Raw genomic sequence first — 72,089 nt, forward strand, 5'->3', positions numbered from 1 at the left:
TTTTCTTGTAAAGAGTATAGACGCATAACCTTTTTGTAATTTTCCTAACTTTAGGGGTTTTTGTGTAATTACTGTAAAGTAATTATTTTTCGTCTTAGGGATCATTTTGTAATTTAATTTGGGAGATATTTTCAAAAAGAACCTTTTTGCAATTTTCAAAAAGTGTGACAAGTGTCACACTCTCATTAGTTTACTTGTTGACATTTGTGTGGGGACACCTTGATGCCTTGGATGATGACATGTGGAGGGTGAAGATTCACCCACTTGTTGGCCTAGGATTGGTGCACTTGTTGGCTTGAATGGTTGACAAGTGTAGGCTTAGGATTAAGCCCACAATGGATGCTTGGATGAGTGATAAGTATAGGCTTACAATTTGATCTTGCATTAGTGTGTGTGAGAGAGGTAGTGTAAGAGCACATAGTGAGTGGAGGATCTCTATCCCCTCCACTCACATTTCATCTTCATCATTTTCCATTTCCTCCCTCTCTTATAAAGAAAACCCTAGCCTCCATGGATGGAGCCTAAAGCCTTAAGCTTTGACCTTGATTTTGAGGGCCTTCCACTCACCTTAGACCTTGAAGCTTGAAACACTTTTTGTTCCCCTCATCCTCCTCTGCATAACCCTAGAAAGATTTTTTATTTTGTGTTAATTTGCCTTGGATTCTAGAGAGACTCTTCTCTAGTGAGGTAGGGAATGTTATAGGGTTATATATTTGTTATCTTGCATGTTTTTTATGCTTATACAACTTGTATGCATGTATTGTATTAATTTAAGAAATTATGATTAATGGTAGTTTGCTTATAACTCATTTTAGACTTGGTAAATGGCATGGCCATGAGTTGATCTTTGATATATATTAATTTGGGATGATTTAGATGAGTTTTCAAAGCTAGAGATTAAAAGAATTTAATTTTAATTTAAATTCTAGTAAATTGTGCTTTGCTTGTATCCCATTTTGGACTTGAGATATGGTATGACCATGAGTTGGTGCTTGATATATGTTAATTAGGGATCATTTGAATAACTTTTGAAATCTAGAGATTTGATTAATTTAAATTAATTAAATTCTATATGATGCTATCTTGCTCATTTGACACTTTTGATTTGATATATGTAACAAGTATGCTATATTGTTTAACATATATTAATTTGAGGTTATCTGAATTTGATATGAAATCTAGAGAATTTAATTATCTTGTTTAATTAAATTCTATCTAATGGCTCCATGGATCTATTGGTATTTTAGAAGTTGTTTCTATATTCAAATCATGGACTTAAACTTGTTATGTATTCACTTTGTTGTGTTTTGAGCATTGGACAACTTTGTTGTTATACTTATATTCATGAGAACATGTTTTCTTTATGGAATATATTGATGCCATGTGTAGTGAATTGCACACTTTGTAATTGACATTATGTATGTCATTTTAGAATTGAAACTCTAAGGCATGGATTGTGTGGTTTCAACCTACTTGTGCATGGAAGGTGGTTTTCGTGCATTATATAAATTACGTATAAATTGTGAACTGATTATTTTGGATTCTCTTGGGACATGGTTACTAGTAACATGGCTAGAGTCTGGCTCTAATGCGGGAGGTATGAGTTCTCCCCAATTGAGATAGTGCACACTTAGGGTGGTCTTCCCTGCGGGTTAGTGCCCGGAATAACCATTGAGGTCTCGGTAGAATTTCGAGCTTAGATGTCCAAGTCTTCCACTATTTGGTTTTGCATTCAATTCCAAGTTAACAATCATGTTTATATTGTAACTTGTGGTTTTGGTTATTGGGGATTTTGATATTGTTAAGTACATCTATGTTTATGATTTTAATGAATCATTTTGATGTTGTTAAGTACATCCATGTTTATGATTTTAATGAATCATTTTGATGTTGTTAAGTACATCCATACTAAATTGATATATTTAGTTGATTTCACACTTTTAGATTTCTAATTGATAACTTAGAGAACTCATGTCTTGATGTGTGGTATTAGATATTCTAATTATGCTAAATTATTATATTTAGTTGATGTTGCATTTTAGACTTCAAGTTGATTACCTTGAGAATTTATATGTTGTTGCTTTGTGTAAGCATGATCCTATGTTGCTGTTTTATGTAAGCATGACCCTATGTTGCTAAAATTGCACGAATGAGGTGATTGATGCTAGAAATGATCTTAGGTAGCTAGGATGCTCCTTGAGTCTCACCTTTGACATAGACGTTAGTGGAATGAACCACAATAATTAAATCATGCAAACTTGTAAAATGTAGGTCGATGCATGTTCATTTCCTACGAGTAGCTTTATGTTACTCACCCCTATGATACTAGGGCATATTTCAGGTACAGGAATTAAAGTTGAGACTCCCATTATGCTTGGATGACTTGTGGACTTGAAGACTTCCATTTTTGTGAAGGTTGGCTCGAAATGCCAATTGTAGTCTTACTTGTCAAATGTGTATATTTGATTCCATATATGTAATATGTACATGAGTGCACTCCTTACAATGTATTTGACATGTATGAGATGAGGCCGGAGGCCAATGACACGTATTTGTATTCTATGTAGTTTTGACTTCATGAAATATTATGAAATTATTGAAAAATGTTAAGTTATTGTCTCACTGTGTTTACACCGGGCGTGGGAATTCCATTTTGATTCTTCCGTAGGATCTCATTAATCATGCATGAAGTGTGGCCAAGGACCAAACGGTAATTTCCAATCATTTCTTAATTTTGGTTTTTAAAATTTCCATTTCAAATTCATTTTCGCCTTTTTGGCCGTCGGGGGGTCGGATTTTTCATCGGTCATTTTCGGGAGTCGCGGACCATTCCCACGCGCTCAAAATCACTTATTACGTTTGTGTGTATATTCGTTTCAGCCTAGAAGTGCATTTGGGGTCAAATGTATGTTTGGTGCAAACTTACATTTTTGCCGGTTTGAGCCTAAACTGAGCATAAGGGCATTTTGGGGTTTTCACATAAAAAATAAATGTTGGTCTTGACATGGTTGACCAGAAAACATGATTTTGAGGGGGGTTTCTTCTTTGTGTTTTTTTCAAAAAGGCCCAGAAAGTCCTCAAAATTGCATTTCAAGGTTGCATTTCAGGTGCAGCCTACAGCAGTTCGAGCGCTCTAACTTTGGGCAAAACTCTCGGGGCAATTTACGAACGCTCGAAGCCCTTACTCGAGCGCTCTAGGTACTGTTCACAGGAGGTGTGTTTGTGTGTTTAGTTCAGCAATGCACTTCTAACTTCAGATTGTTATAACTTCTTCGTTTTAACTCCGAATTGGTCCGTTCTTGAGTCTAAATTGACCACATTGAAGTAAGCTTTCCAATGGTACTAATTTCAGATTCAGATTATTCTTGTAACTCAAGATATTCAAGTTTTAGTGAAGTAGTGTTAGAATTTGGTTCGAACCGGGATGGGGTTTCCATTCCTTCAACTTCAGGACTTGATATCTTTGCTGTCCGGACTCCGAATCAAGTGATTCTTGAGTCTATATTTATTATTTTTTCATTGTCTTTCCAATGATGTGCATGGTGGCACCCATTTCAGTATCGAATGACCATTTTGCCCCTAGGTTCACTCTTATCCATTTTTGAAACGTTGCTTCCGCATTTTCTTCCTTTGGGTTTCGTGACCTTGTTGAGGGTCACATTGGTGTCTTAGAGGAGTGTTGTATCTCTAGAGACCATTGTTCTATCTTTTGCTTCCGCATTTTGGATCCGTTTTGGGTCATCACAGGACACACTGGGTTGAAAAATCTAGGGTCGTCACAATTTCTTTATTATTATTATTATTTTTTTTTTTTTGGCAAAAACTCCCCCTCAACTAGCCGAGGGGGGTTGCTTTTTGATTTTTTGCTGAAAATACCCCCACCAACCAAGTCAAGGGGAGTTTTATGCAATTTTTCCAATTATGTGAATTTCGCTAAAATATTCTCTCTTTTTTTTTTTTCCTTTCTTGAATAATATTATTTGAATTTAATTATATTTTTCATTATACTCATCACCATACTTTTAATTAAAGAGAGTTATTAAAAAAATAAAATTAAAAAGTAGAATTCATTCTTATGAGTACAACTATATGATATTTCTTTAGTGTATGTCTAACATAGTTAAATCTTGTAATATTATTTTTTTTCCCATTGTTTTTATACTAAAAAAAAAATAGAGAAAAGTTCACTATTTTATGCCATTCAATTACTTTTTGTAATTAAAATTCATTTTTGTTGATCTAATTTTTTGATCAAATGTCCATTTTGGTGTGGTTTTTATGCAATTTGCCCAATTATTAGAATTTAGCTAAAATATTCTATTTTTTGCTTTCTTAAATAATAATATTTAAAATTATATTTTCCGTTATATGCATCACCATATTTTTATTTAAAAAAAAATATTTGAAAAATAAAATTCATACTTATGAGTACAAATAAATAATATTTCTTTACTGTATGTCTACTGTCTAGCATAGTTAAATCCTGTAACATTCTTTTTTATTATTATTATTAAAAAAAATAGAGAAAAGGTTCTTATTTTATGCCATCCAATAAATTTCTGTAGTTAAAATTCATTTTTATCGATTTAATTTTTTTTTATCAAATGTCCATCTCATATACTTATATGTACAAATTATATAAAATTAAGAATATAAAATAAAAAATATAATAATTGGATAATAATATATAATGTGAATACACATATAAGATTTGAACTTATATGGAATTGCACTCAAAACTATAAATATTACTTTCTTTCTTTTTTTATGCTCTTCTTTAATTAAAAGTATAGTGATGCATGTAACAAAAAAAAAAAAAAAAAAAAAATTGAAACATTATTATTAGAGAAAGGAAAAAAAAGCTTTTAGCTAAATTTACCCAATTGGGCAAATTGCATAAAATTCCCCTTGAATCGGTTGGTGGGGGTATTTTCAACAAAAAATCAAAAAGCAACCCCGAGCTAGTTGAGGGGTATAATTTTTATAAAATAATAATAAAGGGGAATTTGCTATAAAACGGTAAAAGTCAATTGGGGGTTGTAGGGGTTCATTTTCGTAACATAATAAAATACATATAAATGGTGATATCATACACAAATTTGAGTGATTCAGACAAAATAATAGAATTCGAGGTGGACTGAGAAAGGTGGAAGCACATGCAAACTCAAGAGAGATTGTGAAGATGGCAGTGTAATAGTACACCATTGACTCCTTGATCAAGGTGTATGGAGAAAACATGAGAGTTTATTTCCTCCTCCCTTTTTGCTCTACTTCCCTTTTTGCTCTAATAAAGAATTGGCTAGTTGTTGTGTGGACTGGAGCCGCCATGAAAGCATCTCTCCTATGCGTGTTAAAAATAAATAAAAAAGTCTCTCCTCTGTAAGCAAAGCATTCAAGGCATTAAATGATGGAACCGCCATCCTCGTAATAAGGAATTGGCTAGTTGTTGCGTGAACTAGACCGTAGAGCCGCCATGAAAGTATCTCTCCTATACGTGTTAAAAAAAATAAAAAAAATCTTTCATCTGCGAGCAAAGCATTTAAGGCATTAAATGATGGGCCCACCATCCTTGCAACAAAGAATGAGTAGTGCTATTGCGAGCGCGCACTCGCAATAGCACTCACGCGCACCCCCTTTTTAGCCATAAGATGTGTTCTTCTTGACATTTGGGAACACTAAAGAAACATAACAAACTTTGTTATCTTTCTATGAACTCTTAGCCCAACTTTCTATCTCTCTCCTCACCCTCAACACAGTTCTTCTTCTCTCTCATCTGTCGGCAAAACATATTCTCTTTCCTCCATATGTCTTTCAATAAACACATTGCTCTCTCCTCGTCTCTGCAAATGACTCTCACTCTTTATTTCTCCTCTTTTCTTCTGGGTCTCTCTCAAAAAAAAAAAAAAAATGGTAAGCCCTACTTGTAATCTACTACTTTTTTTTTTTTTTTTTTCTCTGAAAAACCTCCCATCTCCAAAGCAGTAAGTCGAGTTGAAGAAACATGGATACGTGACTGTAACTAAGACATTAGTGAATAGTGGTGATGTTGTGCAAAAATTAAAGGTTTAAAGGTTGCGATGCTATATATGAAAAGTTGGTTAACAGAGCAAAGAGATATTTAAGTAGGAGTGAGATACAATATAAAGATGGCTAAGAAAATGGGTTTATGATGAACGTACGATTATTTTCTCTCTTTTCCTTTTTCTTTTTCATTTTTCTCTCCTACAAGCAAACCTTCTCTCTATCAACAAATCAACCATTGATTAAGTCTGGGAAAAAGATAACGTCGACGAAGCTGATCGGAAAAGATAATTCGTTCAAAAATGAAGATTGACAGGACCAGTGAGTAAAGATGATCGGGGAGACCACGAGTACTGAGTGGAACTGAACCGTATATACGCAGACTAAAACGGTAGCCTCAAAATTTACAGGCGTGCACTAGATTGGTCGACAAAAAGAAACTGATCGGCAGGACTGTTGGGCAAATAAGGTTAGACAAACAAGGATCTTCTCTTACTGATGAAAATTGGCAAACAAGGATCTTCTCTTGCTGATATGAACAGTGTTACTGGAGAATCTGGAGAAAGAAAAAGGACGAGGGAGAGAAAAAATGTTTTTGGGTCTATAAATAGAACGAAGGGGAAGAATAGGAAATTTGGATGTATAGGGGTTTTCTTCCACTATTTTTCCCTCACTACCTAGAAGGTTGGACCAGATGAAGGAGAAGATGAGCTAGCTAAGTACGGTGAGGAAAGGGCAAGCGGCTTGTACGACAGTTTCGTGGTCGTGACTTCGACGTAGAGAGATAGAATGAGGGGAGAGAAGAAGACCCAACTCAGAAAAAAAATAATAATAATAATAAAGGGAAAAATCACAAAATCCCCCTATACTGTAATTTTCGCCCAAAAAGCCCCCATGAAAATTAAACACCCCCCTAAACTATAAAATGTCATCAAGTTGCCCCCAAATCAGTATAAAATGACAAAACTACCTGTATAATTTAATTATTAAATTTAAAACTTATAATATTATTGTAAGATTACAAAAATACCCCCTAAATCTTCTTCCTTCAACAAACCTTGTCCTTGTCCATCTGATCCCCGTTCTTCCATCTTCTAATGCATCATCAATGAGGGATTTCAACTTAAATCAAGGCTTGATGATCAAAACCATTCCTTTGGCTGGATATTATATCCCCAATATTGCCACCAACTCCATACCAAGGCTTGTCAAATCCTTGTTCCATAACCTAATCACTGGCTTTTCTAATCCTAAAGCCTGAGTGCTGGAGAATATTAGAACCATATTCATAATGCCCACCTGCAGCACCTGTAATGACCCGGTCATTTTTCTTCCTTTCCTTTTTTTCAAATTTTACGAATAAATTTTTTCCGTTGAAGTTTCTTTTCCAAGTTTGGTTTCTCATCACTTAGTGTCGTCTCGAGTGCTCGAAAATGATTTCCGAGACTCTTTCCTTTGGATTGACAATTGTTGCCCAAGTATAGACTCTAGAGGGGGGGTGAATAGAGTCTTTGGCAAACAATGGTCAATTTTCGGATTTACAAATTCTACTAGACCCTTCTAACAATTATGTTATAATCAAGATATAAACATAAACAATTAATAGCATAAATATAAAGGAGACAAGGGAAGAGAGATTGCAAACATTCATACGGTGATTTTAGCGAGGTTTGGAAACTCCTACTCCTCGGCTTAAGACCCCTCTTGAGACTTCCCAATCCACTATGGCTTCTCCTTACGGGTGAAGAGCAAACATTTACATGAAGCAACACCTTGCTTCACCTTACTAAGAGACAACCTCTCTTAGTCTTCTTTTGGGTCACACAACCCTACAAATTGAAGCTAGCTTGCTTCTTCTTTCTTGGGCCACACCAGCCCTTACAAATGAAGATTAGATCTGTTGTATACAAGAATATCTCTCAAAGATTGATATGCAAATATTAGCCCACAATTTTCAGCTCACTCTAGAGTATATATATAAATAAATTTGAAGCTCAAGACTCTATGAATGATGTGGGATGAGAAAGTATGATATGAATGAAAAACAAAAGCTCTTTGGATGCTAGAAGATGTCTCTCAAGTGTAGCAACACTTAATCCCGAAGTCCCCTTGCTCTATTTATAGAATTTCAACATCTAATTCAAAAATAGAGCTGTTGTGCACTCGGTTCAAGGCAAAATAGCCGTTCAGATTCGAATCTGCGCAGGTTCGGTCGACCGAAATGAAACACCCTTGTGTTTCGGTCGTCCAAAATGACTTAAGGTTGGATATCATCCTCTCAGTATCTCTGTTTCGGTAGACTGAAGTGAAACCCTCACTTATTTCAGTCAACCGAAATGATTTATGGATTTGAACATCACTCTCAATACTTTTACTTCGGTAGACCGAAGTGAAACCCTTCTCTGTTTCGGTAGACCGAAATGGTTCAGGTTGGCCATAGTTCCTTATTTCGGTAGACCGAAATAGAATGGTCTTGAATTTCGGTAGACCGAAATAGACCTTGCTACCTCATGAATTGTTCTAAGTTAACAGGTGAGACAGTGCACTACAGGACATCTGCACAGACCTTATTTCCATTGAAAACATTTAAGTAAATGTCTTTTACTTCATTTACTTTAAGTTTACAATGTAAATAAAGAAGTACCCCCCATTTGGATTCAATAAAAAATACTAGAAAATTGAAATCCAACTAAATCAAAATATAGAAATTCAGTTTTAGTACAAATTTGGATTTCCGACAGTTTTGGTAAAAATGAATCCGCATGTAGACCAATGTAGACTTGGTCAAATATTCTGATAAAATTAGTTTAGGCTAGTTTAAGTATAAGGAGTTATTACCAGGAAAAGTTATTTTGAAATAATCATTATTTCAAAAATCCATTTTTCACACTTAGCCAAAAACACAATTTTTCATGACGCGCATTTTGGGGTCCTAATGTCCATTACCAACTCATGGTAATGAAGGCTTCTCATGCCTTAATTGTTGACCAATATGAATTATATGATTGATGTGCATGGTCTTAGCATTTCTAGCACAAGTGAAGAGTTCTTTCAAAGCTTATGCAAGCTTGAACTAACTCTCTCTTTAGCAATGACTTCATTTGTCAATTGTATATGAATGAAGTGCATAGTCTATTGCTAATGGATATAGGAGCATATGAATAATGATATGATATGCATGGTCCTATAGAGATGAGCTTCAAATGGATTCATAAATACTTTGATATTGAATCATAAACACTCACCATCCTATCTACCCTTTTCTTCAAGCTTTGTCCATGATCTTTAGGCTTTGAGGTATACTTGTTTTCTTCCTTCATTTGAGTTACTTTCTTACTCATTGTAGTCCAAGCTATCTTTGGATGGACTTTACATTTGGTTCTTTGCAACTTCATGTTCCTTTTGTCTCCTTTGCTTTCCATAGATGTGATCTTGAGTAATGGAATACTTGGAATAATCTTTCGTGCTTCATTGAGGTCATCCTTTGAATGTGAGTAATGTATAACACTCAATGTAAATATTAGTCCTTAAACACCATTAATGGTTTGATATCATCAAAACCTCTAAATTGTCCTTGGATGGAATTCTTAAGGTCAACAATCTCCCCCTTTTTGATGATGACAAAACATTAATGTGTTCATAAGCAAGTGGAGTAACATTTGAAAAATGCTCCCCCTATCAAAGTGCATTCAATGAACATACTATTATAAAATAGCATACTTGTACATTCTTCATGAATTTTAGACATTAACATGCATATAAGATCATTTTAAGCTCTTAGAGATTTCTATAAATCTCCCCCTATCAACATGCTTCCATTAAAAGATATATATCATTCATTTGACATGTAAGCACAATGAGATAATGATACATATATAACATCAAGCATTTGAAAAACATCACACATATTTCTCCCCCTTTGTCATCTCAAAAAGGTGGGAGGCCTAAACAACTTCATTTAGCATTTATCATTAAGCATAGTGAAGTGATGGCATCAAGAATTGGTAATGACTATAATATGCTTTAGAGTGTAACATATAAGCAATTATATCATAAGATACCAATTTCATTGATAGCATGAGTTCAAAGATCATTAAGGTTCATGGCATATACAAACGTATACATAAGACATAAACCAAAGAGTGAAGCATAAACTCAAATAGGCAAAAGTATACAAAAGTATACATAGTAAAGCATAACAAAAATAAAAATGAAACATGGACTAGAATAAACCAAAAGGCAAAAACCTTGTAAGGCAAATCTAGGAATTTAAGTGTGCTTCAATCCTAATAGAGTTTTCCTATTTGATATCTTCAAGAAGGATGAAGGAAAAATAATCAAAATCATACAAGCTTATGAATATGAGGATCAACAAGTCATTTTGTAGCATGTTTGACGATTTCCAAAATAAGTCAATTAAGCATAACAAGTCATGCAATGAACTTTCATAAGAGATTATCAATAATCTCCCCCTATGAGTATGCTTTCATTTGCATCATATATCATTTAATGGATATACCTCATTAAAAGTAATGATATATAAATTTAGTCTTTTATACCAAAAGATCCTCTTTTACCAGCATATGGTTAAATGATAAAAATCACATGTGGCATGTAAAGCACAAGGCATATGCAAGGAGTGTTACTCTTCTAGTTATATGTAATGAATTTCCAATAATGCAAAAGCATATTTTCTTGGACAAGTATGATTAGAAATAATTGGCTACATGATTGTATATGTGGATGAGCTCAATGTTTCTCTTTGTACATATTTCTTTAAGAGATGAAGTCAAGAGATCTCATGAGGTGTACCTTGATACCAAAATATATTCTTTAATAGATGTGGTGAGATTGGCTACATGATTTTCCAAGTGGGTGAGCTTAATATCTCTTTTCAACACATTCTTTAAGAATTGATCAAGAAATATCACATGAAGTTCAAGAGTGCTAAAAATAGATACATCAAAGTAAAATAGCACTTGTGATATCTCATTAGTCATCTAGGCTAGAACAAAGTGTTCTTTGAAAAATATAATCCCAAGACTAAAGTGTCAAATAGATATATGAAATTTAATTTTTATGACATTTGAGGAGTTTCACCCCTTAGAAGAATTCAGGTTTACTCATCATGCTAATTTCAATTCATTTTGTATGCTAGTGACAAACTTCTTTGTACAAAGCATAAATGTTGATTCAAAGATAGTATAATTCTTACAAGTTCAATCAACATATGCCATCAATGGTTTTGAACATAACGAGAGAGATACATATAAGCTTTGTCAAAAACCATTACTCATGAGAAAATCACTTGTGCCTTTCAAGATGAGCTCTAGGAGCTTATTTTATAAATGTAAAAGGCAATCGATAAATTTTAAACATGTTGTTCAAAAATTTTGCATTTCAAGTCCGGGTGATTTTTCTTCAAAAGACTTTTTAGGTATTAAGTCAATAAGTCATGCATTTGATAAAAATCATTTCATACATAAACATGTAGCATTCTTATTGCTTTAATTTAAAGTCACATGTGCACAAAGACATATGTACAAGGCATTTTATTGGTTAAACACTTGGGACATATTCTAGCTTAATTACCAATAATGACCCACAATGCATATCATGATGTAGATTTGAAAGCCCTATATGTATTGGTGTTGCACACACATTGGTCGACTGAAATGACTCCATCGGTAGACCGGTTTACATCCCTGAAGCAATTTTTATTTTCCTATTTCGGTCAGCCAGATTGGAGTTTCGGTCTGCCGAAATAGCTATTTCGGTCGTCCGATTTTCACTTCGGTCGACCGGTTTGTGCAGGAATGCAAAACCAGTAAATTTAGAACCTGTTACAGTATCTTTTTCCAGATTTGATCCTAATCATCTTCTAGTTCAAATGATTTCATTTTATATGCTAGGGATGCCAAGAGAATGTAAATGAAGCATTGAAAATCATAAAGGCACATAAATGACTTTCTAGATATAGCTACTTAACATAAATCCAAATGAGGTAGCTTTCAATATCTTTGAGTGACTTTCTTTAATGACATGCAATTCCAAAAATTTTCACAAATTTAGTCTTAGGAGTCCCTTAACTAAAATCTATGAAACGATTGATAACAAGTTCATGCTAGCATATCTAAGGCATCTAATCCAAGACAAGCTACTTTATCATAGATATTTTTGTAACAGGTAGCATTCAAGTCAAGATCACCAACCATATTAATTATGCCATGACTAGATATAAAAATATTATAGTCTTTATCACATAGCATAATTAAGTCACATTTTAGCCAATCAGATAAAAGCACATTTGTAATAAGGAAGGGGATATTTACCGAAGTAATTAATTGCATTAGCTTTAGCATGGTTTCTCAATATAGTGCACCCTTCATCCTTTTGATAGTGAGAGGAATTCATGACTTGATTTCTCTTCAAGTGTTTTTGCCATCCATATTTGTGTATCCACTTGTTCTTGAATGAAATAGATTTTAAATCTACAAAACATACTCAAGTGGCAATCTTTGGTACCCATTCTTTTAGGGTCCTTGTGAATTAGTACGCATGGTTAAGGTTCCTCTTGGGACATAATTCAATACAATGCACAAATGTAATATTGTCTTTTTTCAACATGCTTCATGATATATTATCAATTAATTTTTGTTTAGCATGATGATGCATTTTGCAATTCAAATAATAAATGCTTGGGATTATATTAAAGCTCAATAAACCCTAGCTTGTAAGGTTTAAAGGGTAAGTTTGTAATTTAACCTCACGGACAACCTAAACTTCACTCGCATAGTCTTCAATAGACAATATACACTTGCTTATATGATAATAACAAATTAAAAGGCAAGATATAACATTGTATATGCTCACAGCAGCAATATTAGGGTTAAAACCTGATTTTCAGCAATTACCAAACACTGCCTTGTGATAATTCAAAAACTCTTCAACCAAGGGCTCCCTCAGCATAAAATAGATGACTAACACTTGTTCTACTGCTGGGACAAGTTATATCAACTAAGGCTTAACACAGCACCTCAGACATTAGGAAAATAACAGCATGTAGAAGGCTTGTTTTCTATAACTGTAATATTCTAGTTTTGAGGGGTAATTCTGTAAATCCATGAGTGGACCTCCTTGATTTCAGTTCTCACAACTTTCATTTAACATATAAAACATGATCCAATCATTACACCTCAATTTATATCAAGTAAATAACAATTTACAGTTCAATGTAGTCTTCACAAGTCAGTTTTGCAGCAGCATTGTTGTGAGGGTAATTATGGTATTTCACCACTACAAACTTCTATATTTTGGCTCTCTCAAGTGTATATGAACTACATGAACATGCTCAGAAGGAAAACACGCCAAGTACAGCAATATAATGTAATGTCAACACCCAAAACAGCCTTGAAATCTGGTGTAGACTCAAATATGTGTGGTTTGCAATATCAGATTTTGAACATGTTATTCCTCAGGCCAAACTTCAACTTAGAGAGCCTCTAATCAACTAACCAAACATGCTCACATGATTTACATTCATAGTATAGCATGATAATATCATTTTAAGTTCAGTTTCAGAAGCTTAGATCAGAAAAAACAACTAAAACTAGAGGTTTGAGGTATGAGATATTATACCAGCTGTAATATGAAGTCCACATCTCCTTCAGCAGTTGAAAAACACCAAAATATGTATGCTCAGACTTTGTTCAAGTTTCAAAATCAACCACAGTAGCTTTGGATCTCCTCAACCTCCTTTTGCACTAGAAAATCAGCACTAAGGAACCTCCTTGAATGATCAAGCAAACCTACAAGGTAAACTTAGGAAATCTTTCTTTAGTACCCAAATTCTCTTGGGTCCATAGGTGTTAGGCAACAGCACAAAATTTCCTTTTGGAACCCAAATTTTCTTGATCTTTTTCTTCTTTTTAAATGGACAAATATAAATTTTATGTTCTAACTTTTTACAATAATTGCATTTAGGATATTGAAAGGAACTTGCGTCAAATGAATCATTTAAGAGCTTTCTCTTTTTCAATAAACATGCATCTTTATGGCAAGGATCATGTCCTATTCCATTTTTGAAGAAAACATTTCTTTGATCACCAAGAATGGCATTCAAGTTTTCTTTTCCTTTGGTGAACATTGCTAAAGTGTCGTTTTGATCATCAATGACTTCCTTTGAAAAATTATTTTTGGAAACACAATCAATTGATGTTGATTCTTTATATAGTACATTATCTTTTTGCTTTTTCAAAGGCTTATTTTCAATTTAAATCTTTTCTAATTCTTGCACAAGATAATGATTTTCATTTTTCAAAGAATCATTTTCCATTTGAACTTTTTCATGTCTTTGAGAGATATCATGATTTTCCTTTTTAAGAGAAGCATATTTTTCAAGCAATTTTTCTAGCACACCATGTAACTCTTCAAATGCATCATGTAAGACATTATGCTCATCAACTAACTCATTATAGGAAGCATTTAAATCAAAAGAATCATGGTTGGGATTTACCTCATCTTTGTCGGCAATGAGACAAAGAGCAATATCTTCATGATGATCAACCATATCTTTAATGTCCTTTCCTTCTTTGCTAGAAGCTTGGAGAGTTTCACTCTTCCTTTGAATTGCTTCATTTTCTTCACTATAAGAGGATGAGTAAGTTCTAGCAAGGTCATTCACATGATTAGTAATGTTAGTAGAACTAAAATTCATCTCATTATTTGAATCATTGTCATTCATGCTACAAGATTCATTTTCATTGGTTAGCATGCATAAACTTGATTCCTCAACATTACAAGTACTACCATAGAATATCTCAAGTGAGTCCCAAATTTCTTTTGCCGTTTTACAATTTGCAATTCTATTGAACTCATTTTTGTTCAATGCATAATAAAGATTATTTATGGCTTTAACATTGCATTGAATTAATCTACAGTCATTTGCATCCCATTCTTTCTCTTCTTTAGGAACTGTTATCTTTTTAACTTCTTTCATGGGAATGAATGGACCATTAACTATGGCAAGCCAAATTCTATAGTCTATAGATTGAAGAAAGTATATCATTATACTTTTCCAATAGCTATAGTTGGTTCCATAAAAAATTGGAGGTCTATCAATACATTGCCCTTCTAGGTATGTGAAAATGCCATTGTTGGCCATGATCGTACTCTAAGATAGTTAAGTCCTTTTAATTAGAGTTAAGCTCTGATACCAATTGTTGCCCAAGTACAGACTCTAGAGGGGAGGTGAATAGAGTCTTAGGCAAACAATGGTCAATTTTCGGATTTACAAATTCTACTAGACCCTTCTAACAATGCTATAATCAAGATATACACATAAACAATTAATAGCATAAATATAAAGGAGATAAGGGAAGAGAGATTACAAACATTCACACAGCGATTTTAGCGAGGTTCGAAAACTCCTACTCCTCGGCTCAACCACTATTGAGACTTCCCAATCCACTATGGCTTCTCCTTACGGGTGGAGAGCAAACCTTTACATGAAGCAACACCTTGCTTCACTTTGCTAAGAGACAACCTCTCTTAGTCTTCTTTTGGGTCACACCAACCCTTACAAATTGAAGCTAGCTTGCTTCTTCTTTCTTGGGCCACACCAGCCCTTACAAATGAAGATTAGATCTGTTGTATACAAGAATATCTCTCAAAGATTGATATTCAAATATTAGCTCACAATTTTCAGCTCACTCTAAAGTATATATATGAATAGATTTGAAGCTCAAGACTCTATGAATGATGTGGGATGAGAGAGTATGATATGAACGAAGAACAAAAGCTCTTTGGATGCTAGAAGAGAGTGTAGCAACACTTAATCCCGAAGTCCCCTTGCTCTATTTATAGAATTTCAGCATCTAATTCAAAAATAGAGCTGTTGTGCACTCGGTTCAAGGCAAAATAGCCGTTCAGATTTAAATCTGCGCAGGTTCGGTCGACCAAAATGAAACACCCTTATGTTTCGGCCGTTCGAAATGACTTAAGGTTGGATATCATCCTCTCAGTATCTCTGTTTCGGTAGACCGAAGTGAAACCCTTCTCTGTTTCAGTAGACCGAAATGGTTCAAGTTGGCCATGGTTCCTTATTTCGGTAGACCAAAATAGAATGGTCTTGAATTTCGGTAGACCGAAATAGATCTGCTGCCTCATGAATTGTTCTAAGTTAACAGGTGAGACAGTGCACTACAGGACATCTGCACAGACCTTATTTCCATTGAAAACATTTAAGTAAATGTCTTTTACTTCATTTACTTTAAGTTTACAATGTAAATAAAGAAGTACCCCCCATTTGGATTCAATAAAAAATACTAGAAAATTGAAATCCAACTAAATCAAAATATAGAAATTCAGTTTTAGTACAAATTTGGATTTCCGACAGTTTTGGTAAAAATGAATCCGCATGTAGACCAATGTAGACTTGGTCAAACATTCTGATAAAATTAGTTTAGGCTAGTTTAAGTACAAGGGGTTATTACCAGGAAAAGTTATTTTGAAATAATCATTATTTCAAAAATTCATTTTTCACACTTAGCCAAAAACACAGTTTTTCATGACGCGCATTTTGGGGTCCTAATGTCCATTACCAACTCATGGTAATGAAGGCTTCTCATGCCTTAATTGTTGACCAATATGAATTATATGATTGATGTGCATGGTCTTAGCATTTCTAGCACAAGTGAAGAGTTCTTTCAAAGCTTATGCAAGCTTGAACTAACTCTCTCTTTAGCAATGACTTCATGTGTCAATTATATATGAATGAAGTGCATAGTCTATTGCTAATGGATATAGGAGCATATGAATAATGATATGATATGCATGGTCCTATAGAGATGAGCTTCAAATGGATTCATAAATACTTTGATATTGAATCATAAACACTCACCATCCTATCTACCCTTTTCTTCAAGCTTTATCCATGATCTTTAGACTTTGAGGTAGACTTGTTTTCTTCCTTCATTTGAATTGCTTTCTTGCTCATTGTAGTCCAAGCTATCTTTGGATGGACTTTGCATTTGGTTCTTTGCAACTTCATGTTCCTTTTGTCTCATTTGCTTTCCATAGATATGATCTTGAGTAATGGAATACTTGGAATGATCTTTCGTGCTTCATTGAGGTCATCCTTTGAATGTGAATAATCTATAACACTCAATGTAAATATTAGTCCTTAAACACCATTAATGGTTTGATATCATCAAAACCTCTAGATTGTCCTTGGATGGAATCCTTAAGGTTAACAACAACTTCCTTAAAGGACCGAGTCATTTCCACATTTTCAATGTTTGAACATTATTCACTTTTCATCTTTTTCACTATTTATCATTTTTTTGGCACAACCTCACTTTTAATGCTCAGAGTTGATTTCTGACTTCACGTACCTTCTTTCTAAGTGGTTTCCACTAAATACGTATCTTTACTTTTGTAGAAAAGTACTCTGGTTGCTCCCCATGTCCATAGGGGATGGATGCATAGTTTCTTCGAAAATATTTTCTTTTCTTGGGGTGTTTCTTGTAAATATCTTTCGAAGATATTTTATTTCAAGGGTTTTTAAGAAAATATTTTTAGAAGATATTTTCTTTCTGGGTTATTTTTGCAGTTATCCTTTCTTGGAGGGGCCATTGTGCAATTAATGAAAATTATTACAAAATGCCTCATTTTGAGCCTGGATTCTCGTACGTTATGGATTTTCATAGTTCATCGAGTTGGATACTCTTAGAATTTTCTTCCGGTCGTTTTCCCCAATTTTAGGGTTTTCGGCCCCAATTAGCGCCAAACTTGTTTGGGGCATATCTTTTTGCTCGGGACTCAGTTTTTGACACCATTTCTTCTGTTATTCATTTTTTTTTCATTTTGCTTCTTTTTTGTTCACAGTGTTTTACCGTTTGAGCGCGTCTACGCAAATTCCACTTTTCCGGACTCTGTAAAGCCCTTTCGGGGCACTTTTAGGGTTTTACTATAAATAGAATGACTTAAAGTGAAAAATCAGATTTTCACTATCTTCTTCCCGTCTTTGGCCGGCAGCCATGGCAGCCCCTTGGGCTTTCTTCTCCTCCACTCTCTTACCTTGGTTATTTGCTTCGAGCCTTAGCGTTTATCGAAGGCCTTGGCGAGGTGCACCTTTCCCCCTTATTAGAATCCATTTTCGACCATTTTTGAGTTCAGGTTTGGATTTTCATGGTACCTCAAAGGTCAAAGTTGCTCCCCTCGTTGTCTCCGACATAACCTAGGAGTATCGTCGGATTCGGAGCACTTTTCTTTCAGTGGGGATTTAAGATTTCATCTCAAATTGAGGTAGGGGATGCTATAGGTTTATATTCTTGATGTATTGCATGTTATTGATGCTTATACAACTCATTTATATGCCTTTGTATCAAATCTATAAATTTTAATTAATTATTTATTTGCGTAAGATTTAATTCTCCCGGTTGATTATAGCTTGGATTAAACTTGTGGCATGCTATTAAATTAGACCTTAATATGTTCATTGATATATATTAAATTGAGAGTATTTGAACAAGTATTGAAACTTTTATTTAATTATTTTCTTGAACAAAAATTTAATTTATATGGTTGTATCTAGCTTGAAATCAACATGCAATGTGATATTAAATTAGGCCCTAGCATACTCTTTAACATATGTGAAATTGAGAGTATTCGGAGATGTTTTAAAATCTGATGATAATTAATTAACTAGATTAATTAATTTTATTCCAAGTGTACTATTCACTTCATTGGATTTCTGACTTGATATTGTTGATGAGCATGTCATATACTTTCATATATATTAAATCGAGAATATATGATTAGGTTTCGAAACCTTTCATTTAATTATTTTCTTGTATTAAGGTTTAATACTCATGGTCATATCTTGCATGAAATTCACTTGTGTTATACTATTAAATTAAGTCTTAACATGTTTAATAATATATTTTAATTTGAGAGCATTTGGATAAGTTTCAAAACCTAGAGATTTTAATTAAGTAAATTAATTAAAAATCTATTCAATGGTTCCATGGACTTGATGAAGTTTCTAACTTGATATTCTTGATTACCTTGACAAGTTCTTTCACGTGTATCAAATAGAGAATAATTGGATAAGTTTTGAGACTTATATTTAATTATTTCCTTTGTATGGAATTTAATTCACATGGTTGTATCTTGTATGGAATGAACTTGTAACTTAATATTAAATTAGTCCTTGACATGACCTTTGACATATCTTGTTCGTAGAATATTTAGAGTTACCTTGTAGTCCTGAGAATTTAATCCTTTAAGTTGATTAAATTCCCTTTTATGCTCCCACCGAGTTAATTATGCTTTGATATTAAATTCTTGCCAAATTTATAAATTGGAACTTATTGTATGATCACATGATAGTATTCTACGAGTTGAAGTTATGATTTGACTTGTTAGCATACACATTTACTTATATGGCATTTAATGTGTCATCGTAACTTGAATGCCTAGGGCATACCTTGTGTGACCTCCATGACTTGTTGTACATGGTACTTGGCTAAGTGCATCGAATATATATATTATATCTTGATTTTCACAACTTGTTGATTTTGGAACTTAGGATATCAATCAAGAATTAACATGGCTAGGACTTGGTTCTAGTATTAGAGATAGAGAGCTCCCTACATTATAGTGTGCACTAGGGGAAGGTATCCATGTGTTAGTAGCCCTAAAGTGATCCCGAGAGTACGGTATTAATTCGGGCAATATCCAAGTATCCATATTGTTCCCAAGGGTTAGTAGCCTTAAAGTGATCCCGAGAGTACGGTTTTAATCCGAGCGATATCCGAGTATCCACATTGTTTGATTTTACTCCTTAAATTTCAAGTGTTGCATTCCTTGAAGATTTAAGAACCTTTTCGTGTTTTATGGAATATTCCAACCTTATTTCATTGCATAGATTTTATACTTCATCTTTGATTTCACTCTTTAAATTTCAAGTGTTGTATTCCTTGAAGATTTAAAACCTTTTCGTGTTACATGGAATATTCCAACCTTATTTAATTGCATATATTTTATGCTTCATCTTGGATCTCAATCTTTAAATGTCAAGTGTTGCATTCCTTGAAGATTTAAAACTTTTCGTATTATATGAAATGTTCCATCCTTATCTAATTGCATAGATATTGTGATTTGCCTTGATTTCACTCTTTAAATTTCAAGTGTTTCATTCTTTGAAGATTTAAAACTTTTTCATGTTATATGGAATGATCCAACCTTGTTTAAATTACATAGACATCATACTTTATCCTTGATTTCACTCTTTAAATTTCAAGTAGTATTTCTTGAAGATTTAAATCTTGTCGTGTTGTGTGGAATGTCCTAACTTTGTCCAATTTCATAGATATCTTGATTCATGTTGCTTCATGTTGATATGATTTAGGAATGATCCTATGTAAGCATCTTGACTTAGATTCTCGGTGGCATGAACCGTTTCGGTTATTAAAGCATTCTAGGTTACAATTTGACAATTTTGGATACCTATGTTCTATTGCGTTACACTATATGCTCCTATATTGTATACTTGCATAAATATTGTGGTTTATGCTAGAAATTTTTTAAAGTAACTTAGGATGATCCCTGAGTCTCATTCTTGACATAAACGTTAGGTAGCATAACCCCTATAAATTGTTTCACCTTAAGGTGATAATATTGTAAAATGCTAGGTCTATGCATGTTCATTCCCTACGAGTACCACAGGATACTCACCCCTCGCTGAATGTGACCTATTTCAGGCAAGAAGACTTGGTTTTGGAATGCACATCATTCTTTGGATGACTTGTAGACTTAAAGTTTCCATTTCATGCAAGTGTTAGTATGAAATGCCTTTTTGTAGCTTTTTATGTCAAGACTTGTATCTTTGATTCTATATATGTAATGTGTACATAAGTACACCTTTTACAATGTATTTGACATGTATGAGATAAGGCCGGAGGCCAATGACTATTATTTTGTATCCTATGTAACTTTTGACTTCATGAAATATTATGAAAATATTAAAAAATGATAAGTCATTACTTCACCATGTTTGCATCGGATGTGGAAATTCCATTTTTATTCTTGCATAGGGTCTCATTAATCATGTATGAAGTGTGACCAAGGGCTAAATTGTAATTTGAAATCATTTGTTAATTTTGGTTTTCAAATTTTCCATTTCTAGTTTATTTTGGCCGTCGGGGGGTCGTATTTTGCATCGCCCATTTTCGGGAGCCGCGGACCATTCCCGCGCACTCAAAATCACTATTTACGTTTGTATGCATGATCGTTTTCAGGTTTAGAGTCATATTCCACAAAATGAGCACTCAATGGATTTATTTTTGACGTTTTCTGCACAATCTGATCTAGGGGCATTCTGGACATTTTACAGCAGTTTTATTTTTTTCTTTCAACATGGTCGGGTAGAAACGTGATTTTAGTGGGGGTTTCTTCTTTGTATTTTTTCAGAAAATGTCATCTTGGTACCAGAAATCCAACGTGAAGTTCAGTTTTCTGTTATGCATTTTATCAGCTTTTTAACCCTCTTGACTTGATTTTCTTGGGGGCATTCTGGGCATTTCACAGCACATTTTTTTTTTTTTTTTTTTGTTTTCTTCTGCGTAGTCAGGTAGAAAACTAGATTTTAGGGTGGGTCTCTTCTTCGTGTTTTTCCCAAAAACGCCATCTTCATGTCCGTTTTTGCTCTCAGTTCTAGAGGTTGCAGAAAAATCACACAGCAGCTTTTTCAAGGCTGCTGTCATGGCTTGGCCCTTTTCCTCTTCGACATCACATTTTTCAAACCCTCATTTCTCCCTCTTCCGGACTCCAAATCGAGTGATCTTTTTTTTTGAACTTAACTAATTTTTCGTCGTCTATCCAACGGTGTGTTCGGTTATGCTTGGATATTTCTGAATAATTACCATTTTACCCCTTTTAGTTTTATTGCTCGTTTTTCTTGTTTTGCCGTTTCTTCTTCGTCCGGATTCCGAATCATGCGATTATTGAGTCCATCTTGATTAGTTTTTTGCTGTCTTTCCAATGGCGTGCCCGGTGGCACCCAAATTTATATTTTAAAAAATTACTATTTTGCCCTTGGGGCTAAATTTGTCCAGTTTTCATTTTAATTCACTTCCGCTTATTTTCTTTCGAGTCCCGTGACTTCATGGGAAGTCACACGCTTAGGTCTTGGAAGTGATGTACATTTCCAAAGATGATGCTTCATGTAAAAAGACAATTTTGCCCTTGAGGGCTTGTTCGGTTTTTTTCTGGTCATTCGCTTCCACATTGTTCTCGTTGAGATCCGTGGCCTTATGGAAGGTCGTTTTGGCTTCTTAGAGATGCATTGCATCTCTAGAGTCTTGTTTTCTATTTTTGTTTCCGCATTCGGATCCGTTATCGGGTCAAACTTCGGTTCATCACAGGATGCACTGACTTGAAAAACCAGGGCAGTCGCAGCACCAATTTTTTTCTCCCAAACAGGCTCAGTTAGGGCATCTCTATGAGGAAGTTGAGTATTCTGCAAAATTTACAATACCATGAAACCACAGGAAGGGTATATAAAAATTAAAAAAAATCACTTTCTATACACGCATCTTAGCCAGAGGATCCAACGTTTTCGAATGTCATCTTTTTCTTAATCTAATCTCTCTAATTATGAACCTTTTTTTTTCAACTGTAATCTTTTTTCAAGCAACATTGATTATGCTATCTCCATTGCTAAAGCTTGACATCACCTAAAATGCCGAATCCAAACCACCAAGCAAACCTTAACCCTAGCTGGCCCCAAATCCATTTTCTCCACTGTTTCCAATTCTTCCGATCAACATGGTGTCCCTTTCATAATTGACAGAGATCCTGAATTGTTTTTAATCATTCTCTCTCTTCTCAGAACCGGTCATCTTCCATCCAAAGCCAAAGCTTTCGATCTTCAAGACCTCATCTTCGAAGCCTAATTCTACGGCATTGAAAGCCTCCTCTTAGCTTCGCAATCAAACCCATCTCAGTTTGAAGCTTTTAATCTCAAAAAATCATTGATTTTTCAGTTGAGTGGACGTGACTCGCCCTCCGCGATCATCTTTTGATTGGGCTCTTCGAAAAAAATCCACAATCTTGACTCAATTCACCGTCGTCAATTCTCTATTGCCATTATCATCGAATGTAACCGCGGCCGGAGCATGTGACTTTTCTGGGTTACATATTCTTGATCTTGATAAGGGTTTGGTTAGAGAGAAATCCTTCTAGAAGTGTCAGTTGATTTCTTTCATAGCAAGTAACAAGTGTGTTTCCAAATAGGCAACTAAATCCTAACTGTTTAAAAGACCAATTACTATTTTTGAATGCTTACCAATCGTTCAGAATCATCAGATGTCCAACGATCTTTCCTCAAGCTATTGGCAGCACCATGATCAGAGACCTTGATTCTACAAAAGATGGAAAGGAAGAAGAAGATGGGTATTTTTGTAATGTCATAATAATAAATATTAGTTTTAAATTTAATATTAAATCATAAGGGGCAATTTTGTCATTTTATAACGATTTGGGGGCAATTTGATGACCTTTATAGTTCAAGGGGGTGTTTAATTTTCATGGGGCTTTTTGGACGAAAATGATAGTATAGGGGGGTTTTGGGATTTTTTTCCCTAATAATAATAACTAAAGTGACGCGGGAAAAATTTGAGTTAAACACTGTGAGAAGATAGAGAAACGAAGTCATGTTCTGTTTCTTTAGTGTTCCCGAATCTCAAGAAAACACATCCTATGGCTAAAAAAGGGGTGCGCGTGAGTGCTATTGCGAGCGTGCGCTCGCAATAGCACTACTCATAAAGAATTGGCCAGTTGTTGCGTGGACTGGACTGTATAGCCGCCATGAAAGCATAAATGTTTTTTTAAAGGGTTAAGTGCGTTAAACCCCTAAACTATAAGATTGTTGCACTTAAGGATAGAACAACAACCAGCCATTAACAGAAAATGGCTTTTACCTTTTTACCGTTAATTTAGCCACGTCATTTCATTATATTTAGAGAGAAAGGATAGTTCATGAGAAGTGATTCTAGAATGGTTTAGTCGCATAGAACCATCCCACCAGGAATCAATAGCAGCATCTCTTCTTCAATGTCAATGTTAATAGACGATACAGCTGCTACTACTATTCCGACCAAGAAGCAAGATTTGAGGTTTTTGCTTGGTGTCTTGGCTTGCCCTCTTGCTCCAATTCCTTTAGTAATGCTCAACAACTCAATTAATCACCCTCTTCTTCACATCAAAGGCATCTCAATTGTAAGTTCTATATTTATCTATACCTGTAATGGATTTATTTTTAACTAATTAATTAATTTGATATATATATATACACACACAAATGGTACTAATCAATGATATATCTTGTTGTATAACATATATAATAAATAAAGGAGAGGTCTACGGCGCATTACATAATACAACAATACTTAGTGATAAGTGGATGTTTGAAGCAACAGCTAACAGGATATGGAAAACGGAGGAGGTAGAAAAAAGAAGAATATGTAAAGTAGCGGCATGGTAAAGATGATTTGTTGTGAAACAAAGATGGTGAGTTGTGCGGCGTAAGATTACTTGCACTGAAAGTTTTGTATTTTAAAAATAGATCTGTGTCTTTTTAACTTCACTTATTTTAGCAATTAATCAATTAATCTCATGTAAGATAAAATCAAGTAAAGTAATAGAGTTAGAGATGACACCAGGATTTTTAGAGAAGAAACCCCAATTGGTAGAATATACCAACTGTTTGCGAGAAAAACCTCGTGGATTGTGCAATCCAAAGTAAACCGATCCACTATATTTGAAACAAAATACAATAGACTTTGACTCAAGCTCACACCTTATCGTTCTACCAAACATCAATCGCTAACAATCTTCTGGCTTTACGACGTCCCGTCCAACAGCTCTTGACCTCAGGCTTACTCTTAATCTTTATAGAAGGATTACTGGTAGATCAAATAACACTCCTCGAATGCTTTAACCATTTCAAAGTGTGATCGTTTCACCCCTGTTCTTCAAGATCTGAATTTGATGTAGAAGAAGTAGATCTGCTTTCTCTGATCGTTATAGATGCAAGATTCAATAATACTTTGATCACGATCAAAAATTTTGAACAACACTCTAAACTCACTCTTGTATTTATATGTGTGTTCTAGAAAGAAAGACAGAAAAATCAATTTTGATTTTCTGCAAAAATATCTCTCTAATAAGCTTTTAAGAATTCTGAAGTTATAATGCAAAAGTCGTATCAACCTAGATAAAACTAAAGTTTATATAGAATTTTCAAAGACCTAGATATGCATAAGAAAAGGTAATTTTCGTGCATAAGACTTTTGGAAGAATTCTAAACCAATTAAGAAGAAAAATCAGAATAGAAAACTAAGTTACCTTAACTGTCTGAAAGGCTTGAACCGGTTCAAAGAAAGCTGAACTGGTATAAGATGGCCAGTGAAATTTCGAAGGATGTATTTGATTCTTAAATCGGTTCCAAAAAGCTTAAACCGGTTCAAGATGGCTAGTCTTAAACTTGTGAAGGCCTGACACCTATTTTGGTAAGTTGAAAACCTGTACCAAGTATGAGAAGTGTCATAACCTCAAAACTCATCTTCGAAATGTGTTGCTCATTCCTTTTTCTTAGATCTCAGTATATCAAACTTGAACAACTTTCCAATTTCCGCAGCCGATCTCAATCTTGACACCTATTTTAGTAAGTTGAAAAACCTATACCAAGTATGAAAAGTGTCCTAACCTCGAAACTCATCTTCCTAATGTGTTATTCATTCCTTTTTCGTAGATCTCAGTATATCGAACTTGAACAACTTTCCAATTTCCACAACGATCTCAATCTTGAATTTTGAACTTCAAAATTACAACTCGATTGAACTTGTTTTGACATCGAAATTCGCCAGTTACAAAAATTTTATCTCATAGAGATCTGGTGTCGAGCAATAATATGTATTTTATATGTAATATGGTTAAGTGCAAAAAACTCCACTATAATATAGGTTATGTGCACAATGAGTCCCTCCTTTTTGAAAAAGTGCATTTCAGTCCATAATATTCAAAAAAAAAGTGCAAATAAGCCTCTCTGACCACTTTTTAGCAAAAAAATAAATAAAAAGACCCAATTTTGCCCTTTTTTCTTCCCATTTTTCCCCTCACATAAAATCATTTGTTATTTCTTCCAAAGTTATGTTATCAACTACTTCGGCCAAGTTTCATTCCATCCATTAAATCCGGTGAACCCAAGTTCTGCTTGCTCCACCAATGATAGTGACCTTCGAACCCACCTCAACGAAACCCAGTTCAATCATCATGTTCATGTAAGCTTCATTGCTTGATAAGCGCTGAATACTGTATATTCAAGCGCCCTAAATTACATTAACAAAGTCCATTAATTGATTATTTTATGTAGATTAACTCCATTTGCATGTTTTTGTACATTTTCAGGTTAAAGTGCAAAAAGGAAGCAAAAATGATGCCTTGTGGAATTTTGAACAAAAAGGGTGCCAATTCTGAATTTCTGGCAGCAGTAGAACCTGACTTTTGTCGCCATTTTCGACCTAGCAAACTCAAGAACTGGACTTCCATCATAACATGAAAGATTTAGAACTCTGAATCAACTTTCCAAATCTTCAAGCGGTTCATTATTCGGAGTTCGGAGCAGAGAGTTATGATCTTCTTAACAGAGGTGCACAGAACTGCCTGGCAGCACTGAAGTACTGCCTTTCTCCCCATTTTCGACCAACCAGACTTGAGAATTGGGTCTTCATTAAAACATGAAGTTTTTAAAGCACTGAATCAGCTCTCCAAATCTTCAAACAGATCATGATTCAGAGTTCGGAGCACAAAGTTATAGCCGTTTTACCAAAGTAGGTCAGTGCTGAGCAAGAAGAGCATGTTGCACATTACACTAATTTAGAGTGCTCGAGACCACCCTTTGAGTGCTCGAAATTCTGGCAGATTGCACTCGGAAATGGCTCAATTTCAGCCACTTACACATTGGTTTCCTCAATGCCATCTTCCTTCTTTATGAAGTGGTTGGAGGTGTTCCTTGGAGGAGAGAGAGCCTTGACTTGAGCTTGATAAGAGAAAGGGAGGCCACACATTTGATATTATCATATATTCTAGCAAGATAGAGGAGAGAGAAGGGAGGAAGAAAGAGGTGTTCTTCAAGCTCCAAAGAGGTGCACGAAAATGGAGATGAGGATGATGCTTCTTCCTTCTTCTAGCTCACCAATGGGCAACTAAACCTCATCTAGGGAGGTGATGAAACCCCTCCCTTGTAAGCATGTGTTAGTATAGTTTATTTTTGGGGATTACAATGTATTTTTGATAGTCTTTCCATGATCAAGAGCCTCATTTTTGTTGTAATGAATGTTGAATGTTTATAAATGATTATTGTGAGTTATTCATCTTGTCTTGGATGGTTACTTTTCTTAATCATATTGCTTGCACTTCCATGGTGACAATGGAAGTTAGATCATGGAATGGTTTTAATGGCATGGAGTTGGAGAACCTAGATAGTTCATGGCTTAGGGTTTCCCTTTGATGGTCTATACTTGATTCTTAGCTTTATGTGCATTCACCATTTAAATTAGGGCTTGATAATCCTTGACTTAGTAAGCATGTTCTAAGCTACATTTTAGTTTAGGTAGTTGATCATGTGAACCTTTGATGGTTTATTCTTGCCTTTCTATTTGAATGAACTTCTTGAGGATATTATAGCAACCTAGTATTGTTATGTATCATGACTATCATATATGTTGTTTTTCCCTTAAATTAATGTTAACCTAGCATGTGTATAGGGATGGAGGTGGATTCATTTCCCTAGCCTTCTTTACTTGTACTTCACTCCCTTGAATTCTTGTAATTTATTGTTTTATGCACTTTTAATTCCCTAGCTTAAGTGACATCCAACAAAACCTCTATAAACCCTTCATCATTCTAAGAATGATTCTAGACATTTAGGTTGTATTAGACTAGCGCAGTCCCAGTGGTTCGACTTACCCGACCAATAGCCCTATTTTACAATGATTCGTGCTATTGCGAAGGTTGATGTTTAATTGACCAACCGATCATTGCTCTACCTAGTCGGTGACCCATCATCGAAGATTCAACAATTTTGACGAGCTAAATTTAGAGACCCATCTCGTCTGGAGTTGCATCGAAGGCCGGTGAGCTCCAAGCAACAAGAACAATTCCGGTGACAGAACTGTAAACTCCACAAACTGCATTTTCCACCATTGAGCTTCAACTACCAAACCAAGAAGCTCACAATGAACAACCCGAATTCTGGCGAACCCAGTTCAGTCTGACAAGCTTCACATTCACTCAATTTAGCGTGCTCCAACTTAGCTTCGTCTACATTAACAATAGAGAGAATGAAATCGATAACGTCCACGCAAGGTCCCCCATCTGCATGCACTATCACTGGTGACCCAACTAGTGAGCCTCAAAGATGAACCAACAGTGTTCTTCATTGAAGAATCATTCTAGCCGGAGTTATATATGAGACCCATTTCTGACGTACTCCACTTCAGATCAGCGAGCTGCACTCAAAGACTCAACAATTTTAATGATTTTCAGTTAGACCCTAAAATTGCTTCAACACCATTAGCTCCGACGAGCTTCGTTCAACAATTCAGCAAACTTCAGTCATGAATTGTAGTGACCCAAAAGCTTCAATTTGATGACAATCACTTCGGTGAGCTTCAATCGTAGCATTTAATCATTTCTTCTTCACGAAATTGACGATAATCGAAGCCTTTATCAGCAATGAGATTTTTATTAACCTTGTACTCTTGATTAGGCCAATAGTTTCCCTCATGGTTGTCTTCATCATTTATCAATGATAGAATCCGATCATCAAGTTCTACTCCTTGATTTGAATAAGGAAATTGGACATTTTAAGCTATAATTTCATTTTTTATGCCACATGGGTCAAAGACAAGGCTTCCCATTATATAGTAAAGCATTCTAGGACTATTGTTTTGTTTGACTGGGTTAGCCCATCTTTGTCTGAAGGAGAAGACGAAACACTGTAGGAAGAAGTTAAGTACTGGGGTAAATCCAAGTTAACTAATTACAATAAGAAGATTAAAGAAATTCAAGAGAAATTGGCTACTATGGATCCTCATAGTGTCTTTTTATAGAGTTTTCTTTAACCTTAACCATCAGCACCTTGTTAGTTTCTCTCACAAACAAAGCTCAAAGTTGCTATAGAGAGAGAAAATGGGTTGTAAAGAGAAATTTTGAGGGAGATAGCACTGGACAACGGTCATTTTACATCGCCTACATTTGTATATATTAATTTATTTTACTGATATGAGGGCATTATAGTCATTTTAAGTCTTAAGGGGGGTATTTGCACCAAATCAATAGTATAGGAGGATTTTATACTACACAGAAACTTTTTTGCACTATATCGATAGTAGAGGGGTTTTTTTTGCACTTAACCCTATGTAATACATATATTTCTAATATATACAATATACTATATAGCAATGAGGGCTTGATGGCTTATGCAATTGATGGATGTTGAAGGCTCGGCTGGTGAGAACTTATGCATATACATAGTTCAATACAAGAGTGATGTATATATATGTACAGAGAGGGGTGTAGATTGACCCAGAGAGGAATTGGATTTTTGTTCTTATTCTTTTTATTTCACTAAATATTTGGATCTTTCTTGATAGATGATTCAGCCATTGAGGGTTCAAATTGCAGAGCATGCGATTACCTCATTCTATTGAAGATAGAAATAGGAAAATGGGTTTTAAATGGGTCAACCTATTCATAACAGGTCGTGAAGGCTAAAATTGTCTAATAAAAAAAATGAGATTGTCAAGTAACTTTTATCCGTTAGTAATTCAATGGATGATTAACGGAGTGGGATTTTTTTTGCAACAAATGGAATAGATGAGGGAGTTGAGTGTCAAAATGATAATTCAAGGGGATTTCTTGAGGAGAAGAAATTTTAAGGGAGTTTAATGCACCTAACCCTATTTTTTTTAATTTTTTATTAGGTCATGGGCCCATGACATTTGAATTGAATGTTATGACATACTCGATTTAGATAGAGTGAAATAGGAACAAGAGGTGAAAGCATATAAATTATGGGCTGTAACTTGGGCGAGCTAACCCAGCCCAACTCGAAATTTTGAAATTTGGACTTTAAGTTTACAAATTGGGTTCATGTTCGGGTTGGGTTTTGTCAAAACCCAGACATATTCAAGTTTGACTCAATCCGAACCCAACCCAAAACCTAAAATAAAAAATAAAAATTTCATATTTTTTTTCTCCTCTCTCCTCTCTCCTCTCTCCTCTCTCTACTTCTTTCTCTCTCTCTACCACCGGCCCCATACATTCAAGTTAGCAATTGCAAAGAGAGGAAGGCAAGCTTGAGAGTTGAGAGACAGCGCCTGAAGCTTACGAATGGTGAACGGCGAACCCGGATTGAAACAGCGGGCGATGAAAACTGTAAGATCTGGGTTTTGATTTTTTGAACAATCTGAAATGATATGCCGATATGGGTTTTAAACTTTTGATTCTTGCAGACAGATAGATAAAACTGAAATATATGAGTTTTGCAGTTCTGATTCTTATAGATTTTGTAGTTTGCAGTTGTTGCAGAGAGAGAGAGAGAGAGAGAGAGAGAGAGAGGAGGGGAAGCTCTGAGAGAGGCGATTGGGGAGGCTAAAATGATTTGCTCTAAATAAAATATATAATATATATATATATATATATATATATATATATATATATATATATATAACTTGTCTTTTAATAATAATATAATCAAATATATATAATATATATATAAATTTCCAAATATATATATATATATATATATATATATATAATAAATAAAAATAAAAATAAAAAAAATCTCAACCCGTCAACCCGACCCTATCCGCCCGAAAATAGTCAGGCTGAGTTATGAGCATAACCCATATTGGGTACAATTCGAGCTAGCCCAACCCAACCCGATTCGAGTTGTGGTTGGGTTGGGACTGGGCTAGGTTGGACCAGCCCAACTTGGAGCCCTAATATAAATAGGCAAACAAATCACTCCAACCATAAAAGGATATGGCAACTGCATTCTGCTACACGGTTGATTTGATCCACCCAAAAAATGAACTCTGGTGTTATTTATAATTTAGCATCACAATGCCAACATTTCAAGACTCCTGACAATAGTATATTTTTATCAACTATTGGCATCTTCCTTGCCAGTATATATAATATAATGTACAATAAAATTGAATGTTCAGAGTTACGAAGCCAATAAGCAATGAATTCAGTCTAATGAAACAATTACAAAATCAGCATTATGTATTACAAGCTAGAAATTTGATCAGAGCCCACATCCGAATGAATGCTGGAGCTATCTAGATGGAATTCAAATGATTCCGCTAACTCAACAGCATCTTGAACTTTAAGTCGGGTACCCTGTTGCCCAACAACTACAGCTGCAACCCTAGCTGCTAATGTACCCATGCTTTTCAAATCTGACACACCCCGTAAAATACCATACAAGATGCCTGATGCATACGCATCTCCAGCCCCACAGGTGTCCACTGGTACACACGGTGAAGGAGGGATATACACAGCTTCCCCTTTAACACCAATGTAAGAACCACGTGGCCCATCTGTGACCGAGACTAGGGGAACAAAGTGGCTTAGGTACCGTGCAGCAGAAATGGGGCTTTCCTTTGAGGAAAAATGACAGAAAGCTTTTGCTTCGTCACTGTTAGTAAACACAATGTCGGCATAGTTCCCCATAATCTCCCTGAATAAAAAAATATATAAATTCCAAATGATCATGACAAAAAAAAAGAGAAACCAAGAGGACCATAGTACAACAAGTAGCATAAGTAAATTTGGAAATTGCTGCAATTAGAACCCCCATTTCCAAAAAAAAAATCCTTGAAAGCAAAGAATGAACTATTAAAATGATTAAATATGGAACCATTAGGTCGGGACTAATATGCACTTGTGTACTATAGTAGTTTTATGAAACTGTTCAAAGTAAGATCTTTGGAGTTGTTTGTAGATGCTACAGCAATCAGGGTTGAAACATTAAAGACATCTTCCGCCAGAACTTAGAAAACAAATTTAGCATTTAGGTAATCCAAGGGGAAAAGAACATCTCCTATCCTCACTTAGAAGTATCACATTGAGAGTTGAGAGAAGTGAAAGTTCTCAAATCAATTTTATAGCTCCCAAGGATCCATCTGGTTCTACAGAAAAAAATTTCCTAGCTGAAATTAACTTCCTTTAGTATGCACTATCACGACTGCATATTACTAAAATTTCCCTGGTAAACCCCATTCTGATGACTTGCTGCTATACCCAGCCATAGTATCTATAAGGGCAAGACAACAAATGGTGCCGTTGCAAATTTAAATTATAGGATGGTATTAAATGTCAAAACGTAAAATCTAAGCACCCTTCAAATGAAGAGAACATAATAATATTAAATTAACAAAGCCAGTGAAGTTGAAGATTTACCAGAAGTCATCATAATGTTTCTCGATGCAGGAGACATCTGAAGCTGTGACAGCAACCAGAGCACCACTCCTGTGGGCATCCTCGCACGCCTTTGTAATTGTTCTGATCGTATCAGGAAATTCGAATAAATACCCTTCAACAACTAATATATTTGTTTTGGAAATTATGCTAGCCAAGCAGGGATCGTAGTTAACAGTGGAAGAAGTACCCTGACATAAAAATAAATAAAAAATAGGAAAACCATATTAGTGTGTCATGCTATTTACCTAATGCATCACATGGCTAGTCAAAACCAAATAAAGACATGTAAAATTTTCTCAAGGGGCTAACTTCATATGAGAACTTTCAAGTGTTCTGGGAGTTCTCTAAGAATACAAATAACAGAGAGAGAAGAACTAGTTCAGCAGAAAAACAGAATGAAGCCCAAACATTTAATAAGTTTGCTGTAATAATATTAATTATTTATAAATTAGATTGTAACTGAGATCAGTTATTAAGCAAATGGAAGGTTACTCCGCACAGAAAAGATAAGCAAAAATAAGCTAACACATTAGTATCCCCCAGCAATTTGAAACAAGACAAGGGATTAAATTTAAATTTTTACCTTTTACATTGATCGGGACCAAACAAAAAGTGAGAGTTGCTTCTTTGTCTTCACTATCATCGTACATATGTGGATATTCTAAAAACTATGCCTGATTCTCTTTTTATGCAGGATTTCCTATTGCTTTTTCTATAAATAATAATGATAGTGAATTTTTCAAGCCCAACAACTTCATACCTATTTCCTGCAGTTCTTAATAACTAAAATCTCATTGGTATGATTTGATTTGCATTCATCTCCTTTTCAGATCATACATAGAAAGAAATCATTTTCTCTTTTTCCCCTGAAAATTGTAACATCCAAAAAAAATTAAAAATAAGGAGTAAGTAATAGCATAAATCACATGATTTTATACCAGGCAACATACATGTATCCCTTCTACAACTGGTTGAACTTGAGGAACCAACATATGCTTCTAACAAAAAATCATGCATTAGTATTAACTTCATTTAGACATTTACTACTATGCTGAGTAGATTTGATAACCCAAATTCGTTTCCAGAAGTGTTTAACTGCACCAAAGAACTTGATTACAAGATTCCTTACTGAAAAGGGCCGAATCAGCCTTGGGCCCCAACGTAACTGAGAAAGGGCCATCCTAAAGCCAATTGTATTGAAAAAGCCACCAGGCCCAAAAACCCAGTAAATAACAGACTGGACCGGCCCAAAAGAAAGGCACGACCCACCAGCATAGGAACTTGGAGATCACGTTTCCAAGATAGGGAAATGAGAAGAAAAAGAAGAGTGGAAAGGCGGTTCAATCAATAGAAAGCAAATTTTCTTGTACCTACATCTGGCGCCATTGTGGGAAACGAGGGAGAGATCCATCGATTTCCACACTGAAATATGACTCAGCTCCAATCGGGAACCATGATCGGAGAAGGAAGCTCGCATCAACAGAACGAGAACAAGTGAACCAGGCATCATCCAGGATGGAACGAAGGGATGTGCCTGAAGATTTTTAGAGATAAAGAAATAGGAATAATTCTCCGTGTTTATTCTTTTCCTTGTGGAGGATTTAAATAGGACACAAATAATTACAAAGAAGGAAAGAAATAATTACAAAGAAGGAAGAATTAAAGACTAAAAATCAGCTCCTATAAGAATGCTAATCAGGGACCTAATCAGCACATGTACAGCTAATTATCTATATATGTTGATATAGTCAACAATAAAGCTAATTATCTATATATGTCAACACTCCCCCTCAAGCTTGAGAATAGACGTCCTGGATTCTCAGCTTGGCAAGAGCATAATTGAACACTTTACTAGAGTCTCCGTTAGTTAAAATATCAGCATGTTGATCCTTGGTCCTCACATAGGGAGTGCAAATCACACCTTCTGTCAACTTCTCTTTAATAAAGTGCCTGTCAATCTCAACATGTTTAGTCCGATCATGTTGCACAGGATATTGAGCAATGCTGATGGCCGCCTTATTATCAATATAGCTTCATGGGACTTTGACAAGCAATCCTCAATTCTCCCAATAGGATCTTCAACCATAATAATTCACACACACCGTGAGCCTTAGCTCTAAATTCAGCCTCGGCACTAGACCTGGCCACAACCGATTGCTTCTTACTCCGCTAAGCAACTAGATTGCCACCCACAAATGCGTCATATCCCGTAGTTGATTTTCGATCCGAAATAGAACCTGCCCAATCAGCATCTGTATAGGCCTCTACTGCAGAGTGATAATGTTTTGAAAACAGAAGACCCTTACCCGGTGTTGATTTCAAGTATTCAAGTATCCTCTCTACTGCCTGCATATGAACTTCATGTGGCTCGTGCATGAATTGACTGACAACACTCACTGCATAGCCTATTATTGGGTCGTGTATGAGACAAATATATTAGTTTTCCAACCAACCTCTGATATCTCTCTGTCAACTGGTGTATCATGTTCACCCAATCTATGATTCTGTTTTATAGGAGTATCCAAAGGCTTGCAGACTAACATCCCTGTCTCCGTTAAGAGATCAAGTACATACTTTCTCTGTGAAACAAAGATTCCCTGCTTTGAACGAGCCACTTCAATACCTAGAAAATACTGTAGGACACCCAAGTCTTTAATTTCAAATTCCTTGGCCAAATGTACCTTTAGTCTCTAAATCTCCTCGGTATCATCCCCGGTGATGATGATATCGTCCACATAGACAATAACAACTGTAATTCTACCTCCCGAGAGTGTCAAAGGAATAACGTATGATCTGCTTGACTAAGATGATATCCATACTTCTGCATAGCTTGTGCAAATCTACCAAACCATGCTCTAGGCAACTATTTCAGACCATATAATGATTTTCTTAGGGCTTGTTTACTAAAAGGAATAATTCCTGTTTTCTACTGCCAATTCCTAAAATGTAAAGTAAAAAATAAAAATCATGTTTATTAATTTAATTTTACTTTCCATCTTTTTGGAAGTACTTCTACAATTAATGAAGGAAGGAGAAAGTGAGGATTTGTTACTTTCTCTACTTCCTACATTGTACACAAAAAATACTTTATGTTACTATAGCATTCATTCATGATTCACCTATCATCCTTGTATCACCCATTCTCACCTGACCATCACCCATCATCATCTCATCCCACCCATCGGCGACAATGGAAGACACCACCCACCAGTGACAACGGAAGACACCACCAACCAGACTTTCTATCAATACTGCTCTCTCTCTCTATCTGGACGAAGACAAGACGATGCCGACGAATTTCAGACCACCGGAATCAGAGTCTTTCTCTTTCTCTCAACCACTATAACTTGGAGTCTTTGAATTGCAATCCATTGTGTTTGCAATCGTTTGTAGCAGCTTTGTTTGAGTTTGGGTTTTCTTGGTTTTTTGTTGGGTCTTTTCTCTCTTTTTAAAACTCACTCATTTTCATATCTCTCTCTATAATCACTATAATCAAACCCAGATTAAACTTTTTTTTAGAGAGGGAAACCCAATTTGGGCATCGGAGAGAGAGACCCAAATTCGCATCCACAAACAATTCATACTCCAAAGTTCTATTCCCAATCAGTTGGTCCGTGGATTCTTGCATCGGAGAGGGAGACCCAAATTCGAGGCTTTAGTTTCCATGGATTCCGGCATCGGGGCACACAGTATATAGAGAGAGATTGACGAGGCTGAGGTCCACGATCCGGCATCGGGAGAGAGATGGTTCACTAAGAGAAGATACAGAGGTAAATTCAACCAGAATCGCACCTATATACAAATGTGTGTGTGTACATATATATGTATATATATATAGATGTTTGATGGGTTTGTTGGTTTTCTTTTCTTGCTGTTGGTATGTTCTTTGGTAAGAATTGCAGAGAAGGATATTTGCAGAGAATAAGATGGGTTTTGGTAAGCAATTTTTGCAAAATCAAAATCATAATTACTGAACTTGATTCCTAATTTTTTACTTTCAAAATATTGAAAGCATAAAATATTATTGATCATGATTCTACTTGGTATTTCAACTTCAGAAATGAAAATTATGATTTTACTTTAGGAGAAAGTAAAAATAAGAAAGCGAAAGCGTTAGTGAACAAGCCCTTAGCCTGCATCCTTCCCCTTATTGGTACTTTCGTCACTACCTGGAGGAAGGTCCATGTACACTTCCTCCTCTAGATTTCCATGGAAGAAAGCATTCTTAACATCAAATTGTTGGAGAGTCCACTCTAGGTTAGCTGTTAAAGATAGCAAAACCAGAATAGTATTCATTTTCGCAACTAGAGCAAACGTCTCCCGATAGTCAATGCCATATGTCTGAGTATAGCCTTTTGCCACTAATCTTGCCTTGTATCGGTCAATCAACCCATCTGCCTTATGCTTCACGGTAAACACCCATTTGCAGCCAACAGTTTTCTTCTCTTTCGCCAACTCCACTAACTCCCACGTAGAGTTTTTTCGGAGAGCTCTCAATTCTTCAGCCATCGCCTCTTTCCACCTTGGATTGTCAAGTGCATCCTGTAATTTTTTAGGAATAGATAGAGACGACAACTGATGGGCAAAAGCCTTAAAGGATGGTGAGAGACGATGAGAAGACATAAACCTTGAAATGGGATATTTTATATTTTGACTGACAAGTACGATGTGATTTTCTCAAGGCAATAGGCAATTCTAAGTCATTAACAACATTAGAATCATCTAAAGCATTAGGATCTACATAACTATTATCAACAAAAGAGAATGGAGATTCAACAGATTACCTCAGGATTACCTATTGTCGGGGCAGACTGATCATTTTCCTTAAGAGGTACTTTTCTCTTCTTTGATATACCAGCTCAAATAGAGACATATGATGACCTTTTGGAGGGAGAGTCAAAGAACCGCCTTCTGCTTTTTAATTTTTTTCATTTTTTCCATTTTTTTCATTTGTCTCATTTCCACTCTCTAATTCAAACATAGCCACAATATAAAACTTTTCTTCACTACTCAACGTCTCCCCCAGAAGAGAAGGCATACAAGCAAGACTAGAAAAATAGGCTTGTTCCTTATGAAAAGTAACATCCATATAGACAAAGATTTGACAGAGGGTGATAACACTTGTAACCCTTCTAGGTAATAGAATAACCGAGAAAAATGCATTTGAGGGAAGGAGGGTCAAGCTTACCACTCTGGTGTACATGGACAAAGCTTATACAACCAAAGACTCAAGGAGGAAGATGATTAACAGGAGATGGCGAGCAAGAAGTAGTGAAAACCTGAAGTGGAGTTTGGTATTGAAGAACTCTAGAAGGCATCCGATTGATCAAACAGGTTGCTGTGAGGACAGCCTCCCCTTAATATGACTTTGGTATTGTCATAGATAGAAGCAGAGAACGTTATACTTCGAGAAGATGACGATTTTTCCGTTCGGCTACTCCATTCTGTTGAGGGGTATTGGTGTAAGAAGTTTGATGGACAATGCCATGGTCAGAAAAATATGATTGGAGACCAGAATAAATGTAATCACCCCTATTATCAGAGCGGAAGCCTTTTATCTTTGAATTGTATTGTGCATGGATCATTTGATGAAAGGACTTAAAAATATAGAAAACTTCACTTTTTTCCTTCATCAGATAAACCCAAGTAACTCGGGAGTAGTCATCAATGAATGTGACAAACCATTTAGCACCTGACAGATTAGTCACACTAGAAGGGCCCCAAACATCACTATGAACAAGAGCAAAAGGAAATGCACTTTTATTAATGCTTAATGGAAAAGGTACCTAATGATGTTTAGCAAGTTCACAAGTTTCACATTGAAACTGAGAAACATCAACAGTAGAAAATAAAGAAGGAAACAATTTTTTTAAATAATAAAATAACGGATCGTCAAACCAAATAGGGGTGGGTGTAGGTGTCGAGCTACAAACTCCCGAAGGCACAAGCCTGCACCAGGCATTGAAACTCGAATTTGAGGCCACAAACAATGAAGTGGAATACGAAGCATTGTTAGCAAGATTAAGACTGGCCAAGGAACTCAGGGTCAAAAGCCTGTGTCTTTAGTGACTCGCAACTGATCGTGAAACCAAGTACCACAGCACCAAAGATAACACAATGGAGGCCTACTGTTCTGCTATCGAGCGAGAAATAAAAGGATTCGAATAGGTTAAACTCAAGCAGATACCCAGGGAAGACAACCTTGAAGCCGATCAGCTCGTTTACAATGCATCCATCTCTGGCGAAACATTAACTAGGCTGATACCAATAGATGTACTACATCAGCCATCCATACTTGTAACGGCATCCAGCTAGAAGTTTGACCAGATACAAGTGTGTGTAATACTGTATGAGCCTACATGGATCGACCCGATCATGTCATATATAAGGGACGGCGTGTTGCCCGAACAAAAAGATGAAGCAAGGAAAGTACGAACCAATGCAGCAAAAATTTCTGAGCTCCACCCTAGCTGACAAAAAGTAAAGAAATACAGGATCCAAGCCCAAAGCAGTCTCGATACCCTCCCAAGTGTGCTCCTGGTCGTCCTCAGGATTGTCTCCACGAGCAGTGGATTCCAGGTCAACCACATTCTGCGAAGAAGCAGAAGTTTGACCATCGGGGATCTGACTGGACGCGACCTCAACTTATGGGGGAGGGACTGCCACAATTGAACTGATAGGATGGGCAACAGAGATAGGAGGAATGATCCCAGAAGCAACAATCTCCTTGCACTCTCTAAAGACAAGCTCAGCCTGATTGAAAGTAGGATCAAAGTAAACCCCCAGAGGATTGATCTGAAGATCACAATCGCAATCATTCGGATCATCATAAGACTTCCCCGTCCTTCGGGAGGGGAGCAATCTGTAAACCCATCCCTATACCTTTGGACATACCTGACTGTTAGAATTAGTAATTATGGTATGAATAGGTTGTGCAGATTTTACAGCTCACTAGATGGGGAGAAAACGTGTATTACAGCTGTGTATATGTCCTATAATTAGAATGTATATTCTGCTAGCTAATATCCCTGATTTATAGGGATTGTATTCTAAGAGTCAATATTCCAGATTTGTTGGCTGTTGTTTGCCTATATATTTTTTCCCTGTACTTTGCTAAATAATATATAGTATTCCCATTATTTCACACTGATGGTCCCAACCCGAGAGAAGCAAGCATGGAGAGCCTTGACACCACCCTCAACCCTGCTCATTGCACCAAGAAGGGCGGTATGATCGTCTAAAGCCTTCTTCTCCATAGCAGACCGGGCAGCCCGCTCATCCTCTAAAGCGCCTTTTAAACTGTTCCTCTCCTTCTTCAGGTCAGAGCGCTTGAGCTCTAACTCTTTCAGCTTCGCCTTGGCCTTCTTCAAGTCAACCTCCGACTTCTTGCTACCAAAGGCCAAGGTGACCACCTTCTGATCGGCCATCTCAATAGCCCTCTGCACAGTGACCATCCTAATCAGAGTCTGCATGGCCAGAAGGGGCATATATTATACTCAAAATGTAAATATAATAAGAAGAAAAAGACCAAGAGAGAAAAAGAAGGCATCAGAACAAAGTTATCTCCATAGCCGAGAGACGAAATCGAGAGAACATTTCCCTCCGAGACAGATCCCTCTGCACTTGAACATCACGAGGGGTCCACATGTGAGAATAATAAGCCAAAGTTGTTGACCCATGCTTGAACATGGTATCATTTGCAGTGACCAAAGAACCGTCTGATTTGATCAACTTGGGGATCCATGGGGCTACAGTAGCAGGACCGGAAATGCCACCAGAAGAAGTCCCAATAGCCCCACCAATCGCACCTGTCTGGACTGTTGTACCAACCTGAACGGCTGGACCGTCCGAGCTATCAACCCTTGGCCTTCGGGCCAATGGAACACCATCCAAATCAGTATCACTGCTCATGCCTCTTCGCCCGTGCTCTTTCCTGAGCAATCTCCTGAGTCTAGGTTGAACCGGTATGGTCTAAGAAGAATGTCCCTTGGAATCTCACACCGGACACGAACAGCATCTAGATCAAGAACAATGGTGTGAACAATGGAATATCTCGCCGGAAAGATCAAAAGGAAGGGATGAAGAAATAGACCAAAAGAAAAAATAAATAAATAAATAAAAATAAATAAAATTCTTGCAAAAACAAAAAAGGAACGGGACTAGCCTCGAGGAATGTAGGATGGAAAGTGCAAAATCGGTAAAGCTCGCCGCCGGGAGGACGACAAACTGGAAATCTCAGGGGCCCACCAGAAAAGAACCTTTGTGAACCAAATACTGTAGTCGGAATGCAGAGGTGAAGGTAGCCAAACGAAGAGGGGCCTGAAGTCCGAACCTGGCTTATGAAGAGGGTCTAACACAAAGAACGAGGAGATGCAGCAGTCAATGCAATGACGAAATTGCGAAGACCAAAGCATGGGAACACAAGACGGTAGTTCGTACTCTCATCCCCACCATTGCATCAAGCCGTCAGCTGCACGAATCCCAATGTCTATTAATTTCGCCCTAATCAAATACAGCAAAATTAGGGGGCAAGTGAAAGGGGCCAAATCAGCCTTGGGCCCCAAAGTAACGGAGAAAGGGCCATCCTAAAGCCAATTGTATTGAAAAAGCCACCAGGCCCAAAAACCCAATAAATAACAAATTGGACTGGCCCAAAAGAAAGGCACGACCCACCAGCCTAGGAACTTGGAGATCACGTTTCCAAGATAGGGAAATGAGAAACAAGTATAAATAGAAAAAGAAGAGTGGAGAGGCGGGGAGTGTTTGGTGTAAGTGAAAAACTTTCCATCAATAAAAAACAAATTTTCTTGTACCTACACTTACTGTTAAGATTAGAACCTAATGTTGGCAAATTTTGGTAACAAAAGTAGGGGTCGGTCTTATTACTTTCTTTTTTAGCTTTTGATTAGATTTCAAAAGTTAGTTTATAACTAACTCAACAGTTAGGGTTCATAATCATACATTATCATTTTCAAGGCACATGAATACACGCTTTAATTTATGAAAAAGACGTTCTGAATGCATGAAGTTGTTTTTGGAATAAATATATTTAAACAGAAAATTTGTATAAAAAAAGTAAGCCTCCTCAATCGATCAATCAATAACATCCAAAAAAATTATATTGAAGTTTAGACTAACTCGATTGAATGCTCAATTGATCAAGCCACATTCCTATTACAATTTGTTTTCCCCATTAATTGACGGCATTTGGTATAATTGCATGAGTTTAGTGGTGTAATCTATGCCCTAAGACTCTCTCTCATTTTAATACCTTAATCCAAGTTTACTTTAGTTCAATTCATTTGCATGTTTTCACATTGAGCTAATCATTAGTTTAATTAAAACAAGCACTATCTTTTCAATCTCACGTTCATTGATGTTAAATTAAATTCCAAGCCAATAATCCCATTGGACGAGCCCTACTCACTGTATTAGTGTATAGTTGTTTAGTGGCTTTACAAATTTAAAAGTTGATGTCCCATTTGCCACCTATAAACACCTATTTTGATTGACAAACTTGGGTCGCATCAACCCTTTCCTATTAACATTACAACTAAGAAACCCTAATTCTTTTGGACCCAAAGCGCTATATAAAGTACTATAGGATCTCACAAACGTACAGAGAAATCTCTACACATAACTGAGAGATCATATATTTTAGAGAATATTTTTGTTTTCATGATCTAGTCTGCAAGTTATTATTCAGTGTGTTGATCATCTTCTTGTGGAGCTTACATTGTCATCCACACACAAGTGATTCTACACAGCAAAGACACAACCAGGATGACAAGTGGCTTAGACTAAATCACTATTGGAAGCAGATTCATAAGGAGCAAAGTCTACCGACGAGTAAATAGCGTGCCTGGGAGTGGTGGATTGATCCGTGCCGAGGAGGTAACTATAGATTTTTGGGTTTGGGGAACTTTCTCATAGTGGATTCAGTTTTTCTGAATTAAGTTCCGTGATTTTGTCCCATTTGGATTTTCCACATTAAAATTGCGCCTTAATGTGTCATGTTGCATTTCAAATATAATTATTGTAACTTAAGAGGCAATTATTGTTAATCTATTCAGCAATCTAAATCAATATTGGGCATCCTGTAATCTGACGTATCAGAGCCTTGGGTAACAGTCCTACAATTTTTTATCATTACACATAAGTAATATAAATTGCAAAAGATTATTAAGGCAAAAAAAATTGGAGTTACAGCTAATTGAAATTAACCATTTCTTAGGAAACATTCTTACCATAAATAAACAACATAAAGGAACCCTCATAATACTTGCATTGGATAATGAGCTAGTAGAATTTAAATTAGAGGCATTAATATAAAGTTTGTCATTGAAACCAGATTGTACCTGATATGCTAGCATTGTACGCTGAGCATCTGGAGTTGTGAGAACTATAACTGTTCCCGTTGTCCTATCCTTGACTGGCGTAGAGAGAAAATTCACATTTGCTCGACAAAGTTTCGATCTGCATTTCACATTAAGAACTTATGATATTAAAAGCCCTTGTTAGACATATCAAATCAATCTAATATTTTTATTTGATTTTTTTTCCTTTTTTGGGTTAGTATACAAAAAACATATATAGTTCCAATTAACCCAACTGTATAAACAAAACAAACGAAAAAAGAATATAAAACAACAAAAGTATCAGCCATAACAAAGGAGCACTACCTGTAGAACCCACCCAATGGATCGCTTCCAACACTGCCTGCCATAGCTACATTCAAGGCAGGGCCTCCAATGGCCTGACCACCAAGCCTTGCCAATGCCACCAGGCTGTTAGAAAGAGATCCACCTGCAGCTGCCTTGTAGCTGCATCCATCCATTGCCCGCAAAACTCTACCTCTCTCCTCGTGATTAACAACCTTCCTTGTTCCCTTTGCTATTCCCAGTCTCTCTAAGAATTCATCATCAACCATGCCAGAAAAATCTACCTACCATTTTAAAAAATTTAAAAAGAAGGAAAACACTTCCTTTCATAATTGACTACAAAACCATGTAAAAAAAAAAGGAATATATGTGTATGTATACAATATCCACAAGGTCTTTTAACAATAGAAATAAGTCCATCTGCAATGAAGAATATAAGTGACACTAAGGCCTAGTTTGGTGTGATGGAATGGAGGTGGAATGGAATGACCATTCCACTTTCTCATTCCTTTCTCTTGTTTGGTGTGCCATATTAAAGGTGGAATGAGCATTCCAAGTCATTCCCTAGGAATGCCCATTCCAACAAAACCATTCCTCTTTATGAAGGATGGAATGCCCAGTCCATTCCCAATAATCCCAACTAAAGTTAAAATAAAATAATTAAAGACAAAAAAATCCTTCTACCCTAAACAACTCTCACACATCACGCTGGAAACCTAGAAATCTTCCATGGCCTCATTCTGCTTCTCTACTCTCTCTGTATATCATTCCCAAATATTTACTTTCTCTATCTATATCACGTCGTCTATCTCTGCCTCTAGTTTCTCTCTCTATATCACTTCTCTCTATATCTGACTCTATACTCTGTATCTATATCTCATGCCCATATCTCACTTCTCTCTCTCTCAATCTGCCGCTCATCGTTCCTCTTCCGTTTAAACTCTCTCTATAACAGATGTCCATACCAGATTGACAAGCTCCGGCGAAGAGGCCATCACTGCCGGCACCGGAGGCAGGTGGTTGGGCTGTCATATCTGGTGGTGGGTGGATTTAATGTTGATGAAGGTGATTGTGAAGCCCGTTGATGCAAGCATAGTGACTAGATGAACGATTGGAATTACCCTGAGATTGTATGGGGTATTAGATTATGTTATGACTGAAATTTTGTTTAACAATTATTGTAATGAAATCAATCTGGCGAGTTTAGACGGCAAGGACAAGGTCTGTGTGATAGGAAAAATTTAGATTGATGTATACTTTTTCCAATTTCTGTTTGGTGTGTATATGTATATGTGTATGTGTGTGAGAATATATATATATATATATATATATATCTTTTTCAATAGGAATTTGGTTGATAGTTTTCTGCATATTTGATTTTCAATTTCTGTTTACCGGATAGGCACTAGTTCTCAGTTCTGTACTTGATCTTCAATTTCTGTTTGGTTGATATATATATATATATATATATATATATATATATATATATTTCAATATGCATTTGGTTAAATTTAATAGTTTTCTGGAAAATGTTGCAAAAAAAAATTGAGCTACAATTTTTTTCTTAAATAATTATAGTTTGTAATTGTTTAAGACTTATTTTTTGTTTTCATTTTTTCCCCTTTTTGAGTTGATTTTTGTTAGACTAATGTGAGTCATAAGTTACAGGGGTATTTTTGGAAAAATTCATTATATTCTAGGATTTAAGATGGTTTAATCAAACATTGGAATGGTAATAAACATTCCATTACAGCATCATAACCAAACAGTGGAATGAGAATTACGATTCCATTCCATTCTTATTCTCATTCCATTCCATTCCATTCTTGCGCACCAAACTAGGCCTAAATAGTACTACAAGTTCCTAATTAGTGCCAATGTCATACGAATCACCAATATTAGAAAATATATAATCTTGTGTTTAAGTGTGAAATTAAAATGACCCATATTATATTCCAACATAACAAACATCTTGCTTCGAGTGTGAAATCAAAATGACCCATATTCCAACATATTAAACATCTTGCTTTCAGTGTGAAATCAAAATGACCTATCTTTTATTCCAACATATTACAACAATAACAACCTCAAGAAAGGAACGCGGAGGGGAAACGCGAATAGAATCGATGGAATCAGTATGGCAAAGAAATATAAGATTACTGTATAAGTGGTATAAGTAGTAATACGCTGTATAATTTTGTTGTGATTGATTTCCATTTCATTTCTTTATTGTTGAAGAATCAATTTTATTAGATAGATAGTTAATTGGGGATAAAAATATATATATTAAAAAAAGCAAAACAATTACCATAGCTTGGCCAAGACCCAAAACGTCCCATCTCTCAGGCAAAACTCTATCATCTCTCTCTACCATTACTTCTTCCTCTTCGTCGTCTGTATCGGCATCAGCGTCGTCTTCTTCACCTCCAGTCTCGAATCCATCACCAACGCGGTCCTCCCTTCCGCCATGAAAGCTAGAGGAAGAAGAAGAAGAGGAGAATAGCCTAGAAACCCCAGACACAGCGTCATTGGCTATCGACATGGAAGAGATGGGTCTGCAATAGCAGTAGTGGTTTGAAGCAGTGCCATGAGAAATTGGTCTGCTTTGGTTCTTAATAATAGGGGATGATGATGATGGGTAGGAGAGGAGCGAGAAAAGAGGGTGAGAGAAAGTAGGAGTAGGAACGATAGTGGATAAGGAAGAGGTGAGAGAAAGATGAGAGAGGTGAGAGAAAGACATGGTTTTGGTAGTATGTATGAATGTGTTTGGATTTGTTTGAGTTTAGAAAGCCCTAGAATAGTCTGGCGATGGAGAACCACGTATCTCCATCCAACTCCACTACCCTGTGTAATTTGTTGGGTGGAGACGAGGCTGTCTCTTACTCTCTCCCTCTATATACCCCGGCCGGCTACGGTATTGTTTTGGAGAACCTAATTTTACTATGCCAAAAATGCCCTGTCAATTAAAAACTTGGAATCGCTTGTAGCAATGGTCATTTATTCCAATCAGATCTAAATGAAAAATTAATCGAGTATAAATGGGTAAGTATGGCCCAACACTTTAAACTTTTAGATAAATGGACAAGCGTTTACTCATTACAGTTGGTATTAGAGCCAAACACAGTCCTTAATTCGATGTCACTGCAAGCACTCGGCCGAGAGAGCATCCGAGTTTGCAACCCGAGTAAACAGGATGGCCCAAACTGCAACGAGAGTTTTGCGAGTTTGGGTGGGAGAGAATGTAATAAGGGTCATTTGTGTCACAACAAATCCAGATGCGAAAGTAATTAGGTATAAATTGGTGGGTATGCAGTATTACCCAACGGCTTAAACTTTTGAATAAATAGGCAAGCGTTCACCCGTTACACTTATCTATGTTGAAGCCGGGGTAAAAGTAGACAACAGCCGTCTCCAATTTTTTATTTTTTTATTTTTAATTACTCCAAAAGTATATGATAGGAAATGAGAGTGAAGGTATAAGGATGAAAAATCAAGTTCTAAATATGTATTTGGTTATCATGAAAAAAATTTAAGAGGGTTGTAAAAAATACTATCTTATTTAGTTTAAATAGCATGAAAGTGAAAGAGAGTAATTCTACTTACCAACATTTGCACGTCTCTTGAGAGCCTAAAAAATATAATATTGCAGATATTAATGTTTTCTTTTTTTCTTTTATTTTTAAGCCTCCCAACTAATTTTTTTAATTACTAATCACCCTTTATGCTTATCCACTGCTAGTAGATTATATGTGTGTGCGCGCGCGCGCAAGAAAAATAGTGGGTATTCTATTTTGTTGAAAAATGAACATTGTTTCGCAAAAACCTTAATTAACAACTCACCAAGAAAAAGACAATTATATAAAAACAAATACAAATAATTAAGTTGTTGGGTAAAAGATGAACTTCACATCACGCGAAATATTTTCGCATGTTTTGTGCCGAAAAGTTTTGAGAAAAAATAGCCAGGTGCAAAAACTAAATTTTTCTGAATGTTTCTTTCTTCCATCCAAACTCAAGAAAAGTTTAAAAAAATTTCTCTTTAATTTCTTTTCTAGTTGATTCCATCTAACCAAATAAAGTCTAAAGCATTATACAAACTTGCTTCTTCAATAAAAAATGACACTACTTCCAAAGGTTATGGCATAGTGGTACTTCTTTGCGTTTCAAATTAGAAGGTTGGGAACTTAAGTCCCCAATGAGGAAAAATAGGTGTGTTTCTTGCTAATAATAAAAATTAGTCGAGGTTACTACTATAGCATGTACTCTACGAAGCAAGCACTTCTCCTAATGGTGCTATAAAGGTATTAGACACACAAGCACTTCTCTTAAATAAGGCTAACTCGGGCTCGGCTCAGACTCATTCATTTAGTAAATGAGCCGAGCTTAAGCTCGATTTTCAAGCTCGTCTAGTAAATGAGCCGGGCATGAGCGTTGCTCAAGTTCGGCTAGTTAGGCTCATGAACAAGCTCGTTAACATAAAGGCATATTTGTATTGCCATTTTATATTTTAAAAGTTTAGCCCATATGAGAATGAACTTGGCCCAACTCATTAAATTGTATTAATAAGGCCCAAAGAGTTTAATATATTAGCCTAGGATTCATCTCAATCATTACATTTCATGACAGCCGTTGATTTTCCAATGTTAAGGGATAGAGAATTAACCCTAGAAGGCTAGAACTAGAAGTCAACAACGGCAGCCTCTTTAACTCCACCGCATGATTCTACCGGCAACCTACCATAACATAAATCTTTCTTTCTCTCTCTAATGGATCAACTCCATTGCATGAATTTGCCAAAAGACTTCCACAACACAGCTCTCTCTATCTTTCTCTCTCTAATGAATCTTAAAATCAAGTGGTGCAAAATATTTGTAGATCACAAAACCAGGTTTGATTTCATTTTCAATTTTTTCTTTTTTTTTTTTTCATCTTCAAATTTTGTTCTTGATTGAGTGATAAAACTTGAACATGTGTTCTGTATTATTTTTTTTTCTTGTTAAAGATGGAGATCATAGTTTGATTAGGTGATCTATAACCGAGCCCGAGCTTGTAGAAACTTTAATGAGCTTGTGGTCTAGCGGAGCTCAAGCTCGGCTAGACCGATCTCACCCGAGCCCGAGCACCTGTGTGAAGATGAAGAGCTAAGCCCGAGCAATCCGAAGCTCGGCTCCGCTCAGTTCATTTGCAGCCCTATTCTTAAAGGTGCTACAAAGGTATCAGACACGCATGGTGTTTGAAAAATAAATTACTTGTTTTTTCCTTCAACCAAGGAATGATGCAGAGGTTCCATGATTCGTTGGGTAAAGAGCGGGGTTAACTATAAAGAACATGATGAGATCAAAAGGGTATGCTTTGGACACATGTCAAATTCAAATTGGGAGGTATGGAAGGATTATTATAGGAATTAATTACCAGCAAAATTGTTAACTTAGAAATTTTGTAAACAAAGAGACTTTGGAACATTTGGGATGTTGGGTTTATGGCTCAAAATTTGTTTGCGAAAATTAGTTTCCTTTATCTTTGGGATACTTCTATTTTAGAGTTATGACTGATCTGGTTCTTGTAGTCAAGTTGTCAAATTCTTGTCCAATGAGGAATTGGGTTTGAAGTCTCTATAAATAGAGATTGTTTGGGTAGAGAGAAAGGAGAGAGAGAGAAATAATTATAAAGTGAAAAAGTGAGTTGAGTTTGTGAGAGAAGAGAAAGTGTGTAATCAAGTTTGGAAGTAAAGATAGTCGTTCTTCGCCCGTGAACATAAGCAATTTGCAGAATTAAGTAAATCTCGTTCTATTTGTGTGTGTACTTTTATTTGTTCTATTTTCTAATAGTGTGTGTGCGATCTTAACAACTGGTATCTGAGTTACGGCAACAACTATAACAGATGGAAAGTATATGGTTGAGAAGTTTGATAAAAGAAGAAACTTATGTCTTTAGCAAGTTCGGTTGTGGGATTTATTAATTCAACATGGTCTAGGCGAGGCTTTAGGTATGAAACCAAAAAAGATGGAAGATACAGATTGAGGGAAGATCAACTCGAAGGCCATGAGTGCAATTCAATTTACGTTGGAGGATGATGTTATCAATAATAAAAGAAAATTCAGTAGCTAACATGTGGAAGAAGGTGGAGAATTTGTATATAGGAAATAATCTCACCAATCTATTAGTCTTAAAGCAATAATTGTATTTCTTTCGAAGAAAAGAAGGTGTAAGCTTGCAAGAACATCTTGGTGAGTTCAATAATTTTATTTGTGGTTTATCTAACATTGGTGAGTAGTGGTGAGGATAAAAACAATTGTTCTTTTAGCATTGGTAAACTCTACCCATAAGTATTTATTCAATACTTTACTTTATGGGAGAGATACCATCTTAGTGGAACAAGCTAAGAGTGCTTTATTCTCTAATAAAAAGTTAAAAGATGAAGAGAGTTGTGATGCTCAGGCATAAGTTCTTATTGCTCAAGAGCAGAAGAGATTTGGAGCTTCAAGAAACCTTATGTCATTGTTAAAATAATAATAATAATAATAATAATAATAATAATAATAATAAAAGACGCTACAAGTGTGCGAGAAGGGGCATATAGTTTGGAGCTTTCTGCGTTCATGCTAGGGCGTCGATAAACTAGGCGATGTTTAAGGACATGCTAGGACCACTTGATGAACCAAGAGGGGGGGGGGGTGAATTGGTTCTTGTATATACTTTTATTCTTTGTTTGATCAATACAATGTGACAAAGATTATGACAGATTCAACAAGCTTACACACACTTATAAGTACTCAATGCATTTATAAGATAAACCCTTTTAATGGGAAAAACCTGATCGGTTGGTCAATTAACATCAACCTTCGCAATAGCACGAATCATTGTAAAATAGGGCTATTGGTCGGGTAAGTCGAACCACTGGGACTGCGCTAGTCTTACGGCAACCTTAGTGTTTAGAATCTTTCTAGAATGATGAAGGGTTTATAAAGGTTTTGTTGTTTGTCACTTAAGCTAAGAATATTGAAATTGTATAAATTAGAAACTTGCAAGAATTAAAAAGAGATGAAATAAAAGTAGAGAAAAACTAGGGAAATGAATCCGCTCCAACCCTATACACATTCTAGATTGAGATTAAATTGGGAAAATCAACATAAATGATGGTCATGACACATAACAACCCTTGGTTGCTATACTATCCTCAAGAGGTTCATTAAATCAAAAACAAGAATAATCCATCAAAGATTCACATGCTTGAACTACCTAAACTAGGGTGTAGTCTTCAACATGCTCCCTAAGCCAAAGATTATCAAGCCCTTAATTAAATGACGAGAGCACACAAAGTTAAGAATCAAGTATAAACCATCAAAGGGCATCCTAAGCAATGATTTATCAAAGTTCTCAAACTCCATGCCATTAAAACCATTCTATGATCTAACTTCCATTGTCACTATGGAAATGCAAGCAATATGATTAGGAAGAGAAACTATCTAAGACAAGATGAATAGCTCAAAATAATCATGTATAGACATTAGAATTCATTACAACACATATGATGCTCTAGATCATAAAATCACCAACAATAATACATTGAAATCCCAAAAGTAAAATCTACACTAGAACATGCTTACAAGGGAGGGGCTTCATCACCTCCCTAGAGAAGATTTAGTTACCCATAGGAGCAATGGAAGAAGGAAGAAGCTTGAAGACCTCCTCCATTTTCGTGCTCCCTTCTTCAAGCTTGAAGAACTCTATCTCCTTGCTCTCTTCTCCCCCCAAAATCTGATCAAAACTTGCTTAATGATATGTGTGGTCTTGCTTCCCTTCTCTTGTATAGATAAGGCTCTAAAAACCCCCACCAACCAACATCTCCAACCAACCATTAAAGAGGGAAATTAGAATTGAGGAACCCAAGATGCAAGTGGCTGAAAATGGGCCATTTCCGGATGCAATTCTGCCCTAATTTCGAGCACTCGAAATAAGGGCTCGAGCACTCGAAATTGGAGCAGAATGCTCCATTCTTGCCTTGCTCCGCCCGGACCTACTTTGATGAAATGGCCATAACTTTGCGCTCCGAACTCCGAATGATGAACCGTTTGAAGATTTGGAGAGCTAATTCAGAGTTTTAAATACTTCATGTTTTGGTGGAGATCCAATTCTCAAGGATGGTTGGTCGAAAATGAAGATCAAGGCAGAATTTCATTGCTGCCGGGCAGTTCTGCGCACCTCTGGTAACAAGGCCATAAGTCTCTGTTCTGAGCTCCGAATGACAAACCGTTTGAAGATTTAGAAAGCTAATTCAGAGCTATAAATCTTTCATGTTATGATGGAAGTCCAGTTCTTGAGTTTCTTAGGTCAAAAATGGCGACAAAAGTCAGGTTCCACTGCTGCCAGAAATTCAGCCTTGTGCCTTTTGATGGCCAAAACTCCACAAAGCCTTGATTTTGCTTCTTTTTTTGCAAATGGACCTGAAAATATATACATACACCCAAATGAAGATATTGTACTTAAATAATCAAACGATGGACTTAACTAATGCAATTTAGGGTGCTTGAATATACAATATTCGGCGCTTATCACACCCCCAAACTTACATTTTGCTAGTCCCTTAGCAAAACCAAAATGGAAAACTCAATGGAATGACAATAAATCTCCTCTTTCGTGAGAGAAACGGTTGCATTTAGCATATGCAACAAGCCTTTTAAACCCCTAGGCATCCCTAGAGGACGAGTGAAGTCTCGTGAGGGTTTAACAATAAATGATACCCACAAACATCAAACATGGTGCATGAAGATGCACAAAGCTCATTTGAAAACTTAGAATATAGAGAACACTGGAGATGGAATCATTATGAAGACTACCTTGTGTATATGAAGCATTGATAGAACAAAATGGTTATTCAAGTTTCAACTTTTATGCATTAGCATCATAGTCTATATAAATACTTCAATTGTCATATCTATAATATAAATCATCTCAAGCTTCAGTGAAAGTGGATTGGATTCTCAACATGCGGCTTTTACTTTCTTTTCCAATTCCAAGGCACAAGTTTTTAAATCATTGAATTCCCTTTTAAATGAAGTCCCTAAGGCATGAATTTATTACAGAACAAAGCTGACAATTTATTGTAACTCAGAAGCGAAACATAGAATGGTTGTGCAATGCTGAAGTCACTTAAGCTTTCTAACCAACCTATGTACCAAGCGTTAGGCCAACAGCTCCCAAACCAGATGGCTTTAGGTTGTTAAGTGTAGAGACACTCCAAAGGGCTTAATAGCTCAAGTTGGAAAGGCTACGAACTCCAGCAAACCATGCTTATTACAAGTTTTTTTTTTTTTGAATGACCGTGCAATGTTTAAGTCCTTTAAGCTTTCTAGCCAACCCTTGTAGCAAGCGTTAGGCCAACAACTCCCAAACCAGATGGCTTTAGGGTGCTAAGTGTAGAGACACTCCTAGGGCTTAATAGCTCGAGTTGGAAAGGCTACGAACGTCAACTGGTCATTATTTTCTTTCTTTCTCAGTTTTTTTTTTTTTTTTTTTTTTTTTTTTTAATAGATATATGCCAAAGGTATCCATCTATCAGGTTCATCAAATCAGATTAACTAGGCCAAGTTCAAGGTCAATCAAGTTGCATGCCTCACAGTTAAGTTTCCAATGTGCATCTGTGCATTGTGAAGCATGGAAGAGAATGATACTTGAAGATAATATAATTAAAGCATTTATACAAACCTTTTTGAATCCATATGTTCATTTCAGATTTTTCTTAATTCAAAACTATTATTTACCTCTATACACAAAGTATTCAACACATGCTTTAATCTCCAACAAATTCCAAAATTCCAAAATCATTGCTTTCATCATTTTTTTTTTTTTTTTTTTAATTTTTCAGTTTTATACAAATCTATTTGAACAAAATAGCAAATGCAAACCCTTTACAATATACAATACCATACACTACACCCCCAAACTTGAATGGCACATTGTCCTCAATGTGTGAAGACAAAGATACAGAAATAAAGAGCATAGAAGGTAAAAGGAACAATAATACCAAGCGGAGTGAGGAAGGCAAAGGTTTCCATCTATGTGAATGTGCAAGTGCTTCCCCCAAACTTGGACATGAAGACCTAGCAAAACACAACTAATATACACATGTAAAAGCATAGGCTCTTAAGAAAAATCAAAACAGAACTAAAAATACTAACCTGAATTGTAGTGCAAGATAAAAATCCAAACAAAACACAAATGCAGACATTAGCCACAAGTTTAAAATGGATAGCAAAAGAATGCCAAAAGTGTGCCATTTTTTTTTTTTTTTTGAATGGCATGCATGAGGGTGTTGTGGAGGAATTGAGGATGGGGTTGATTGAGTGTGAAGGGTGGTGGGTGGTTAGGGAGTGAAGGTGCCGAGAGAGAGATGGTGGCATGCATGGTGGGGTGAGATGAGGAAGTTTGGTGAGGTTGGTTGGATGGTTAGGAAAATAGAGGATGCCGAGAGGGGCATGCATGGGGGTTGCATGGTGTTGGTGTGTGTATGGTGGGTTTGTGGGCTTGAAGGTGGGGTTGCTTGAGAGTGCTCGAGCACTCGGCAGTGAGTTGGTGGAGAGGGTTGGGTTTGGTTGTGTTAGTTTGTGGGGGCATGCATGTTGAGGAAGGTTGGTTATTTTTTTTGAGAGAAAGATGGTTGTGTTGGTGGGGTTTGAAGTTGCCGAGAGAGTGAGGGAGAGGTTGGTTTGTGGTGTCGAGCAAGATGGTGGTTGGGTTGGAGGTTGGTTAAGGTTGAAGAGAGATATGCCAAGAGATGGGAGTTGGTTTGGATGTGGGAGCTTTGGTTGGTGAGAGGGTTGGTATTTCGAGCACTAGAAATGTGGCTTCGAGTGCTCCAAAAACAAGCAGAAGCGAGCACTTGAAGTTTCGTGCATGTTGAATTTTTGGAGAGGAGGCTCGAGCACTCGAAATACATGGTTCTAGTGCTCGAGAAACAAACAGAGAAGTGCCCAAATTTGGATAGGAAATTCGAAATGGCACATGAAATTTTAGAGCACTTTAAATGGAAGCTAGAGTGCTCTAAATGAAGGCAGTGAGCTTGGGATTGATGGTTCACATTTAGAGCACTCCAAATGGGAGCTAGAGTGCTCTAAATGAAGGCAGTAGGCTCATGGAATCTTGGTTAAAGCCTTGGAGCACTCGGCAGTGAGCATTGAGGTTGAGAGATGAATTTTTGCATGCATTGTAACATTATGTGCTTCATTCTTATGCATTGTGAATGTGAAAATGATCAACTCAGAGCTGAAGAATTGATAAAACCTTGCAATATGCTTCCAAATCAATGCATGGATAGAATAGTTTCACCTTGCATACTTGGATAGAAAGTGAAACTTGGCATGGAAAATTATGAAACTTGGCACATTATTCTAATGCAATGCATGGATGGACTTGTGGAAAAAAAAAAAAAATTCAAAAGCTTTGCAATTGCAGGGATGGAAAAATTGCCAAGCTCTAAGCTTCAATGCAATGCATGGAAAATTTTGAAATTTTTTCGGATTGAGCAATTTTTCTCCAATGCTTGGATGAATTTAGGAGAAAAGAAAAAAAAATTGAAATTGCACATCATCTCAAATGCATGGAAATTTTTTTAAAACTTAGCAACTCCATTTTAATTCAATGCATGGAAAAATTTAAACTTTGCACTTCATCTCAAATGCATGGATGAAATTTGGGAAAATTTTGAGACCTTGCAACTACTCTCTACTGCTTGAATGAATTTAAGAAACTTTTCAAACTTTCGCAACATCACACAAATGCATGGATGATTTTGAGGAACCATGATCCAACAATGCATTGAAGATGAGAGGCTATGCATGTGAGTGCCATGTCAAAAGTCCGAGAAAATTGTCTGATAGAGCCGGAAACTTGCGGGAATGAAAACAAGAGTTGAGAAGGTCTAATAAGCCGGTCTAAAATTGTGAAACACAATTGAAGAGCATTCTAGAAAAATCAAATTTTTGGCTTTTCGAAACCATTTCCCGGAAAATTTCAAGGCTCAGGCAATTGAAAGGAGGGAAGCTTGGAAATTGAAAGAATTACTTCCCATGAGTGCTAAATTTAACGTCGATAGCTAGACGCACCGAGATCAGGTTAGTCCTCATCACCCTATACCATGTCTCTCAAGAGATTCAAGCTTCCCGAAGTAAGAAAGTTCTTTTGGAAGCGGAAGGAAAAGAGCTTGAAGACAAAAGTTGGAAAGAGGTAATGGAAAGACCTCAATCCACTCTTCATCCTCAATAAAGAACTTTGGATTATGGGGTTGATTTGGATTATGGTAAGATGGATCAAGTGAGGGCACACCTAGCAAAGGGTTTTGAAAAATCATATTTAGCACGGGAATGCCCGTAGAATTGTCCTTCAAACTTTCAACATCCTCCCCACACTTATCCGGTGGTTCGGGCTCAACAGTTTGAGACAACTCAAGAGAGGGAATGGGATGAGATGCAAGCTCCCAAGAGAGTGATACATTTGATGTTGCCCAAGGAAGAGAGTGAATAGGTGGAGGAATATCAAGCAAAGAATTCACCTCCCAAATGGAATTGGCAACATCAAAATCCGCATAATTAAAATGAGCTAAGCATGTTTTTAGAGGATCCTCCATTAAAGGAGGTGCATCAAGCAAGGGATTATGTAGAGGCTGTGCTGGATTTTTATAGGATACAATCTCATCATCATTATTTTCCTTATTCTGAACCACAATTACTTCATTTTGATGCGTGGCAACAACTTGATCTTCAACCACCATTTCATCATTTTCATATGTGATGACCACTTGATCATTCTCATGATGAAAGTTACTAGGAGTAATCTCATCATTCATAGAATTTTCTTTTGGATTGGCCACGAGTTCAATGGAAAATTCTTCTTCATTTTCATGATTTAGAGCATCAACCGTTTGTTGAATTTGAGCTATTTGGTCATCTAACTCTACTCTAGATTGGGAATGAGAATGAGTAGTGGATTGCATGCCAACAATGTCATCCAACATTTGCTTATTGGACTCCATCATTTGCGTATGCATAGACTCTATCATTTGTTCGTTGGCAGCTATTAACTCATCCAATAGAGACGGTAGAAAAGGAAAAGAAGAGGGCTGGAAATAATGATCATTGGGTTGGAAATTGGAGTGAAAATGTTGCCCAAGAGATTGTGGGGCTGAATTTCCTATGTCAAGCCACAAGAAGTTTTGATGATCTCCTGAACCCGAGTTATAACCATTGAAGTATGGATAACTACCCGGTTCAGAGAAATTTGCATTTGGTTGCTCTAGATAAAAATCCGAGAATTGTCTCGTTGGAAGACAATCTCTTGTATGATGTGTATTACTAGAGCAAAAAGTACAAAACGCATGTGGTGTGTAGAATTGAGTTAGGAGACAATTATTCTCCATCTAGGAGTAATTCAACAACACACAAAGCAATCAACACAACACTTCATCACCATAACCTCCACATATGATATTCCCTTTCTCCTCAATTATCAAGACAAAAATTAAATTGGCCACGACAAGGACCGATGCTTGAACACGAAATTTAAACAGGATAAGAGCCTCAACAAGGGCTTCACAACTAAACTAAAACTAAATTTAACACATGCACAATATTCACAACTCGAAACTAGAAGTCACGAGACTTACCCGGGGTCCTCTAGACTTACAATTTGCTAGCATTCCTACGGCGAGCTTCGAGTCCCTAGAATCTTACAACACTTAAAACACAAAGATGGTTAAAACACACAAGGAATATTCACAAGACACAATATTCACAATCAAACTAAAATTAACCCTAGAACTTTGGTCGCTAAATTGTTTGCACTCCCCGGCAACGGCGCCAAAAATTGATCGGTTGGTCAATTAACATCAACCTTCGCAATAGCACGAATCATTGTAAAATAGGGCTATTGGTCGGGTAAATCGAACCACTGGGACTGCGCTAGTCTTACGGCAACCTTAGTGTCTAGAATCTTTCTAGAATGATGAAGGGTTTATAAAGGTTTTGTTGTTTGTCACTTAAGCTAAGAATATTGAAATTGTATAAATTAGAAACTTGCAAGAATTAAAAAGAGATGAAATAAAAGTAGAGAAAAACTAGGGAACTGAATCCGCTCCAACCCTATACACATTCTAGATTGAGATTAAATTGGGAAAATCAACATAAATGATGGTCATGACACATAACAACCCTTGGTTGCTATACTATCCTCAAGAGGTTCATTAAATCAAAAACAAGAATAATCCATCAAAGATTCACATGCTTGAACTACCTAAACTAGGGTGTAGTCTTCAACATGCTCCCTAAGCCAAAGATTATCAAGCCCTTAATTAAATGATGAGAGCACACAAAGTTAAGAATCAAATATAAACCATCAACGGGCATCCTAAGCAATGATTTATCAAAGTTCTCAAACTCCATGCCATTAAAACCATTCTATGATCTAACTTCCATTGTCACTATGGAAATGCAAGCAATATGATTAGGAAGAGAAACCATCTAAGACAAGATGAATAGCTCAAAATAATCATGTATAGACATTAGAATTCATTGCAACACATATGATGCTCTAGATCATAAAATCACCAACAATAATACATTGAAATCCCAAAAGTAAAATCTACACTAGAACATGCTTACAAGGGAGGGGCTTCATCACCTCCCTAGAGAAGATTTAGTTACCCATAGGAACAATGGAAGAAGGAAGAAGCTTGAAGACCTCCTCCATTTTCGTGCTCCCTTCTTCAAGCTTGAAGAACTCTATCTCCTTGCTCTCTTCTCTCCCCAAAATCTGATCAAAACTTGCTTAATGATATGTGTGGCCTTGCTTCCCTTCTCTTGTATAGATAAGGCTCTAAAAACCCCCACCAACCAGCATCTCCGACCAACCATTAAAGAGGGAAATTAGAATTGAGGAACCCAAGATGCAAGTGGCTGAAAATGGGCCATTTCCGGATGCAATTCTGCCCTAATTTCGAGCACTCGAAATTGGAGCAGAATGCTCCATTCTTGCCTTGCTCCGCCCCAGACCTACTTTGATGAAATGGCCATAACTTTGCGCTCCAAACTCCGAATGATGAACCGTTTGAAGATTTGGAGAGCTAATTCAGAGTTTTAAATACTTCATGTTTTAGTGGAGATCCAATTATCAAGGATGGGTGGTCGAAAATGAAGATCAAGGCAGAATTTCATTGCTGCCAGGCAGTTCTGCGCACCTCTGGTAACAAGGCCATAACTCTCTGCTCTGAGCTCCGAATGACAAACCGTTTGAAGTTTTAGAAAGCTAATTCAGAGCTCTAAATCTTTCATGTATGATAGAAGTCCAGTTCTTGAGTTTTTTAGGTCGAAAATGGCGACAAAAGTCAGGTTCCACTGCTGCCAGAAATTCAGCCTTGTGCCTTTTGATGGCCAAAACTCCACAAAGCCTTGATTTTGCTCCTTTTTTTGCAAATGGACCTGAAAATATATACATACACACAAATGAAGATATTCTATTTAAATAATCAAATGATGGACTTAACTAATGCAATTTAGGGCGCTTGAATATACAATATTCGGTGCTTATCAAAACCTCAGTTCTTGGCCTTAGCCAATAGAATCTCCGCTAGTTATATGTAAGTAGTTACACACTCAGTTGTCTCACTCTCTGCACACACCCTTGTACAAGATGAAACACTAGCTTTCATAGCCTCTACACACACACTAACACTACTAAGTGCACTCTATATTCCCCCTATCCTAAGCAACCCTGCTTGGACCCTACAAGCTCTCACAGCTCACCAAATACATATAAAAAGATGTATTACAACAAAACTCAAGCTATTACATAAGATAAGAATGAATAATTAGCTCAAAGTACCAATACAAACATCATGCCTTTATTTTGCTGAAACTAGGGTTTGAGGGGTAAAATAGGAATTTCGTGTCCCACAAACTTAGAGATTAAATCCACAGCCTTGTGTCTTCATTACAGACATGATCAGATGATAATAAAAATGAATACAACATGAATACACAATTACAACTCATATATAGGCTTAGTTTTACAGAACCTTCACAAGGTCAAATTCTGTATTAACCTTATTTTTGTGCAAACCTCAACTTTAATAGCCTTGATTTGTAATACCCCTAATTTTAAAAAGGATAGTCTCAGTATTTTTCATTTATGTTTTGGTGCATTTTTAAATTCTTTACTTGATTGTTTATTTGGCTTTGTGTTTAATTGATTTCTTTGTTTAATTAATTATATGCTTATGCGGATTTTCATTAATTGCTTAAATTAAGTAAGTGTTTAGTTATAATTACATGTTTATTTCTATTTTTATTTTAAGCGGAGTTGGCTTGGATAGGAGGAATGGATTATTTGAATAGGGTAAATGGGTACAGTTATGGATGGATATACATGTATCTGTGTGTATATATGTATATAGGGTTAGTTTAATTATTAGAATTTATTAATAATTAAATAAGTAAAATTATTCATTACGTGACGTATAATATAATTCTAGGGTTTTTATATATTTCACGGGTTAGCCGACTTAGTTGTAGGTTAATTGTATTTTCTTTTCTTTTCATTCTCTAAGTATAATGAGAATTAGGTTTTAGTAGATGCCTATATATATAACTTATACGTCAGCTTAGGGTTTTAAAAAAACAACGAAACCATATTCACGAACAGAGAAGGATTTGAGAGAAAACAGAGAGAGGAAAATTAGGGTTTGGCTAGGAACGAGGGCTGGACCAAGGAGAGGTGATTGACGCTTGCTCGTGGGTTGAACCAAGAGCAATGGAGGGTCTGTGAAAGCAACCAAGGTCGTCGGATTTATCAGTGAAGAGGGATTAATGTTTCAAAACTGAAATCAAATGCAAGTTCTATCTCTTGCTCTTTTCCGTTGACTTATGTTCTATGCATGCCTAGATAGTCTCCATGAACTAAATGGACATTAAAATTGATTAAGTTTGCATGTGATTCAGAGTTTAAACAAGTATTACATGTTGTTAATTGAGATTGAATTATTGTATCAATTGTTTCGTATTATGTACTTTAATTGTTGTTAATGATGCATATTGTGTTTTAAAAGTTTTTGGGATAGTTTTGGGATATAGACTGACCTCTAGGAACCTAAAAAAAACATTATAGAGGGTTTTAAATGTCGTCGGAGGTGATGAAGATGATGAGAAGCAGGGATGGAGCCGGCTCCCTAAATATTTTTAGCCGTGGCTCTCTGTGAAAGGAGAGTCGGCTTTATGGTGAAGGGAGCCAGCTCCCTAAGTCATAGAGCCGGCTCCAAGGGTTGGGGAGCCAGCTCTCATTGGTACAAAGCTGGCTCTCAACTTTTGGGAGCTTGCTCTCTTGCTACAGTGTGCACGGGAAGTGTTTTTAGGCACTGTTTGGACATTTTTTGGATTTCGGAACTGTTTTGGGTTAATAAATGGGATTCTAAATAATTTTCATGACATATTAGGATCCCATAATACATAATTTTTATCTATATGCTAATGATTTGAACAATATGAAAGTTTAAACAAGTTGTATGCTGTTAACGGATAGAAAGGATTTAATTGCTTATATTCAATTTTAGCAATTTAATGGACTGTGACATGATTTTTAAATCTTGTCTTAGATGCATAATATATTTATGGATTAGATTTTTATTATGCTGGTTTTTAATTGATGGACTATCTAATTCTGTTATGTCAATTACATGGATTATGTGGATTGTATGCACCGGTATGGGATGGTGGCATACTAGGGACGGATTAGTTCAAAATACTAAATCCTACCTATTCTAGAATAAGGGAATGGATTAATTATAATATTAAATCCTACTTATATTCATGTCAGGTCAACTAAATAGTTGGATGAACTACTAGATGGATGTTTATTTTATGTTCTGGATTAGGATGGATTAACTATAAGATTAACTCCTATTTTTATGTCGTGTCAAGGCAATGAACGGTTGAGAACGGTTGAGCGGCACTACTTTGGTTGTGGATGGATTTTACATATATTTTAGGGTACCGCGATATGAGCTTGAGTCTCAGAGTCAATGGTTAGGGAGCGTATATGCAGTGAGATGCATAACTGGCTATGATAGGTAGAAGTATACCCTGTTAGTCTTAGGTACTCATGCCCACTTCAGGTGCGTTTTGCATGTTGCCTTTTATTTAGGTTGAGACCCCCTTTGTAGTCTAGTGAGAGTCCCTTAGTGTGGATATATATATTTATGGACTAGATAGTTATTGTTGAGTTATATAGGATGTATCTGCGTATCGGGTCTTTGTTTGGATTGTAGCTAGAATAGAATTTGTTCGTGAGCCTGACCCACTATTATTCTTTCAGGTATCGGACGATTCTAGTCTTAGATCTTGTTCGTACTGAGCAGAGATGGTCACTCATTCTTCCGACTACGTAGGCCTGCTATTTATGTTTAGTTTTGGAGTTCTTCTTTAGTTCAGTTATTTTCAGTTGGGATTTTTACTAGGGGTCCACTAGATGGATTCCCTAGTTGTAATAGATGATGGAGGTTTTGGAATTTGTTAGATTATTTAATAATTATTTCAAGGATTATTACTTAGAATTCTTTTCTGTAATGACCAGGTCTTTTTCGTCCTTTTCCATTTTCGGCGATTTTCTTTTTTCGTCTTTTTCCTTTTTTTATCTTTTCCCTATTTCGTCTTTTTCCCGTTTTTCGTTTTTCCTTGCGTAACTTCACTTGTTGTGCTCGGATTTGATTCCAATTTTGCATGCATTCATGATATTTAATTTCCATTACATTGGTATTTTTACTTTTCTTGAAAAGCATGCTAGATTAGTATGTTTCTTGTAAAGGGCATGAATGTGTAATTATTTATAACTTTTGGGGTTTTAGTGTAATTATGTAAAATAATTATTTTTCATTTTGGGGACCTTTTTGCAATTTATTTTGGAAGATATTTTGAAAAAGGACCATTTTGCAATTTTAGAAAGTGTGACAAGTGTCACACTCTCATAGAGCCATTTGTTGGCATTTAGGTGAAGAGACTTGGCACCATGACTTTTTGACATTTGGTGGGTGGAGATTCATCCATGTGTTGGCCTTAAATTAGTGCGCATGTAGCCTTTGATTTGTGACAAGTGTGGGCTTGGGGATTTAGTCTTGGAAGGGGCATTGGATTAATGACAAGTGTAGGATCAAGGTTTAGTCTTGCATTGTGTGTGAGAGAGAGGTAGTGCAAGAGCACATAGTGAGTGGAGGATTTCTAGCCCTTCCACTCACCATTTTACACTTTACCTTCTTCGTTTCATTATCTCTCATGAACCCTAGAAAATCCACCGTTGGAGGAAAGCTTAGTTCATAGCTTCTCCCTTCAATTTGGCTCATTTCCTTTCACCTTAGAGTAAAAACCTTGGGAGAGAAAAGATTCTTCTCACTCTCCTCTTCAATAACCCTAAACTTGTTTTACATTTAGAGCTTGGTTGCTTGGATTATAGAGATTCAATTCTCTATTGAGGTAGGGGTGGTAGTATGTTTATATTCTAAGTGTTTTATAGTCCTTGTGGTTTAATATATATTGTGTACATGCTTTTGATATGATAGTATTGCATATTATAGGAAACCCTCACTTCTTGACTTAGGGTTTATTGATTTAAGCATGTATGACATGTGTAAACCATGTGTAGGAGGATTATATAATTTAGTAGCATGCTAAATTCTAGAAATTTCACATGTGTTAGTGATGTGGGACACTTGTAGAATTATTGATGTTTTATGCAATCTCTATTGATATGAATTGCTATATTTGTTGTTATAATAATTCTATGCCCTTGTGAATTACTAATTGTAATTATTTAGGAGCTTATTGCTATGATGTTGATAATTAGTCTATAGAGCTTGTTATTGAGGCATGACTTGAATTGATAAATTTGTGATATTGTATTGTGCATAATATCATGATGAGAATTTGCCATTTGGCATGCCATTCTAGATTTGGAACCCTAAGACATGGTTTGTATGGTTTCAAAATACTTGTGCATGGAAGGTGATTTGTATGCCTTATTATATATATATAAGTTTTGAACTTGATATATATTTTGGAATTTCTTGGGACATTGTTACATGTGACATGGCTAAAGTTTGGCTTTAGTGCGGGAGGTATGAGTTTTCCCCAATTGAGATAGTGTGTACTAGGGTGGTCTTCCCAGCGGGTTAATGCCCGGAATAACCGTATTGATCTTGGTTAAGTTCGAGACGTGATGTCCAAGTCTTCCATTACCTATTTTCGCATTAAATTTCAAGTTGACAACCAATGCTTAATTGTAGCTTAAAATTCTTGTTATTGGCGAATTGATGTTGTTGAGTACATTGATAATTATTTGTGTTTCTAAAGAGTCATTTAAGTTAGTTTAAGATGATCCCTTAGAACACCTTGAACATAGACGTTAAGTGGAATGATCCCTTGTATTCGTCTATATTGATCTTGCAATGATATTGAAACTTTAAGGTATACGCATATGCTTCTCCTACGAGTAACTTGATTACTTACCCCAGTGGTTCGGGTTGTTTTTCAGGTAAGGAGACCATATTCATGGATGCTCATCATCCTTAGAAGCTTTTGAGCTATTTGAAGCATTTTTGTATATTAACATCCAAATGTTTAGCATGACTTGACTTTTGATATCATATTTTGAATGCCATGGGTGTATGGTACTTTTGGAGCTTTAGTAGCTTTCTTGATATGTAATAACACTCAAATATTTGCTTTAGACATTTTAAGTATGTATGTAAAGAGGCCAAGGGCCAAGCATGTCTACTTTTGTACTTAGACACCTTTGGTAACAAAGTTTTGCTTCAAATATCTCTTAATCAAATTTTGAGGTTTGACATATGAAAATCTTGTAAATGGAGTGTATGAGGCCATGGGCCATTGTTTTATATTCATTTACTCATATCAAACTTGTTGACATGTTTACATTCTCAAAACTTCATGAAAAATCAGTTCTACACATGCATTGTGAACCAAAACATCATGGGATTCAAAGTTGAGGTTGAACCTTAACACCTTGGACTCATAGCAGCCTTTTTAGCAGCCTTTTGTGGTGTTTCGGTCGATCGAATGGCAAATGGAATTGCCAATGCACTATAAAATCACATTCCAGTAGCCAAATGCACTGTTCATGAGTCATTTCGGTCGACCAAACCTTCATTTCGGTCTACCGAAGCAATTGGAACCTTTTCTTCATGATTTCAGGTCTCAGTACTTTCATTTTGGTCATCCGAAAGTCCATTTCCGTTGACCAAAATAGCTGGAACCCGAGCTTTGCCTCTGTTGAGTTTCAGCACTGATTATCCAACTTCAACGGGTCATAACTTCTTCGTTTCTAATCCAAATGGGGTGATTCTTAAGCCTAAACACAAGGATTTTGAGTCAAATTTCCAATGGTACCAATACCATTCTCAAATTCAAAACACAATGGGAGTTATATGTGTTTTAGTGAAGCAGTGTCAGTTTTCACTTCAATTGGGACGGGGCATTTTGTGGGATTCTTAGCCAAAGTCTATGGAACCTCTTGGAATGTTTCAAAATGATTAGAGTAGGTTGTATTAACCTCATTTGACTTGTTTAGAGTCAATTTTCTCCTTTTAATAGTGAATTAACCTTTTTGCCCCTTGGATAGTAAATTTTGTCCTTTTTGACCTTTGTTTCCGTTTTTATCCTCTTTAAGTTCCGTGACTTCATGGAGGGTCACATTTGTGTCTTAGGAGTGACTCTTATCTCTTAAGACCTTGGTTTATCATTTGCTTCCGCATTTCGGATCCGTTATCGGATCAACTTTCGGTTCATCACTGACGCACTGGGTAGAAAAACTTGGGCCGTCACATTTTCAGCTTATTTAATTATTTCTTATTATTCTTTTGTATTCTGTGTTCATTTACATATTAATTGTTTGGTATCCCTCGGATCTGTGCTCGGACTTGATCACCCGTGGCTCTAGAATCGAGGGATATCACATGATTTAACTATAGAAACTTACTCAAATGATAATAATGTAACTCATAGCAAAATATAGTGATATTAAGTTCAGATCAACAAGCTAAACTAATAAAACAGGTTAATATAGAGGTATGATACATCAAAATCAAATGTAGCTAAAAGATGGTCACAAATATACTTTCTGCTGATGTAAAATAATAGGTTACACTTGCCTCAACCTTGTCTCAGTACCACAAAAAGCTTAAACCAAACTCAAACCTCCCAACCAGCTTCTACACCAGCAAAAATCACAACAACGGGCCTCCATTTTATCTTCTACACTTGTGAATTCTCTAAGTGTATTTATGAGCTTAAATCAAGCTTTGATCATTATAAATAATCTCATAAATGCGTGTTCATATTCAGGAATGTAATGCCATAAAAATATATCTACTCACATAGGCAATATCAATAACTAGAGCAAACATGTCTCTACATAAGCACAAAATCATGATATAAAAGTGCAACAACAACATAACATCTCAAAGCATATAGATAAGGAATACCAGCACCATATGATAAGAAGTAAATGTGAACATACTTCCACCTACTCATACGTATTATGCATCATCATATCACTGTTATAACTACTAACATAGCAGTAAAGAAATGTTATATTTGAAATGCTAAGTTTGTTGAAAAGCATGCTATATGTGTAAGTTGTTACCTTGAGATTCTATGATTTATGGCGATGATATGTTTTCATTGATGTTAAGCATGCTTACTTGAGTAAGGAATGTATAATCCATGTTAAGTTGATTTTGAATAATGCATGATTTCACTCATGGCATGAACATGGTTAGGAAATTGGGATGAAATTGTTTTAAAAGTTGTGGTTGGAAAGTTTTATAGAAAGTGAAGTGGTTTTCATAAAAAGGGAAAGCTTGGTGAGAAATGGTTTTATGAAAGGAACTGTGTTTCACGAGCCCAGGGCTAATTCTACCTAGAAGGAATGCGTGTTGGTTTGGAGGTGTAAAGTTTATTACTAGGCCCCAAATGGTTGCTGGATTTAAAACCAGGGATAACTAATCAATATTGCCTCAGTAAAGTCGGTTAACAATTTTTAGTGTGTGTTGTGTTGGGCCGAGACTATGGTCGGGAAGGCATTGCATTTCATGGCATATTAACATTCTTAATTACAGTTGATTACGTGATGATAATCTTTTAATATGAATGGTGTTGATTATGGTTTTGATAATTTCCTAAGGATGACCCCAACTTTTTTTTCCCGTTCTTTGGTTGTTGACTCAAGAGAGCCCAAAGCCAATGCTTTAGGCATTTCCTACTGAGCAGTTGAGATTACCCCTTATCTTAACATTTTCAGGAACCAAAGAAGATTTGTTGTAAGACTTGCATTCACGGACTTAAACGATGCTAGGATTTTCATTATATTATGATGTTGTATTTATAGCCATGGCGACCTCATCTTTGTACTTAAACTCTTTGAAATTGTGTAAAAAAGATTTGTATGATTTAACCTTCAAAGATGTGTAAAATGATTTTTTTATGGATGTAAACATGTTGATCTTGTATATTTTGATGTTTATGAACTTATATTTTCATGATCTTTAAGTTTGGGATGTATATGGATGGGTTGGAAAATGATCTATTCAATCACATTGATTTAAAGCATGATCCAAACGATTAGATGGTTATCTAAACGTTTAGATCACATTTGGGAGTTATCTGTGTGCACATATGGTCATCTGTGCATACAGATCCATCCATCTGTGCGTATAGATGGTCCCTCAGCTTGACTACCTCACTAGATGACCAACTAAACGCTAGGATGAGGCCATCTATGTGCACAGATGGCCCAACCTCATTGGATGACCAACTAAACGATATGATGAGGCCATCTGTGAGCACAGATGGCCCAGTATTCACTGTTTAACCCCAAACTCCTATATAATTACATAATTACCTCAAATTTCAACTAAAGCATAAAATGGCAATAGAAAATAACAATTTTACCCCTGAAGGGTTTAGAAGCTATAATTTGTATAGTAAATTACTATTTTACCCTTTTAAGTTCTAAAGTATTATTTGACTACGACAAATGACCATTTTACCCTTATAGACTTTAGACTTACTTTAATGATGTGGCATTCTTTGTTACCCCTAGACTTTATCTTAATCATTGGACAACCTTAGTAAATGACCGTTCTACCCTTAGTGGTTTTGAACCATTGTAAATGAGTGATAAGTGCTTAAATATGCACATTTCAGCCCCTAATTTTAAGTATATTAGAACCTTGATCTATCTTTATTTTTACATCATAGAAATAATTTGTTTCATGACCAATTCTAGGTAATTTAGACTAATCAAAGCTTATTCCAAGTTATTACAACTTGTTTGACCTCTAAGCAGAAGTCAAGGGTTAAAAAGAGAAAAGAGGCTGCAAAAGAGCATTCCTCGATCGATCGATCAGGCCTAGCAGTTACGAAAATCAGATTTTAAGCCTTGATTCAAGGGGGCTCGTGGTGCAATCGATCAGGTGTCTTGTATACGGGGTCTGACCATTATGGGAGCCTTGGAGTCACCTATAAATATAAGATATAACCCAATTTGAAGGAAGTTCTTGATTATTCTTTGGATTGAATTGGGGGAATTTTAGATCTACAATTGGGGTTTCTTTCTCTCTCTAGGGTTTGTTCTCAAGGAGGAAGAAGAAGAAGAAACCAAACATGGAGATAGGAATTTAGGCCATAAAGATCACATCCATCACCTCTATGTCCGGCTAAATAATCACTTAGGGCTTGGATAAGCCCTAAGCTTGTGTAATTGTATCTTTTGTCTCTAATTTGGGGAATTATAAGTTGTATATGCGTTTGCTTGGTCTTGTGAATTCTAACTTGGTTATACCAAGGTTTATATTGACAATTTTTTCAATTGATCCTATAATTGATTATATGTTGTCTTATGTATTGTTGATTGATGATTGATCTCTACATTGAGTACTTTTTATAATTGTGCTTAATGATGACCATGCATTGTTCTTATTTGATACAATTGCTCTTAGTTTGATGGATTATGCTTAGTCTTGATGGGTTGTTCTACATCTTAGATTAATGGTAGTTAGGTAGACAATTCATACTTGAATTTGATAATTCATGCTTATTCATTACAATTATAGTATCTACTTGATCATTGATGTGTGCTTGTAGCCATATTTTCATTACAACTTGTTTTTCCGCATTGATTGAAGGCATTTAATGCAATTCCATGACTTTAGTGGTGCAACACATGCCCTAAGCCCCTCTCACCATCACATTACTCCAATATTTTTTCATATAATTTCATTTTCAATTTATATATAATTGAATTTCAACATTAGTTTAATCAACCAATTATCATCTTTTCAATCTCACGATCATTAATACTAAGTTCAATCAAAGCCTATAATCCTAGACAATCCCTACTCGTTATACTCACATATAGTTGTGTAGTGATTTTTATAAATTTAAAAGTTGGTGTTCCTCAATTGTAACTTGTACACATCTATTTTGTTGCATAACTGAGTGCACATCAATTTTTTGGCACCGTTGTAAAGGAATACGGTTCAATTGGAATTGGATTTAATATAAGTGTTCATTTGATTGCTAGTTTAGGAATCATTTCATTTCATTTTTTTGTTATTGTTTTTATGTGCAATTAGGTTCTTGATTGAAATAGAAGCTAGCTTTGGATCTTAGCATTGTGCATTAGACTTTTGTGAGCGTATCTTGAACTCTTGAACTTTATTTGTGCACTTTTTAGTTGATAATTGGATAGTCCTTGTCATGGCTATCAATTATTTAATTTCTTATTCAAGCATCTGTAATGACCCGGTCATTTTCCTTCCTTTCATTTTTTCTCAGATTTTCACGGATATTTTTTTTTCCGTTGATCATTTCTTTTCTGAGTTCAGTTTCTTGTCACTTAGTGTCGTCTCGAGTGCTCTGGAATGATTTCCGAGACTCTTTTCTTTGGATTGACAACTTCTTTTGAGGACCGCGTCATTTTCACATTTTCATTTTTCGGACACTATTCACTTTTCGTCATTTTTCCTATTTCGTCTTTTCCCTGTTTGTCACTTTGTTTGCATAACCACACTTCTTATGTTCGGAGTTGGTTTTTGACTTAACGTATCTTCATTCTAAGTGGTTTCCACGAAATACGTATCTTTACTTTTGCAGAAAAGTACTCTGGTTGCTCCTAGTGTCCGTAGGGGCACGGATGCAAAGTTCTTTGAAAACTTATTCTTTTCTTGGGGTGTTTTCATAAATATCTTTTGAAGATATTTTATTTCAGGGGTTTCTAAGAAAATATTTTTGGAAGATATTTTCATTTTGGGCTAGTTGTGCAGTTTTCACTTTTTGGATGGGCCATTATGCAATTAATGAAAGTTATTGCTAAATGCCTTGTTTTGAGCCTAGATTCTTGTACGGGATTCATTTTCACATTTCGTCGAGTCGCGTACTCTTAGAATTTTGTTCTGGTCATTTTTCTCCAGTTTTAGGGTTTCTGGCTCTAGTTGCCGCCGAACTTGTTCGGGGCATATCTATCTACTCGGTACTCGGTTTTCGACACTGTTTCTTCCGTTGTTCATATTTTCTCATTTTGATTCTTTTTTGTTCACAGAGTTTTGCCATTTGAGCGCGTCTGCTCAAATTCCACTTTTTCGGACCCGGCGGGGCCCGTTCAGGGCACTTTTTGAGTTTTCTATAAATAAGGGGCCTTAGAAAGAAAAATCAAAATTTTCTCTCTCTCTCCTCTCTCTTGGCCGAATCTCATGGCAGCCATGGCTACCATCTTCTCTCTCTTCTTTTGAGCTTCTCCCCTTCAATGAAAAGTTATGGTGCCTTAGTGTTTTATGTTCGTCTTGGCGAGGCCTTTGATTCCACCGATTGGAGTCTCATTTTGGCCATTTCTTGAGTTCGGGTTTGAAGTCAAGTTATCATTTTCATGGGGCTTGCTTGGGGTTTTTGTTCACCGTGTTGTCCCTGACGAAACCTAGAAGTTTCGTCGGATTCGGAGCCGTTTCATTTCGGTGGGGATTTGAGATTTCATCTCAAATGGAGATAGGGGATGTTTTAGGACTATCTATGTGTTGTATTTAGTGTATCCCATGATTATACAACTTATATGTTTGCCTTGTATTAAATCTAGAAAGTTAGTAATGATTATTTCTTTGTGTAAAATTTAAGTCACATGATGATGTATAACTTAGATTTAAATTGTGGCATGCTAGAAAGTTTAGTTTTAATATGTCTGTTAACATATATTAAATTGGGATTTATTGAATAAGAATTGCACTTTTTATTTAATATTTTTCTTTGTGAAAGATTAATTCCCATGGCCGTACCTTGCATGAAATTAAGTTGTGACATACTTTTAAATTAAGTCTGGGCATGTTTGTTAACATACTTTAATTTGAGAGCATTTGGATAAGTATAAAAATCTAGAGATTTTAAATTAAATGACTAATTAAAATCTATTTAATGGTTCCCTTGGCCTAATTAGGTTTTTAACTTGATAATGATGATGACTAGGACTTGTATACTAGTATATATTAAATAGGGACCATTTGAAGTTGCTTTAAAATTTAGAAGTTTAATTATCATGATATAATTAAATTCTACCTTGTTATACCATTAGCCTACTTGAGATTTTAGTGAATGTGTGTGGATACCATGCTATATTGTTTAACATGTATGAATTGCGGGCCATTTGATTGAGATTTGAAGCCTAGGGAAATTAATTAGTTATTTGATTAATTTCCGTTTCTATTGCATTATTGATTAAATTATGTGTTTAACATTGATATTATGTTTGAAGCATGATTTTAGACTTGTAATGGACTTATGTGATTATGTTTCAATATTGAATTATATTGTTATAGCGTGTAATGAATCGCACACTGAAGATTTGACATGTGATATTATAATAGCGCGTAACGAATCGCACTCTGAAGATTTGACATTGTCATCCTATAGTAGTTGTGGATTTAGGGCATGTATTGTGTGGTTTCAACCTACTTGTGCATGGAATGCAGTTTCGTGCTGATATATATATATTTCGTATATAAGTTGTTACCTTATTTATTTTGTAGTCTTGGGATATTGTTATTGTGATATGGCTAGAGTTTGGCTCTAGTGCGGGAGGTATGAGTTCTCCCCATTGAGATAGTGCGTACTAGGGTGGTCTTCCCAGTGGGTTAATGCCCGGAATAACCGTTTTGTTCTTAGTTTAGTCCGAGACGTGATGTCCAAGTCTTCCACTATTTGTTTTCGCATTCAATTCTAAGTTGACAACTAATGTTTAATTGTGACTTGTGGTTTTGGTTTTTGGCGATTTAATGTTGTTAAGTACATTTACGCATTATGGTTTTGAATGAATCATAGCATGCTTTTAATGTTGTTAAGTACATTCATGTTTTTTTTTATGATTTTTGATAAATCAATGTAAACTTTGTTGTTGTTAAGCACATTATGTTGTATTGTTCAAATATAGCTTAGGAATGATCCTATAAATTTATTTGGAACGTAGACATTAGGTGGCATGACCCACTTTTGTTATCTTTGTATTTTAGATTTCAAGTTGATAACTTTGAGAATCTATGTCTTGTTGCTTTGTATAGCATGCATTTAGGTTGGTTAAATTGCATAGATATGGTATATTGTGCTATATTGTTCAAATGTAGCTTAGAAATGATCCTATTGATTCATTTAGAACATAGACGTTAGGTGGCATGACCCACTTTGGTTGTTTTCGCATTTTAGATTTCAAGTTGATAACTTCGAGAATCTATACCTTGTTGCTTTGTACAACATGCTCCTA

General features: G+C 35.9%; 1 protein-coding gene across 1 annotated transcript; it reads right to left on the reverse strand.

The window, feature by feature from the left end:
* Positions 1–31,249: 31,249 nt before the first annotated feature.
* LOC132268284 (uncharacterized) lies at positions 31,250–46,127 on the reverse strand. The gene is made up of 5 exons (XM_059769117.1): positions 45,550–46,127; positions 43,263–43,525; positions 42,939–43,056; positions 32,560–32,768; positions 31,250–31,837 (listed from the first exon to the last, which is right to left on the reverse strand). The coding sequence occupies exons 1-5, from the start codon at positions 45,979–45,981 to the stop codon at positions 31,384–31,386; spliced, it is 1,476 nt and encodes a 491-aa protein (XP_059625100.1). The 5' UTR covers positions 45,982–46,127; the 3' UTR covers positions 31,250–31,383.
* Between the last annotated feature and the right edge of the window lie 25,962 nt (positions 46,128–72,089).

The sequence above is a fragment of the Cornus florida genome, unplaced genomic scaffold (genome assembly GCF_030987335.1).
Source record: "Cornus florida cultivar Cherokee Brave unplaced genomic scaffold, ASM3098733v1 CherokeeBrave_3.0.0_Hap2_Chr08, whole genome shotgun sequence".
In the NCBI taxonomy this organism is placed as follows: Eukaryota; Viridiplantae; Streptophyta; class Magnoliopsida; order Cornales; family Cornaceae; genus Cornus; species Cornus florida.

What these genes read in the sequence shown, in the direction of transcription:
- LOC132268284 (XM_059769117.1), bottom strand. Translation starts at nt 45,981, where the DNA reads ATGTCTTTCTCTCACCTCTCTCATCTTTCTCTCACCTCTTCCTTATCC. An exon ending in GTACAATGCTAGCATATCAG is followed by an intron (nt 32,769 to 42,938) that starts GTACAATCTGGT and finishes TTTTTATGTCAG; the next exon opens with GGTACTTCTTCCACTGTTAA. An exon ending in AAACATTATGATGACTTCTG is followed by an intron (nt 31,838 to 32,559) that starts GTAAATCTTCAA and finishes TTTTTTATTCAG; the next exon opens with GGAGATTATGGGGAACTATG.